This window comes from Sitophilus oryzae, unplaced genomic scaffold (genome assembly GCF_002938485.1).
Source record: "Sitophilus oryzae breed Bouriz unplaced genomic scaffold, Soryzae_2.0 scaffold_1175_pilon_pilon, whole genome shotgun sequence".
In the NCBI taxonomy this organism is placed as follows: domain Eukaryota; kingdom Metazoa; phylum Arthropoda; class Insecta; order Coleoptera; family Curculionidae; genus Sitophilus; species Sitophilus oryzae.
In genome coordinates, this window is record NW_022145810.1 from 195,262 (window position 1) to 267,350 (window position 72,089).

Below are 72,089 nucleotides of genomic sequence, written 5' to 3' on the forward strand. Positions count from 1 at the left end.
AGCGACTGGTTATAATAAACACGATAGGGGGATATTTTCACCCTTCTCTGGTGTATACACAGGGTGATTCGCCGTATTTATAAGGTGTATCTTTAAGGACAATTTTTTTACAAAAAAATTGGATTTTTTTACATTTTCGGAATATTTATTTTATTTTTTTACCGATGATTGACAATGATCCTGCCGTTTCTCTAAATGTAAGTATTTTAACATAGGATAGAACATTTTAATGAACAGTGCTTTGCATAAAATGAATAAAATGAAAAATATATGAACAAACCAAACCAAACAAATCGGTTATTTTAAATTTACTAAACGTTCTCCAACCCTGTGTGAGTACATCTCAATTGCAAAACCTCTAACAAGGAGTAGGGGACTCAAAACCTCCAAATCTTTTCTGAATGTTTATTTCAAAAAATAATTTTGTTTAAAAATGGGGCAACATTTTTCGGTTGTGGTACTACTGTGTTAAAAAAGCACAAAATTTATTTAGCTCAACGCTACGGAAAGGGTAATAATTATTGTTATCGGAAAATATGATACTTTAACAACAGCAAAGACTATGATATTAATCAAAATTAATAATAACCATCTATCAAAGAATGAAGTCGAATTGATATTAGCATTAGGACTTAAAATTCAACCATATTTTCATGTTTTTCTTAATTTTCTTTAGAATGGTATAGAAATTTGGAAAAGTATCAACGGGATTAACCAGTTTAGAAGGAGCAAAAATTTTTATGAAGAATGCATTATTCTCAAAATGTCAATAATAAAAAAGTTTTTCCGCTTGTAAAGACAATCCGGGGACATTCTGTATAATGTCATTAGGACATTTTTTTTAAATGGATAAGGCGGGTTTTGCAACTTGACGCCTCAAGTAAAAACTGCATATTCCAAAGTTTATTGTAACACCACATCTTTTTTTTTTCTTGTATTATGTGGTATAGGTATAGGCCACCCTGTATACTACCAGTGTACACAGTACACATGTCGTTTTTCATTCCCCGCCAATGTGCAAACAATCGGTAATAAAACTACTTTGCCTATTGACGTTGCAATTATTTTTGCCGGTGAAATGGGGACTTGTAAAACACGAACCTATGTGCTATTACAGCCGTTATTTAATATACAACTCTTATGTATGTTACAGTTTTATTGCTTTGTCGCACGTTATATCGTTTAATATATGTCGTATGAATTAGTAACTTAGTCACCAATATTTTTTTTTTGTAAATCGTAGATCTGAAAATAGCAATTAAATTAATTACGGTATAGATCCATTTGGAACTCACTTTCACTCACACTCGCAATTAGTGGAATAAATTAGTGGTTTCAATTAGCGTAGAAGTTTGTTTCTCTACTTTAAATGTAAGCATTCAGACCATCAAAATTAGTGGTAGACATTTTTAATTAGTAGAAAAAGATATCAAACTTTTAACTTTTCCAATAAATATACATCAAAATTTTGTGAGAAATGTCATTTTGGACAGTCGTACTTGGCCCTATTTTGCTTCTGGTGTTTATCAACGACATTGCAAATCTAGACATTAGCGGTAAAATCTGCCTCTTTGCGGACGATACTAGTTTCACTTGCAGGGGCTCAGATGTTGCGGCACTATATGATACTATATCCAGTGACTTACGCACCGTTAAGTCTTGGTGCGATTCTAATCTCCTATGCCTCAACCTATCAAACACTAAAGTTTTGTCATATAAAAGTACTATACAACCTTTTGTACTTAATAACACCACTATTGACGTCGTGGACTCTGTGAAGTTCTTACGACTTGTTGTAGACAACTTGTTAAAATGGGACTTTCACATCGAAGCTCTATCAAAGAAACTAAGCGCCTGCCTGTTTTGCGCTAAGATTAGTTTCTAAGGAACTTTACTTCTCAACCTCTAGAATAGTCTATTATGCTCTTTTTGAGTCATATCTTCGTTATGCCCTTCCATTCTGGGGTACTTGCTGCGCAACAAAATTTGATCGTGTTTTCAGACTTCAAAAGAGAGCACTTCGATATTTATTGAGACTGAACAGTAGAACTCACTGCCAGAATTTCTTTAAAAATTTGAAAATACTGACTCTTCCTTCTTTATTCATTTTTGAATCCGTTTGCTTAATCCGCAAGCACATATCTGCTATTCCCGAAAGGCCATCTCATAACTATCCACTTAGAATGCAGAGCACGATCTTTATCTGCCAACCCCGAGCTCAGAACTAGTTAAAGGTTCAATACTGTACAATGCCAAAAAAATGTACAATCATCTGCCTTTGGATATCAAGTCGCTTTCATTCTTTCCCGCATTTCGCAAAGCTCTAAAATCATGCTTACTGGAGAGAGCCCTATATGCTGTAAACGACATTTTTGTTGATGTTTAATTATGAACAATTTTGAATTTTAAAATTTTGATCATCTCACACACTGGTCAAAGGTCAAGTATTTAATATTTTATAACTCTAAAATCATATCTATTTACTGTGTACTGCTAAAATTGTCCATGTATATTCTTTTTGCAATTTTAAAGACTTAAATTTTTTTGAATTGTATTATTTGTATTGTGTATTTTTTGTTGTTTGTATTTTTTTGTGATTTTGTTGTTTGTGAGTGCTTTGTCGATGAAGCTGTTTTGGCTTTTTCTACAATAAAGCGTTGTTTGTTTGTTGTTGGCCTGTGATTATCTTCCGTCAATGAGAGAAAATGTGGTTAGAAATCAAAAGTTGATTGTTTTATAAGCTTTTTTTATTTTTTAAATAAATATTAGGGAGGTTCTCTATGGGTTATTGATACAACTGACTAACGCCAGTAGTTCTTTGATTTATTTTACAATGACTTGTAGATATTAAGAGCCAATTGCGGCAAATTAATTTTCTTCACCTCCAACGACAGATTTCTGCCTAATAGTTTTTTTTATAAACCACACTACCACCTCTGCGAAACAGGACAATTAATTTTTCAAAGGACGCTTATCAGAATATTCCTATTTGGATATCTTTGAGCATAAGCTCTTGAGACCAAGAAGCAATTTAATTTTCTTCACAAAATAAAATCACTAATAAAATATCCATTCGTTGCGCCAGCAGATACTGCTTTATTTTTTTTGATAAAATAATGAATACTTTCTTATCAAACTATTGTAGGAAAATCTAAGTAAACTGTTATAAATTATAAATAATAATGTCCATAAACTAATGTCGACTTTGAAAATAATTACTGTCAACCCTAACCTAACCTAACTAGCCATCTTGATTGCAATCTTATTTAATTAATTTTTATTCAAAATCTGAGAGGTATAGGTATAGGAAACCCTAATAAAATAGTTTGAAAGAGCGTTCGAATCTGTTCGGTTTGTTTTAAAAAATACAGGGGTTGCATTTGAAGTAACGAAATTTTTTATACAAAATAAATCCTTAAATTAGATCAGTAATTTTTGATACCCCTGTATAAATTTAAGTAAGCAATACCATTTCTCAAAAAAGTTTATTTCTTTACCTTTAAACTCAGCACAAGAATTAATTCTGAAAAGTAATGTATAAGGTGTTAATAATTTATTCTATTGTAGCATGCAAATTTAAATATCTTTAAATATCTCAATACCCAAAGATTTTAAACATAACCCTTATAACAAATGCATTTTTTTGGCCCAAGAATCCAAAAATGAAATAAAATACCGGGTGTTCCATAAGAAAAAATATAACTTTGGTATGGATCTTGGTTCTGAAACACCCTGTATATTTTAAAATAATTTTAGATTGTGCACATTGCCTCCCCACATATACCCATAAAATATTTTATTTCTATATCTTTCCGTTTTCGTATAATCAACCGAGGCGAATGAGGTGCGCCACCCTGTATTTTTTTTGGTGGCATAAACGGCCGTATCTTTTTTTCGAGTTAAACTAGAAGTTTGATTTTTTTAAAGTTTCAAGAGACTGTAGATCTAAGTATGTGGTTTTAATTTCACCTCGATAGTTCCACGCGTTCCCGAAATAAAGGATTTTGACAGACAGGCAGACAACAAAGTGATCCTATACGGGTTCCATATTTCAGTTTGAGCCTACGGAACCTTAATAAGAAGGCTTTTCATTACTTTAGTTATGTTATTCTGTGTAGTCGGTTAAGACAAAGTTTGTGAAACGACAACAAGGGCCTTGTTAGTCACAATTGTTGACTCATTCGCCTACGCATGGATATTTTATAGTCTCGGAAACGGGCAAAGTTTTTCTTTCCGTAGTTTCGCCAGCCCCACCAAGGCGATATTACTGCCTAACCCTAATAAAGTTTGGTCGGCATGCTACTACTCTAACCGCCCCAAATGGAGAGCCGCAAAACTTTTCCTGTCCAGTAGGGATGTGTAAATGTATCGACGTGTTTTAGAATATCGATAATGAAATATTGTTTTACAAATAACAAAGTTCAGATTTTGGCGGTACGATCTGTGATTGTCACAGCGGCCGCTAGATGGCGTAGAGGGTCTAGCACTCGCCATAGTAGTACGATTTGTACTCAAATGCTATTCTCTGCTTTTCGTTTGTCAGATCGAGGGTTACAGCAAAGTCGGCCTGACGATGGAGATAAATCTCCGAAACCGGTCGTCGAATGGCTGTTCCCTTTGGTCTGATGAACTTAATGCAGAGAATAAGCATATATGTTAGGGTTTTCTGGGCCTTAATTTTTTGCTTCTTTCATTTTGTTTATTTATAAATACCCTACCAAGCCTCAGCTCCATCTACGGTAACGTAGATGAAGTAAGCATGTATATTATTTTTATTTACCCTTTCAATGGCAATAATGGGCTATCCTAGAGGTGTGTCTGGGTGAGGGTGAGTCCATGGTATGGAGGGCTTAAAAAGGAGATTTATCGGCAATGGGCAAATTTGAAATTTCTGTCCCCACTTTTAAGCAGCTTCCTCGGTTTGACAGCAGAGGCACTGCGATCGACTGGGATACTACATTTTCATTGTTAGTATACGATTTAATTGTGTTTTTAATAAAATTTATAGTTAATTTACTGAATTTTTAGCAGTACAACAATGAGTCGTGGTAGAAATTGCTTTGTACCTGGCTGTACAAGTGGGAATCCCAATAAAAACAAGGCAAATAAAGAACGGGGTGAAAGAAACCCAAGCCTTTTCAAAGCTCCTAATGTAAGTAGTATGACTATTTATTTATAAAAATTATGGATAGATGTTAAGAAAAACATTAAAATTATATACTGTCAGTGTACAGATTAAATTATAAACCAAATTAATAGGAAATATAGCCTAAAATCAACATGTGTATAACATAACCTAGGAGGCCTTGTTATAAAATTAAAATAATTTAATACTTACTAGGTGCTAAAATTACCTGTTGACATGTACCTATATTAACCACAGTTTGAACAGTGCTATTGAAAGTGAATATTAAATATTTATACTTCAAGATCGTATTCTCAAAATAACAGCTTTAATAGTGAAAAATGTTTTTTTTTTATTTTATTTAACAATTATATATCTTTTATTAGGATCCTAGCTTGCTACAGCAGTGGCAAAAGGCGATACCCAGATCAGACAAGACACTTAGCAGCAAAGATGCTGTTTGTGAACTACATTTTCTAGATGAAGATATTTTGACTCATTATGAGATCAAATTAACTGACGGAACTATCAGTAGAATTGAGCGGGGTAGACCATTATTAAAGGAGGGTTCAATTCCAAGAATTTTTCCTAACCTGCCTTCATATTTCTCTAGTAATAAAAGAAAGAGGAAACCACCATGTGTAAGGAGTGAAGCAACTGAAAAAGTTTCTAATTCAAAAAAAGTAAAAGGTCTGCCTATTAATCATGTTGAAAATTATTGTATTGTGGTTGATACTTTTGATTGTGTATATAAACCATTTAGAATAGTTTTTATGAATATGAATAAGCTCTTTAAATTAATATGTAGGTATATTGTAGCTAGGTATTTTTTTAGAATGCATTTTTTTTTAAATTGTAATTTTTTGTGTTCTTGATATAATATGATGTTCCTGTTTTATTTTTTGGCATAGTACATATAGATATTTAATATCTAAGTGCTAAATTGTATATTAAATTTATATATTGTATATTTTATTTATTAAATTTAGTGGAATTAGTTAATAGAAACAAAAGTTGTAATGTATTAATATTGCTAAATAAATATTTATATGATGAAATAAGTCAGCGTATATACATATTCACAACTCTGTATTTTTGTGCTTTTGAAATAAACTGAGTACATTATTTATTCATTAATATTTTATTTACAAACCTACCTTATATTAATAAAGTGAATATCAATAGAAAAACCTTTACAATTATTAGGTGACATTGAATATAATATATCTTGAATTTAATTGTCTACGAAACAGTGACAATTTGCAAAACTTTGCTAATGACATTAAAACTTACAATTCAACGCTAGAAAAAACGCTATTGAACACAGGAAACGTTTCAGCTCAATATACCTACTCTCTAGTTTCAGCTATAAAAAGTTATGGAATAGATAACACCGATCAAAGGGTGCAATGGTAACGTTCGTCTTCAGTTTCCATTTATGATTAAGTTATTCCTGATAAAATACTCTTAATTTTCGTTATTCAATCTGTCAATCGCCATAAAACCACTACTAGTTCGAAAGATTTTAATGTTTATTAAAATGGTATCACACTAAACTGCATGTAAACATGTCAATTTCAAATGTTTTAATGAAAAACTATGAACCTTTAAACTGCATCAACAAAACTATTAATAAAACACTAACACAATCACACCATAAACTATTTCATTCGCATTTCTCATCAAGAAACAATTACTGTTTACATCAAATCAAAGGTTGAACTGGTGATAAATTTGTTGCTGGAACTTCTATCTTTTTTGTACAACAGTTCTAGGGAAGATTTATTTTAGCAGCTTATATGTTTCTTCGGTCGTGTATGCACTAAAAAGAACCACATAATAAAACATTTTTATAATATCAACTTAGGAAAAGGATATATTAAACCGGCATCTAATATAACCTAACTAACTTTTCAAACTCAAATTTAAGGTTTTGTATTCACAATTTTAGCCACGCACATTGCTCAATTAGAAAAACCACGTTTCTAAAAGCTAACTCTGGTAAAAATATGCCCAAATATTAACTTGGCTCTATAATTTATAACAAAATAGTTATTCTTGCCATAAGAAGCTGTGTATTTCTAGTATCCCAATCATCACAAGCGCCCCTAACGGCGATTTTCGAACTTCATTTAGATCTCAAAAACTGGGCCCATAATTTTTGCGTTCGATTCGCCTCCTCCTTTTAGACTCCATATTAGCGACCCATGGTACAAAGAAAACAAGGTATGATCGATAGCGGCTCCATTTCGTTAAGTTTGCGCATACCACCTGTGACGTCATACGCCATACAAAAAATATCCATATTGTCCAATTGCCACTAATAAAAAAGACCTAAAATAAGGGAAGAATTAGGACATAACCCCAAAAGTTATGTTTTGACATCGAGCTTGACATTTGAAAAATTATTTTCACATTTTGACACAATCAAATTTCACAGATGACACATTCTGTTTGACAATTTGAAATTGGCGCGCAGAGCTTGCCGACCAATGGTGCCGTTTATCACCTGTGACGTAATGACCAACCTGCGCAATATCATACCTTGTATTCTTTGTATCATGGGGTGAGTCATAGAGAAAGGTAATAAAAAGAGAGTGGCAGATTCAATTATGACGAATGGCATCGCATTTTGTTTTCCTGTCGCGCAACTCAGATCTCCTAAATTTGTCCAAATTGAGCTACGACTGACGATTTTGCTTCCATCTTCCTCTAACGCAACTGCACAAGCCATGATCGGTGTGGACGTTGTGTGTTGTCTCTATCATAACTTTATTGGAAATTGGGGCGTGGACAGAAAAATTGTTTGAGTTTCTAGGATTTTATCTTCGAAAGATGAATTTGCCAATTAACCATTTAAAAATTTTAGTTGTCTGTTTAATAATATCATAATTTGTTTTAAAATATTTAATTATACCCACTTAAATAATAACAAATTCAACTTTCGTCGGTGTATTAGTTAATAGCATCAATCAAAGTTTCAAATAAATTCAAAGTAAAGCAAGTTGAATAAAATTCCCCGGCGTATTCGCCAATTTTTTTTAAATTAGTTTGTCCTGTTGTCACAGCAGCGCTAATGAATGCGATTCCAATTTTTACTACGCAATCTGCTTCTCTCTTTTTATTATCTTTCTCTATGGGGTGAGTCTTAAATAAGTGCAAATATTTTCAGGGCTGGTAGATCTCGATAAAATAAACATATTTTTACCGTTTTTCAAACAAATCTAAAATAACCAAGTTATTTCACTTTGATAATTAAACAAAAACGATTTTCTGCTTAAATTTTGAGAACCACCGGATCTTTTCTTGGTTTTCTTTCTTGTAAATTTAATCTACTATCTATGTTATCATATCATCAAGAAATTTTGTCTTTTAACTAAAAACTAAAATAAAAAATCAAAATATTCCAAATTTCCGAAAAAAATTTCGCGGAAAAAACTTCATAATTGTGTTTTTGGGATCGAAATGCAGTACTCCTAAAATTGTAGGACTTATTTAAGATTCACCCTGTATAGCCCATTAAGAACACTATGAGCATGATTCGGTCTGGAAAATAGTAAAAAAATATATCGATATTAAAAAAAACGGACATTCCTAGTCCTCCAACTTTGGCCCTCCACCCGTTCGACCAGTCATCGTAAAAACGGCGCCTGCCAGCCTGGCGTCCCGACGCGACGCTGCCGATGCCGTACCTGCGACAATTCAGTTCTCCTTTACATATCCCCGTTGTCCCCGATGACGTAGCGACGTCCTTAAATATTCATATCGTCGGCTGTCAGTAGCTAGATTAATGGCCTTTGGAAGGATGAGTTGTAAGAAAGGTTAAGTATTGTTTTCGGTCTGTCCAAAACTATTATCAAAAATAGAAAGTCATTTTGGAAACTTCCATATCGGAAATAACCATTTCTATGAGGATTTTCTGGATTGGAAAGATTTTTACACAGGAGTATTCTCGTGTTCCCGAGATAAAGGGTCTTCACAGTCAGATGGACGGCCAACAAAGTGATCCTATCCCAAGTAGCATTTTTGGATACATTTTTGGTAATGTAACAATAATTGTGTCTATTTCTTGACACAAAATGGAAACATTTTTGAAACCTATATATTTTATATGGCTTTTTAACATGTGTCCAATGTGGTGGCACTAGCCGTTTCCCCATCCCTTAATTGCGTAAATATAATCGATTTTTGCTCTGAAGTTTGTAACGTTTTTAGTTCGTTACATGTTTTTTTTATATATAATATATGATGTTTGGCCTATCATCACCGGATTCCCTCTCGTTCAGGCCGGATAGTTTATTTGACGCGTAATTTTTACGTTCCCTAGTCGCCAACCCTGTTATCGTTCGACACAACCCTGTTACAATTCTGTGGAGGCGCGCGCTGTCGACAAGCAAATATCGGTCGATGAAGAACAAATCGAATAAAATTGTAAATTTCATTTTTTTTTCTAGAGATGACAGTTTGAAAAGTTAGGTTACAAGTTGGTAACACATTTTTATTAAAATGGTCATAATTTGAATTTTTGCTATTCGATTTGTAGGGGTATGTTTATAATGTATTTATCATAATGAAAAAGTGTTAAGATCTTAGGTTAAGATCGTAGATGATAGATGATATTTATGTCAAAAAGGTATTCGCAAGTAGTTTATTACATTTTATTTTTTTCTTCCAACCTGTAGCCTAATTTTTCAAACTGTCACTGTATTTAAAACAAGTTGTTTACAAAATGGTAACAAAAAGACCTTGGTGTAAGTGCAAATAGCCCCGACCGGAACAAGGTGGAGGCTGCTTTCGCACATTATTAGTACACATGTATTTAGTAAAGGATAGCTTTGACAATTTTTGTTAATTTTGAAATATTATTAAACCACCAATAAATATATCTTGAAAATGTCACAAGGACTGTATTTTAGTTGGATTGATGCTAAATATCCATGTTATTTGTTAATAAGCTTAAAAAAATAGTAATTTGCATTTCGGTGATTCCTTTTAAAAATTGCTGGATTTTCAAAAAAAATTTGTAGGTCACTGCGTTAAGATAATAAACTATTCTTTATTGATTCTGATAGAGTTTTTCATTCTCTTTAATTTTTACCTCTTAAAGTTTTTCGCTATAACGCTGCGTTTTCGAGTTATTTATATTTTTTCCGAAAAAGTACCAAAATTCAAGATGGCGGCCGATTTTTTTTGATGACGCACACATCGGACAAATGGGGACTTTTAGTATGTGAATAAGGGTTACTAAGACTAACTATTTTCAATGGTCGCAGCTTTCTAAAAAGTTTTGCAAATTCAAAATTATTTGCACTGGCCTAATATGAATCAAAAATGTGACAAAACTGTTTCGCAATCTCAGCAGAGATTTTGTTTCGATTTTGTGTCTAAAAATGCTACTTGGGATAAAGGTTCCGTTTTTTCCCTTTGAGGTACGGAAGCGCCTAAAAACGCTTTTTCGAACAGCGCCTGAACTTCAACGCAAGATTTTGATTTATTTGAAAGTTACTTCACGACCGCGATCCTTCTAGTATTAATTAAATAAAATAAGTGTTGTGCAAGGCCGTCGATGATTTATAATCAGCCATTGAAATTAATTATCCGGAAAGTTTGGGACGATGGCGCCAGCGGCAATTCCATTTTCAAAATTTTGTTTCGGCTTTTTCCCCGAGTGATTTATTATCTCTTTTATTTCTTGCGAATTAAAGCAATTAGAGGTCTGCCTACCCTTCTAAAACTAAATTTCTCGTGTCTTGTCTGGCGGAACGCTTTACTAGCTGTAGCTAAAGCTTAAAATCGTCGAATAAAGGAATTGGGAAGATAAGCAACCTAATGGGCGATTTGATTTCCGCTTAGGTCGCAAGTGCTGTACGGTGTAGACACCAATCGTTCTGCGGCCAACGCATAAAACACTTATTTTCTCTAATTAGGCCAGCGAAGGCATATCGAAGACGGTGTGGAACTGAAAGCGACAGTCTTGCCATATTAAAATGTCTAATATCTGTAATACGTTTGATGAAAATATTTTTGGATGAAAAATCCGCGTTTATATGTACAGTGGTGGCCAAAAGTATGGAAACTTTTTTAATTTGTCATTTATGCTGAGAAATTAAAATATGAAATAAAACGACTTATATAATCGTGACCTACAAATAATTTCCTACAAAACCTAATACATTTAAATAAAAAATTACAGCTATCAAAAAATATATAAAAAATTATAATATTTTCTTGGTCAAAAGTATGGAAACTTAAGAAGAATGTTTATTAAAATTCAAGATAATATAAAAATTACTAATATTTAGTGGAATATCCCTTTGAATTAATTATTTCTCTACATCTTCGTGGCATCGAATCGATCAATCTCGTACAATCTTTACTGGAAATGGCCGCCCATTCAGTTTTTAGCACTTCCCATAATTCATTTTTATTTGAAATAGAATGGCTTCGAATTTTCCTATCCAAATGGTCCCATAAATTTTCTATGGCGTTAAGATCCGGAGACTGTGAGGGCCAATCCATTAGTGGAACATTATGTTCATTTAACCAATTTTGAACAAACTGAGATTTGTGCTTGGGATCATTGTCTTGCTGGAACAACCATCTGAGTGGCATTTCTTCATCAGCATGAGGCAGCATATTATTATCCAATATGTCTTTGTACAAAAAACGGTCCATTATCCAACCTGAGCGAGAGGACCAACACCTGAGCGAGAAAAACACCCCCACACCATTATACTCCCACCCCCATGTTTTACTGTGAGCATCTGGTACTTATGGCTGTACCGTGTACCTTTTGGTCTTCGGATATAACGTCTCCCGTCACCACCAAACAGTTGAAACTTGCTTTCGTCGCTAAACAGTACATTCCATTTCTGATAAGACCAGGTGAGATGATCTTGAGCAAATTTAAAGCGGGCCATCCTATTTTTCTTTGATATTAGTGGTTTCTTCACCGCGACTCTTCCAAAAAGTCCCATGTCATCCAACCTTCTTCTCACCATGCGTGCAGACACCGATATCCCCTTTCACCCATTTCTCGAGAAATGTCTGTGGATGTTTTTCTTGGATCTCCCATTGATATTCTCTTCATTACTTTCATTGTCCTGTTGCACAACTTTCTTGGTCTTCCTGACTTAAAAGCTGTTGAAACGTTCCCTGTTTTATTAAATTTACGAATTATTTTCGAAACGGTGCTTCTTAAAATGTTTAAATTTTTACTTATTTGAATTTGTTTATAACCGCTCTTGTATAATTCAACTATTTTATTTTTTAAATCCGTAGAGAAATATTTAGACTTGGGCATGATGTTTATATTTATCTGAAGTAAGTCGTACCGTTTATCAGCTTAAACTAAATAATTTTAATGTATTTATTTATGGTTTCCATACTTTTAGCCACAAGAAATCTATTGTCTCCTACAAAAACTGCTAAACAGATTTTTTTCGCTGTGTAATTTTTGGAATACTTTTATTTGCTGATAAGCTGTTCGTTTATATTCCTGAGAGTTTAAGCATAGCAATATTTTCTGTGATATTTTAAAAAGTAAAAAGTTTCCATACTTTTGACCACCACTGTATATTGAAAATGGATTCGTGTCAAACATAGAATAAACAACAAAAATAACTTTTTATAAAATATATGTAAAATATCCTTCTATTGTTAAAAACATGCCAAATCTTTTTGCAAAATGCCGAGTTATTCGATACGTCTGCGACATACTCGTATATGTATACAGTGGACACACGAGATTTTCTGGTCGGATTTGATGAGAAAATAAGAGCGGGAATCAATTGCTAGCCGGGGCACTTTGGCAAACACATAAAGTAGGGGAAAGGCGCGTCTTTCGGGAAGAATTAGGGGCGGTGGTGGTCGTAGGACCGGCGAATTTACGACCGGACGAACGGACAGCCTGGACGTCGGACTGGACGATCTACGACCCACTGCCAACATACGGAAAGAGAAGGACGAATAGGATATTAGGAGTCTTAGGAGTTATTTATTGAGTCTCAGGTGGAAGAAAGAGAGATTATATCGATTCTAATTGTTAAACAAACGCGACACTTTCTCAAAATTAACTTTCTAAAACCTATAATTATTTATAGGAAATTTCTAAAAATTACTTAGATAACCTAATCAAAGTTGTTTTTTCATTGTCCGTCATAAATTGAAAATTAAACATCATAAGAATAATTAAAAATCCATTTCAAGTCTTTTTATATGATACACCACATTATAGGATTAACTCAATTCAAAATTTGAACCGTTGTTCCTTGCATAAAGATCCTGTTTTTGTGATTTAATTAAAAATATACAGCTTTCAGAGTATTCTCTTCTGACAAATTAGTAAAAGTTTTAAAAAATCTACAAAAAAATTGCTCTTGTAGAAGACTGGGTCTTAAATGTTCTTCAAAGTGTGGTCAGTACTACGGAATTAGTTGCACAAACTTTTGTATTTTAGTTGAGGACGCAAATGACGCTCAGGATGATGTCATGGCAGATTTTATTTAATAACTTTAATTTAATAATATTTTTTTAACAATAATTTTATTTAATAAATAATATCTAAATATTATTTGTAATTATTTTAATGCTTAAATTTATATTCTTGCCAAGGTTCACCTATATTAACACTATACTGTTAACACCATATGGTGCAAGTATACACTGGGCGAGACGACCCGAGACGCCACAAAAAATTAACGATTTGTACATTGTTATTGGTTAGAACCGTTATTTTTTGTCACGTCTCGGGTCGCCTCGGCGAGTGTGTACTTCCAGCAATAGAGTTAACACAAAAATTATAGCTGATTGGTTTAAAAAAACTGGAAAATTTATAAAACATATGCTCTATCTCTATTACTATTTATTTTAGAGAAAAAATGATTGAAGGTAAAATATTCTAAATTTAATTCTCTACAAAAAACGTATCTTTAGTTTTTTCGAAAAAGGTTATGTAAACGGAGATATCTAAAAAAAACTAAAAAATACAAGATGGCGTGAAGAAAAACAATATGGCGATATTATATATAACTTGGTAATATTTGAGGGGTAGTTTCATCTCGTTGGAATTTGACTTTCGAATAATCCGTTTGTCAAAAATAAGCTTTTTTACGTCAAGCAGTTTAAGCAGAATCGTGGTTAAGAAATTACCCAACTTTTTGGAACACCCTGTATGATTTTTTAAAAAATTTCAAAATATATAAAAAAAACAAATAAATTATGCTTGTCCTAGCGTTTTCCCGAAAGACTAACCGTTTTTTAAATAAAAATATATTGCAATATTTGAGGGGCGTTTTCACCATCTTGAAATTTGAGATTCGAGAAACCCCTCCTTACGAACCTCTACACCCCACAGTCAATACGTTTGCCAAAAATCAGCTTTAAACGTCAAGCAATTTAAGCAGAATCGTGATTACTCAATGGTCATATTTGATGAAACACCCTGTATAAATTTATAAAAAATATTAAAATATGTAAAACAACAAAATAAAATATACGTGTTTAAGAGTTTTTCCGAAAAACTCGCCGTTTTTTAAATAAAAAATATTTTAATATTTGAGGGATAGTTTCACCCCCTTAGAATTCGAGTTTCGCAAAATCCCTTCTTATCGAACCTCTACACCCTAAAGTCAATCTGTTTTCCAAAAATCAGCTTTTTACGTCAAGCGCTTTAAGCAGGATCGTGATTAATCAATGACCAGATTTTTCGAAACATACTGTATACATTTTTAAAAAATCTGAAAATATGTAGAAAAACAACATAAAATATACGTGTTTAAGCGTTTTTTCGGAAACTTGACCGTTTTTTAAATAAAAAATATTGTAATATTTGAGGGGTGGTTTCACCCCATGGTACAAAGAATACAAGGTATGACGTCATTTAGCCAGAGCTCAATAGAAATATAAAAAGAACTAAAGCTTGTTTTGGAAAGCAATTTGACAGGATCGTGAAGGAAAATAATGAATATATAAAAAAATAAAGAAAGTTGACAGGAGATCTGCATTTTTTGGGGTTATGGTTAAGAATTGTTTATTTTTAAGACTTTTTAGTTCGTTTAATTTAATAATTACTAAAACCAGCAGTTCCAAAAATATATTTAAAAATAATTATCTATTAACATGGATTTGGACGATAATAATAGGTAAGAATACTAAATTTATTTCTATATTCGGTATAAAATTGTTTATTAGGTTTTTAGTTTGCGATGTTTATGGTAAATAATTTTCATGTTCATTGCCTCTGAATTCACATGAGGACAGAGATGAGGATATCTATGGAAAAGTAACCACAAGAGGAATTGTTACATCATTTAAAAAATGTTGGGAAGTTGAAGTTTCCCATCGAAAAGTAGAAAATGCCAATGCAGATGAATGTATTGTAATTGTGATAGAAGTAATTCCAAGGGTGAAGTCTATTATAATAAGTTACCTGTGCTTCTTTTTATATGTAGATGTTTCAGGTTTTGAGAATAAATCGGTTGAACAAAACCCAAAATTTAGAGGAAGTATGTGCATACCCAGAATATGCCCATCAAGGATTATATAGCTCAAATTTCCTTTAATGGTAGGCAATTATTCAATGCAAATTAACTTTTTAAGTAACTGAAATATTAAATAGTTTACAATTTGGTATATCATTAAAAATATATTACTTTTAGGTACAATTAGGGCCCGATACATTACAAAAAGTAGAATACCTATTATTTTATATTAAATGAGGTATTGTACCAACAATCAATTTATATTAATACCGGAGATTAAAAAACAACAGAATAAATAGTTCTTTTTTTTATACTACAAAAATAAACTATAGAATACAACAGTATTTAAAAAATAAATAAAAAGTTATGTCCCGGCCGAGATTCGAACTCCGGTCTCTCGCTTCCTAGCCCGACTCCTTACGCACTGCTCCACAGTAACTTGCTTAGCGATAGTTTAATGACGGTATATAAACAAAAAAACAGGTTTATAACAATATCTTGACGATTTGATCTGGCGCGCGGAGAGTGCTGACCAAAAGCGCCAGTTATCACCTGTGATATAGCGACCAACCTGCGCAATATCATACCTTGTATTCTTTGTACCATGGTTTCACCCTCTTGGAACTGGAATTTCGAAAAATCCCTTCTTATCGAACCTCTACACTCTAGAATCAATCTGTATACCAAAATTGAGCTTCTTACGTTGAGTGGTTTGAGCAGGATCGTGATTAATCAGTATGTCAGTCACTTAAGGATTTTATATATTAGTATAGATATTAGGCTTTCTCTATGGATACAATGACTACCGCAAGCTGTTGCTAGGATATTCTTGTTAATTTTGATTGTGTTTTGGATCGTAACGATTCTGTAAATGACCGTAAACTGAAAGGTATAAAATGTAATTAAAACCACTAATAATTTATTCCACCATTTGCCAGGTTCTGAATGAAGCTTAATAAGATGAACTTAACATACAAACATCGTAGACAAAATCCGGCAACAAAAGAAAGGCAATCCATTCTCCGGTCCTAACTAGCCGTATCCCATATCTGCCCACCCATAAACTCTGCCTACGGCGGGCGCTGAGACAGCGTCCTCGGTCGTTCCGACGTCGCCAGCCGCCGCGGCGCCCTGCCTCGGCGTCGCCGGCGTCGATTTGCGTGCCGCGCTCCAATGTCACTCATTTTCCTCGTTTCTCATTTACAGCAACCAGGCTATATGCTGCAGACCGATTGCAGCCAGTTGCAATGCGGACTTACGTGCACGGATATATTTAGAAATAAATAATGCTCGTGTAAAAGTTTCTTAATTCGGTAGAGAATAATTTATTTACTATTTTAAGTTCGGATTATACTAAGTTTCGCTAATATACAGGGTGCTAAAAAGGTACGAGCGTTGGTATAACGGAAACCGCAATAGATATGAATATGAACATCAGGCGGATGAAACTGCCATTTGAATTTTGGAAACACGGCGGAGTTTCTGCCAGTAGAGGGATAGATGGCGCTGCGTTGAAATTTCATCTAAAGTCCCTAGATATTCATCTAGGGACTTTAATTTCATCATGATTTTATCAAGTCATCCACAGAGTATAGTTTAATTAACAATTCGTTTGATTCTCTGTGGAGTAATTGGAGTAGTTGGAGCAGTTGAAAAATATAAATATTTATATAAAATGTTGATAATTTAACAGCGATGTGCTTTGTTACCCTACGAATAAACATTGATATGAAGTTGCTTTTGCCAGAAACAATTATAATTAAATAATTTAATAAAAAATTAATTTCTAAATGACCCGGATCAGTTAGATCAGTAAAATAAATTGAAAAATAAACGTCATTCCATATTTGGCAATGTCTGTCAGTTTCTGTGAAGTGGAAGTGAATTGTGATTTGTTTTTACGGGAATATTTTACGGATTTTTGCGAATTTAGAGTATTTTGGACGATAGGATTGTGAAATTTAAAAGCCAAGTAGTTTAATATATAAGATTAATTAATCCCTGTGATAATTTTTATGAAATTTCTCATAATCAAAACAAATTCTTTCAACAAAATGGCTGTCTCAGAAATCTGGAAGATCACTAATTTTAAAGTTTTATTTAAGTGTATTTATATCGAATCAAGAATTTGTATAACATATTAAAAGCTTAATTTTAAAGGTTGTGCAGTAATTTATGTAAGTGTACGCTTTTAGATAAATATTAAATATACAAATTTGCAAAGACAAACAAGTAATTTTAAAAAGATCATTTATTTATTTAAACGAGTATAATCATTAATCATTAGGTTGAAAATATATTTGTATTTACTTATTTATATATTTTCTATACCCTTGTATTATTTATAAGCCCTATATGTCCTGTTTTATTTGAAAAAAAAATGCTTCGAGTCATCGAGAATAGATTTAATAACAATTTTGTCCCTTGGCTTTGTGTATTATATAATGTGAATTGTAAGATGTTTCTATTTGAATAGGTCATTAAAGTTGAGATTAAAGTTATACCAAATTATATTCACGGTAACTATATGTCTTTTATATAATAAATTATTTATTTATAATTTATAACCTTTTTTATAATTACTTATAACTGATTGTATAAATTCTGATAACTTTTATATATACTTGTATAGTGTTGAATGTGTTAAGCCGGAGTCTCATGCATCCGAAATCCGATGGTACGACATCCGAAATTTGAAGTTATCGTGTGAAATAAAAAAAGCCTGTCACATACATCCGAAAGTTCGTTCCGAAATTTGACAGTTTTAACATTTTTCTGCTGCGCTGAATAGAGATTCATGTCATGTTTTATTGGAGAAACACTTATAAAAATAACTTCCTCGCCAAATATCCCGAAATTGCCCACTTCCCACTAAACTTGTTTTTAAAAACAAATGTTTTCAAAAAAGTGAGGTTAAAAAACACACGATATCGTACAAAAGTTAAACAAAATTTAACTTTATACGACGTCGGATGATTAGTTAAAATTATCGGATAAAAATTGTTGTCAAAATATTTCGACCAATAGGAGCACCGTCGGATCGTCGTATCATCGGATTTCGGATGCATGAGACTCCGGCTTTATATGTAATTTTATTAACAATGTTATAATAAAATAATCAAGTTACAAATTTTTCGTGTTTTATTCTAATTTCAGGGATAATTTCAACCTAGATTATTAATTTATTTGTATCAAAATACATTATTTTTATTTTGTAAAATGTTTTGTTACAAATAAGTTCATAATCTAGATTGAAATTACCAAATATAAGTAAAAAACTTATGAACTGGCAGTAAAGGTCCATTTAAAAATATGGCGCGAACTTTTAGTTCTGCCAGTAGCCCAATTGGATCGCGTCGAGCGCGTGTTTCCAGGCTTTAACATAGGAGTTTTCATTTCTTTCAGTTAGTTATTATGATGAACATGGTTAAGGTAGAATAGCGGAAGAGTACGAACTTAATATTTATTGTTGGATGACATTGAAACAAGCCATTTTAAGGTTGAAGTTTATAAGAAATTATAAAATATGCATTAATTTAAACATACAGGGTGGCGCCTGTCATACGCCGTGGAGGCTCCAAGGGGAACGATAGTTTGTATTGAAATGAAATTTTGTGGACATATATGTAGTATGTAGGTTAATTCAGAGCACTTTTTAAAAATATAGAGAGTTCTACAGGGTGTCCCCAAAAAAAGTTACATATCAAAGTTGTGTTTTTTGTAATGGAACACTCTATACATTAATTAATTTTCGGATTCTGGGAGAAAAATAAAGGTTTACTCTACAATGTTTAATTTTTGTTAAATTAACAAAAGGTATATCACAGCCACCTAGATTTTTTCAAATAATAAAGATCTACTGACGCAAAATCATAAAAATTAAAATATCGGAGAAAATCTTTGTCTGAGGTGTAAACAACCTTAATAATATTTTGAAGATATAGAAATCACCCATTGAACACCGGAATAATATACCGGGTGTTCCATTTAAAATAAAGGAGTAGTTGCTTTTAAAAGTGACTAATGTTCCATATTCATTTCTCACCCTGTATAACTTTTCTGGTCAAATTTCAATTTGGTTTAACATACAATGGTTATTGTAATTAAATATCAGGCTATACAAGGTCAACTAAAATTTAGGTAGCTGTTATCGAATTTTAAAATTTACTCTTTATTTTTACAAAATGAGAAATATGTCAAAATCCGGAGATTTTAGATATATGATATGATATAAATCAATTAATATATAGGGTGTTCCATTAGAAAAAACACAACTTTGATGTGTAACTTTTTTTGGGGACACCCTGTAGAACTCTCTATATTTTTAAAAAGTGCTCTGAATTAACCTAGATATGCTGCCAAAATTAAATTTCGGAATAATCTACCGTTCTCCTTGGAGATTCCGCGGCGTATGAGTGGCGCCACCCTGTGTGTATCTCAAATATTAGCAGCTAATTTGAAAATTTAAAAATACAACCAGGTAGTCTTAATAAAGCGGCTATGAGAATGTGCAATTAGGTTTTGGATTTTCTAAAAAGTAAAGAGGGAAAAATAAAATTGATTATCGAAAAAATCTTTTTTTTTTCGAAATAACTCAACAATCGTTGAAACTTTTTTGATTGAACACTCCAAGGGCCAAATTTGCCCCAATTTAATCATGTTCGTGTCTATTACGGTTTCCGAGATACCAATGCTCGTACTCCGAATTTGTAGCATCCTGTATAATTCATAATAAGTATTTAGTTAAAATAGTTAAAAATACCATACGATCGAAAAAAATGGCGTCAAAGACTGCCGGGGAATGACAATCGATGGTAATATGTCGAGGTCAAGCCTTTGACGCCATCCCGTACCTACTCTTTTTTATTTTTTATAGATCTTACTGCCTCAAAAAGGTTGTCATTTATTTTTATACTGAGTAAAAATGATTTTTAGATGGTAGTATCGGACATAGTATGCTGATATAGAACAAAAAACAAGGTTATTTTATTTGTAAAAACACAGACATTTCATTTTTGTGGTTAGAAGTTTATTTCGAAAGCAGTTTTTGAACTTGAAAATTCTAAATATTTCGAAAATTTCGAAGAAATTTATATCAAATTAACAGTATCTTCTTCGCTCTTCGTTGTTTCCTCCTCCTTCAATTCTTTGTAAGTTTTAAACAAGTGTCTCCTTTGACAGGTCACTATCAAACCCCCACAGTAACAAAACGACGACAGAAACAATATATAACCTAAATAAATAAGATATCTCACGAGTTCTTTCGTCAAAAGCTTCGTTTTCGAAAACACAAACACGATAATTTGTTGCATCCGAATATCATCCACGTAACAACTGTAATTCCCTTTATCAAAGGGCGTTACGTCAACAAGATACAAACTGTTAAAAGTATCCACCATGACGTGTGGATTCGAGTTGTCCCCTCGTTTCAGCGTCATCCCGTTCCTCTTCCAGACCACGCTGTTATCCAGGCTGGATTCCGGACACACGAAAGTTAGGTGGGAGTGCTCGGCCAGAACTAAGCGCTTGCGATATTTGAAGCCGGTGCCTTTTCCCACTTTCCAACCTGCGAAATTTATATTATTAAAGTTTTGATTAGGTTAGGGAGGACGCAGGTTAAAATTACCGCGTTATAGTCCTAGATCATATATACTTACGTGGATAAGTATATCACTTTGGAAACTGTCGCAAACATATCAACGAATTCCATTTATCTTCGTTTTTTGTTGCACACGCGGTGCTTCTACTCTATCTATCCTTGTAGAGGACCTAGCGTCCACGCGCCAAATTTGAACATTAATTTTAAAATTTCAATTTGTAAAATGCATATATTTGAACAATAAATTGTATGTTTACTGTCACAAAAGTTAAATTATATAAAAAATACGTTTAGCAACTCCGTACGAATATTAATATTCTTAGGAAATCTAACCAGAAAATATGTATGTGGTTTAATATAAAATTTATATTAGCTTTGTTCGGGTTCTTGTTATTACCGATTCTGAACCGTCCTGAAAATAAAATAATGTGTTCATATTTCCTTCTGCGCATACGCATCACAGTTCTAGGACGGTTCAGAATCGGTAATAAGAGAAACCCAAAGTAAGCTATTAAACCACATGCATATAAAGTATTCAGTTGTTTTTCTATTTAATATAAAAACAACTGAATACTTTACTTGCCTATGAAAATATAATTCAGGGACCTTTATATTAGAACTTCCACACACTTTCTAGTCATTTTTACGAGTATTTAGAAAGTCCAACGAAAAATGATAGAAATATAATTGATGTAAATGATAAAAAATACAATTTTTAAAATAAAAAACGCAAAAAAGCCTCGTTACACAATGGAAAAAAGATTATGACCATATGACATTTCATTATGACAAGATTATGACAATATTATGATGACAATGAAAAGTTGGTTTCCATAATAATGTGGGTATAATTTGTACTTTCTAGACCCTATAGAAATTTACCCTAGAAATTTAAAATCTAGACCCTATTTGAAAATGGAATGTCGTGATGTTGGATACATATTTTTTAATGCTAAACTTATGGCGTTGATTTATGCACGTAAGTAGGTATATATGATCTAGGGTATACTATATATGATCTAGGTGATCTACTCGTATGGAGTTAGTGGTTATGTTAAGCACGCGGAACTCCTATGTACCCATAGACAAACAAATAAAAAGAGACTGACAAATCTCATGGTAAAGAGTGGGACCGCGTTCCCTTAGCGCAACTCAGAATAACAATTTTGAAACCAATTAGCAGGATCATGGCAGGACATACGTCTTTATTGCTATCTTTCTTTATTAGGTGTGCTTCATATGAAAAAGAAAGAGATATGTATAAAACGTATTGTAAGATATTATCGCACATTCTGGCTGGCGGAAAATTTAAATTAGACATTATTAGTAGTATTCTTTCATTCTGAAACAGAAAATTTTCACTTAAACTGATTTATTCCCTATACCACGTAAAGGGAACGTGGTGTAGGGAATAAATCAATGTAAGTGAAAATTTGCTGTTTCTTTCAGAACGAAAGAATACTACTATTATAAGGGAAATTATAAAAAAAGCAAAAATTTTATTGTTTTATAAACATATTTATTTATACATAAAAATAAATAAACTTTTTATAATATAATAACAAAAAATAACAGTGTTTATTCCACCCACCTACCAATTTTAAATGCAGAAGAACTGACTGTTGCAGGAAACGATCGGCCAATTTTTTTAAAAGGCATTAAAAATCTCATTTTCGATAAAACTGCCTTATTGCAATAACAAAGTGAATATCCAAGCAAGAAGACTTTACGAGAATCATGATCCTCGACCATTTTCAAGTCCAGTTTTAATCCTAAAACAAAAGTAAAATAGGTATATTAATAAAGTTTCTGGTTACTATAAACCAGCTATAAACTACCTACCCAAAAAATGAAAAAAACTAATTGTATTAATTTGTTATGTTAAGAGAGCTTGAAATATTTTTGACATTACTACTTCTACTTTTTTCTTAATAAGATGATAAATATAACTACTTACTTTTATTTTACCGGGTGTCTTTAACATATCTATCAGAGAAAGGGGGCACCAATACATATAAAAAATAGATGATACTGGCTCCTGCAGCAAATAAAATAACAAATAGTATAACCTAAAATTATAAGTAACAAAATATAAATACCTATATGGAACAAAGGAATTTGTTCCCTATCCATATTCATAAGTCAATAAAATGGAGAGTTTAGAAAAAAAAGTAAATCACCAAAAGAAAAATTAACAAACATGACGAATTGTCATGATGTTGTCATCTTGGTTGTCATGATGACGAAAACGATTATTCTAATTTCTATTTAGAAATTACGTTTGATATGGCTGCTTCTTTCTCTCTTGTTATATTAGAATGAGATAGTGGGCCCAATAGACGCAATGCGCAGATCAACATAAATAGAACGAAATTTTGCGTTCTGAGTTGCGCTACGGGAACGTTGTCCCTCTCTTTGCCATTTAATTTGCCAGTCTCTTTATATTTGTTTGTCTATGCCTATACCTAGAAGGGTGTACCAAAAAAAAATAATGATGAAAAAAAATCTGTTAAACCTTAAGCTCTTAATAATAATATACAGAGCTGTATTATCGTGATTTTCCATCCCAAATCAGAGTATTGTAAAAATCAATACAAATTTTTGAAGGAAATTCTTCAAAAAAGGTCCGACATGATTTTTTCTTTAATCGGCTCATTTGAAAGTTATTGAAGGTTAAAATTCTCCTTCAAATCGTATATGATAACTTCTACAATTTTTGTATATTTTATTACCAAAGAAAAAAAAATCATCTCAAAACATAAAGTATCCTATTTTTCGTAATGTTGATCAAGTGTACAACTTTTTGAATTTTTTTTACCATAATTTCTTTTTCATCATCGTAAACGATATTTTCACGGTAACTAAAAAGGGTGCCCGGTGGCGTAGAGGTACAGGCTCTCGTCTACCAATCTCAAGGTAGTGGGTTCGAATCCCACACCCGGCATTTCATCAGCCGACTATGTTTATAAAAATAAAAATAGTTTGGGTACATAGGTCGATTCAGCATTAAATGAGTACTTGAGATTCACAATCCTGAGGTAATAATAGGCGGTTGAAGCGTAGTGCTAGCCACATTACCTTCCTTGTATACCGAACGGCTCTAGCATGGCAAGCTGTACCTTGCTACTCCCAAGGCGTTAAACGCTATATACGGGAGCTATTATTATTATTACTAAAAAAACAATTTTTTTTGATGCACCCCTAAAAGTGAAATACCTAAAGGTTGCTACCATTAACAGTTATCTAATGGGATACATACTGTATCTCAGAAAAAATGGTCCTTAGGGTGTTTAAAAACATTAAAAATGGCTTATTTCTTACTCATATTTAAGGCTTTCAAAAAATCCATCCCATATAAACATTACAATAAAATTATAAAAATTTCAGAACTTATAGGAAATTTTAAAAGAATTTATAGGAAGCATTTAAAATATTATACCGGATGCGTCTCAAAAGTGGCTCATCCCTATAACTTTTTTTTATTTTTTCAGACAAAAAAAAAGAGATTTGGTATTACGAGTATTTCAGACAAAATAACGAGATTGGTTTATATGACATAAATTAGGATTGATTTAGGTATTCAATTGTTTTTGGTTACTTCCTGTTTCACAGGAAATAACTACAATTTTTGATTTTTAAATGGCATCCTCGTTATATTTCTGCTTTATGGGAAGAAAATAACACTATGAAAAGAATGACATATCATATGTCAACTTTTTACAGTTTCGTATATGGTTTATTTGAAATTGTAACATGCGATTCATAACGACAATTTGACTCAAACTACCGAGTGTGTGGTACCAAATTATTCGTAAAAAAATTTAATCGTATTTTCAGACTTCAAAAGAGAGCAGTTCGATATTTATTGGGACTGAACAGTAGAACTCACTGCCAGAATTTCTTTAAAAATTTCAAAATACTGACTCTTCCTCTTTATTCATTTTTGAATCCGTTTGCTTAATCGGCAAGCACATATCTGCTATTCCCGAAATGCCATCTCATAACTATCCACTTAGGAATGCGGAGCACGATCTTTATCTGCCAACCTCGAGCTCAGAACTAGTTAAAAGTTCTAAATACTGTACAATGCCAAAAAAATATACAATCATCTGCCTTTGAATATCAAGTCACTTTCATTCTTCATTTCGCAAAGCTCTGAAATCATACTTACTGGAGAGAACCCTATATGCGGTAAACGATTTTTTTGTTGATGTTTAATCATGAACAATGTTGAATTTTAAAATTTTGATCATCTCACACACTGGTCAAAGGTCAAGTATTTAATATTTTATAACTCTTAAAATTATATCTATTTTCAATCTTATAAAGCCATATAAAAATGCCCAAAAGTTGTAGTCATTTCCGGTGAAACAGGAAGTGACAAAAAACAATTGAATAAGTCAATCAGTGCAAATTTATGTCATATACTAACATACCAAATCTCGTTTTTTCATCTGAAAAAAAATAAAAAAGTTATAGGGGTTAGCCACTTTTGAGACGCACCCTGTATACTTATTGCTATTATAAAATTGACCATTTTTGGTAATTTTTTATTCATTTTCAAAAGGCAACATTCAGACAATAGCAAACATAGTGTTTTACATATACGTTAAGCAGAAATGCAAGTTGGAAATACCTTTATTCACACCTTCAGCATCTGGGTTACATATTCCGTCACATCTATCGTCCTGTACAAAATCAGGAATAACACTCGTTAAGTTACTGATTTGAGGAAACATTCTTTGTAATTTTGTCGACCTACACGACACTGCTGGCGCTTTGAACAGGTACAATTCACCAGCTGACAAATTCCCGGGTAATACTGACATAACACCTAATTTTATCCTAAAACTTCGTAATTATAATAGAAGACCAAAACATTTTTAAAAAAGTTATATACCTGCACATACCTTTTCTTTTCATAATGCCATTTCCTTGAGGTCTACCACAAACTTGGCACTTGCTCCACGGCGCCCATTGAGTGATTAATTCCATAGATATATGTAGCTGGTCTCTGATATAGACAAATTCTGTTCCAGAAGATTCTTTGAATAAATTGTTTATCGAAAAAAAGTAATTTTCTTGATATTTAGCCCAAGCTGTAATATTACCTAAAAAAAAATTATTTAAAAAAAGTTACACAAAAAGGACACATTTTTTAATTAATATACCAGTTTCTACAGCCACAGCTTTTTCCTTAACCACAATATCAACTAGATAATTAAATTTTTCGTTATTTGTTTGATCCTCGTAGTGTACACAGTAGTAAAATCCTGCGTCTTGAGCGGAAATATTTTTTATTATCAAACTGTGTTTATGGTTGACTGAAATTCTGTTTTGATTTATATCATTTCCCATATCTATCTACCAAAATTAGAATATATTGAAAAAATTGTGTGAGCAATCTAATTTTTAATTTTCTAATATTTGAAGTGTGTGTGTGAAACTTCTTACTAATAACTATTAAATTAAAGGATTATTTCAACATTACATTATTATGAGGATTTTATCATTGTTGGAATTTTCCGTAAAGCGCTCGCCCATTCTGACTTCCTCAAAAATATTGATTTTTAAAAATATTCAAATTTGTTTTTAATATAATGTTTATACCAAAGCCCTGACTATAATGAACAAAACATCGTTAAAAGATCTATTCAAATTATAAACAATAAACAAACTATTTTAACCTGCACGGAATAAGTAAAAAAAAAACAACAGCAGCCTTATCAAAAGCGACAATATTTATCACTTTGCCTGAATAAATACCGATTAATATTTTTTTTTGACAAAAACTTTCCTGTATTGCTATGTGTTATGCAATTAGAAAAACTTATTCAAAATTTAAACGGTGTGACTGATATTTTAAACCACCATTCTGGGAGTACCAATGTATTTACCAGTAATAAACAGATCATTAAAACTTATTCAGACAATTTCAGACTATAAAAACTTAATTAAACTTAAAAATCGGTATGAAATAATGCAGAAAATACTTGTTTTAATAATAATAATTGTAATATTTCCCTCCGTAACATTATACAGGCTATCTGTTTGTGCTCTAAAACTGCTAAATGTTCCAACTGCTTAATATAAATGTTGCAATGCTCAATCTAAAATGGCAATGACTCATTTTCTTTAAAAATTTACTTTATTATTGATTACTAATTAACTGACCTATTAACTTTTCGTACTCTTCCAAAGCCACAAACAGGCAACCAATACTTTCGATTTGTAAACCTAATTAGAAACTGTGTACTTATCTTATTCAAATGCATCCTCCAAGTTTTACCATGCCACTCAAAAGCTTATTGTGGTGTAAGTACAATCCCACTTCTGATTTGAACAATTAAATAATAAAAACACAGAACCTTTCCAATACACTACGATTCAGCACATTTAATCAACTATAAATCACAAATAGTACGTCAGGAAATAAACACAGACAGCGTTCAAACGACCGTGCCGAAGTATCTCATCACACTGCCACGACCGACAGCGGTCCGTGCTTATCTCTCCCCCAAAAAAATAAATCAATTTTGTTTATATAATCATATTTCTAACACTATATTAATATATGGCTCCGAGTTCTGGACAATGAGACAGTCAGAAATGAAAAAAATTGACGCAACTGAGATGTACTGTTGGCGACGAATGCTCGGAATTTCCTGGACTGCCCGGCGAACCAATGAATCCATAATCCAAGAACTGAACATCACAGAACGCCTCTCAACTTCTATACAGTCACGTATACTTAAATATTTCGGTCACGTTATGCGGAGGGATACTGACTGTATGGAAAAACTCATTATACAGGGCAAGGTTCCAGGAAGAAGACCAAGAGGCCGCTCGCCCTCCCGATGGATAGACCAGCTATCAAAAATCACCCACAAGCCACTGCACACGCTTGTGCGTGAAGCACAAGACAGGGATTTATGGAGACAAACCTCACACATCACCTGACCACTACATTCCTCTTGTAGGAATAAAGACAGAGAGAAAGTAGCTTGAATACCACCCAAAATACACAGATTTATGCAAATGCTTAATATACAGGGTGTCCCAGAAATGAGTGCAGATATTTTAAGAGGTGGTAGATCTGGTCAAAATAAACATATTTTCTCTTTACCATTTTTAAAATAAATTGAAAATAACTGAGTTATTTAACTTTGAAAATTTAAAAATATAATCGCAACATTTTGAGAACCGCCGGCAGGTATTGCCAACTACATCCAATTACCCGGATCAAACCCGGATTTCAGTTAATTCGGCGCACTGTGTTGCCATATGGACAAGAAAGTATATGTTTACAAGTAAGTCATAAAATCACAACACCTGAGGAGTTTGCAGAGATGCATTACATTTTTAAGATTGTGATATTATTACATAAAATAAATTAAAAGTTAAATTTTTAAAAGTTAAATTAAAAAAACTTACCCAACATTAAAAAAGATACTTATGACAGATCGATGTAACTGCGACAGTTCTCTTTTTCGATACACACTTAACTAAAATACACTTCATTGTGCTGCTTTACTTGTACGTGCTATTATAAAAACTGCTAAAATAACAGTCCCCATTTTTAACTTAACACATTATTTTCGTATAGGCTTTATCACAATTTGAACCACTGATTTACAAAACACCTTGAAAAGCACACATTACACATTACTTTGAATATCTTTCTGAATGAATAAATGTTGAGAATTATTGTCTTACCGCCACTTTACGAACTACTTTCAATCTAAAGAAAATACATGTTTCACTCAACAATTTTAAATACGTATTTTGCTTTTTCGCTATTTTTTCGATGTATTTCGACAATTCCGTCAACAGTCCAACCGTCGGCCAAGACAGCCACGCATCACTGGTTGGTAATTGCTCACTGCTTCTTTGTCGCGCCGGCGTGTCGAGCTTGCGTCATGCGAGGTTGCCGTAGTTTCAACAATTTCAAGACACTCGAAGCAATCAAATTCTTATTAAATTTTAAAAATAAAACAGAAAAACATGAAAGGAAACAAACAAAACACAAAAGAATTGATTATTGATAAGGTCACAAAAAAGAAATTTCTAAAATGTTTATCGTAATTCAGAATTCAATATATCGAAAACAGCCCGACGAATAATCAATTCATTTTTGTTTTGTTTGTTTCCTTTCACGTTTCTCTGTTTTATTTTTAAAATTTAATACAAATTTGATTGCTTCGAATCTCTTGAATTTGAAATTGTTGTAACTACGGCAACGTTGCTTAACATCGTCGTCTGACGCAAGCCTGCCACGACGGCGCGGCTCAAAGGACCAGTTCACACGTGGCACTCTTGGCCAACGCGCGACGGTCGGGCTGTCAAAATACATCGAAAAAATAGCGAAAAAACAAAATACGTATTTAAAATTGTTGAGTGAAACATGTCTTAAATTGAAAGTAGTTCGTAAAGTAGCGATAAGAGAGGTATTCAAAGTAATGTGCGCTTTTCAAGGTGTTTTGTAAATCAGTGGTTCAAATAAAACAGAGAAACATGAAAGAAAACAAATATTGAATTCTAAATTACGATAAACATTTTAGGAATTTCTTTTTTGTGACCTGGTTGTGAATAATATAATGAATCATTTTCGTAAACGTCATAAACGTAATGTTTTAGTTAATTTTCGGTGGTTTTTGTTAAGTTTTCATTGAAAGGGTAAGTACTAAAAATAATTAATGTGTTTTTCTATAATAATTATTAATAATGAGCACTGATAAAAATTTAACATTCTTAATTTTTGAGTAGAAAATTTTCTATGAATTTATAAATGTAGAACTATGTAGAATGTGGATAACATAGGAGGTTACAACACTGCAAGGCACTAAAAAGTTTTTTCAAATTTCCCGGAAAATGTCAAGAAAAATTTTAAATTTTCAACATTTTTTTTTCAAAAAAAACCTTATAGGCGTGTTTCTGGGGTTGAACTATACTACCAGTTAAAATATTTGCACTTATTTCTGGGACACCCTGTATGTGCTAGATAAAAACACTTTCATTAAAAGGGTAAGCTCTAACTAAACATTAAAGGTTATAATTGTTTATTGAAACGATTGAAAATATTTCCTAATATGGCGAAAAAAGAAGCTAATTGTTAAGATTTATTTTTCAGTTTACTCCACTGTAAAAGTATTTAAAATATTGCGCGTTTCTCTACAATTAGTAGAGCAATCTACACTAATATGAATAAAATTAATTTTCGTATTTTTTTCTGTAGCAACTTAAAATAATTGAATTTATAGATAAACATGCAGAATGTGGGTATGGTAGGAGGTGGCAACGTTGCATTCTCTCCGACACTCTCTGTGCCCGGTAAACGAATTTCCCGGGGAGTGAACAGTGGCACTCAAAAGTTTTTCAACATTTTCCGGAAAATGTCAAGAAAAATATAAAATTTTCAACATTTTTTTTCATAAAAAAAACCTCATAGGCGTGTTTCTGGGGTTGAACTATACTACCAGTTAAAATATCTGCACTCATTTCTGGGACACCCTGTATATATATATATATATATATATATATATATATATATATATATATATATATATATATATATATATATATATATATATATATATATATACATATGTTTCAAAACAAATGCGAAAAAACTTCAGGGGGTGATTCCTTGTTCAAAAAAAGGTGATAACACACTTTCTGGTAATTTTTCACTTTTCAAAATGAGTGGAAGGGGTTGAAATAAACGTTGGGTCATACTTGTTAACGAAATTTAAGGAAGATCTTAGTAAACAGATGGCAAAAAATTATGTTTTTATAGTTTAGTTTGTTTAGAAAGAGATAGACTAATCAAATTTTATGGAAGCATTACTGTTATGATAACACACTTTCTGGTAATTTTTCACTTTTTTAAAATGAGTGGAAGGGGTTGAAACAAAACCCCTATCATACTTATGTTAACGAAATTTAAAAAGAAAATCTTAGCAAACAGATGCAAAAAAATTAATTTGGATAGTTTAGTTTGTTTAGAAACTTTTTATCTCTTGTATTTTTTGATAAAACTCACCGATTTGAAATTAAAAAATAAAATGTAAAGCATTACATGTCAGGACAAAAAACATTTTCTGATAAAGAATCTAGTGGGCTGCTGTAATTTTTTAGGAAAAAATCTAGTCGGTCGCTATTACTTTTAGGATGTTCCTAATATTATTTTATTTGACATTACTCTACTGCAATACGTTATTATCTAGATGATTATTATTATCGTTATTATCACTAGATTCTTAATCTAAAAATGTTTTTTGTCCTGACATGTAATGCTTTACATTTTATTTTTTAATTTCCAATCGGCGAGTTTTATCAAAAAAACACAAGAGGTAAAAAAGTTTCTAAACAAACTAAACTATCCAAATTAAGGCATTTGCATGTGTTTGATAAGATTTTTCTTTAAATTTCGTTAACAAGAATGATAGGGGTAGTTTATTTCAACCCCTTCCACTCATTTTAAAAAAAGTAAAAAAATTACCTGAAAGTGTGTTTTCATAACAGTAATGCTTCCATAAAATTTCATTAGTCTATCTCTTTTCGTTTTCAAGATAAAAAATAAAAACATTATTTTTCCGCCATCTTTGTACCGCGATATCTCCCTAATGGTTGACTTTTGACCCAACGTTTATAAAGCAAACTACCCTTTATTTTGAACAAGGAATCACCCCCTAAAGTTTTTCGCATTTGTTTTGAAACACCCTGTATATATTGCGGATTTTTCCGACATTCGTCGTCTCCCGCTTCTCAACTTCCACATATTTCTGTCTGTCCAGTCTTGTTCCTGGAGGCCCCTAGAATTCATAGCGTCAACTACGCCCTGCTTCCATCTTCGAGGTGGTCTTCCACGTTTCCGCCTTTCGCTTGTTGTCCATGAATGAATTCTTTTCGGCCATCGGTTATCATCCATTCGTTGGAGGTGTCCGTACCAACTTAGTATTTTGCCGTCAATGGCGTCGAGAATAGTTTCTTTTTCTCCTATAATTTCTCGTATTCTTTGATTTGAGATATTTTCCAGTCTTGAAATGCCCAAAATCCATTTCAAGAGACAGCAACTTATTTTTCTCTATTTTGTTTAGCTCCCACGTTTCAGCGCCATAAGTGGTAATGCTCTCTACAATGGCTTTATAAAGTAGAATTTTTGTTTTTTGGGAAATTTTGTCACTCCACAACAACGAGTTAAGTTGACCGATAACTCTTTTTCCTTGACCAACTTTATTTGCAATATCTTGAGTGCTTTTTTCCATTTGTTGTAAAAGTGACGCCCAAGTATTTAAATGTACAGACATTTTAATTGTGCCGATTCCTACATCCAAATCCTCACGTTCGTCATCACCCACTACCATGTACTCCGTCTTCTTTGTGTTTATTGTTAGGCCCCATTTCGAATATTCCTCATGCAGTTTTCTAAACATATAACTGGAGTCGTCTCTGTCTCCCGCTATCAAGACCTGGTCGTCGGCAAAGAGTAAGGTATATAAAGTGTCTTTTCCTACTGGGATTCCCATTCCACGGCATTTCATCTTCCAACACTTCAGTACTTCCTCCAAATATACTTTAAATAAAGTTGGTGCTAATGAACACCCTTGTCTTAAGCCCTTATTCGCAAGAAATTCTTAAGAAATATTGTTTCCAAGTTTAACTGTGCTACTGCAACCCTCGTATAATTTTCTTGTTGCTTGGACATACCAACTACTGGTACTAAAATTTTGCATTGACACCCACAACTTACTCAGTGGGACTGTATCGTATGCCTTCTGTAGATCAATAAATGTCAAGTGGACCGTCCTTCCCCTTTCTAGCGTTTTTTCGATTAGATGCTTAAGAGTGAAAATGCCATCAGTACATGAGCGTCCCGGTCTAAAACCATTTTGCTCTTCCGATTCCGTTATTTGTGCTTCTATCTTATGTTTTAGTACTTTGCCATAGAGTCGAGCAACAGTACAAATGACACTAATTCCTCTATATTTTTCACAGTCGCGTCGGCTCCCTTTCTTAAATATGGACGTAATAATCGCTTTTTTCCATTCTTTGGGCGGGTCTTCTCCATTTAAACATCTACTAAAAATATCTGCCAGAATTTCCAAAACTGCTGAGGGGACAGCCTTTAAAAGTTCTACTGAAACATTTCCCAAACCTGGGGCTGTGCCATTTTTCATTTGTTGGAGGGCTTTATTTACATCTGGAGAGCTTATTAGTGTTGGATGCTCAGATTCGGTTGGATTAACAGGATGACTTTCATGATCTTGTATGAATTCGGTTCTATTTTCCGTCAACAGATTTTGATAATAAGTCTTCCAATCCTCGATCGGAATAATATTCATCCCTGCAGTATCATTATGTTGCCTTCGCATTCCGTTGATAATTTTCCATTCTTTATTTGCTTTTGTGTTTCCAGCTTCTAAGTTGACTTCTTGGCATCTTTCTTCCCAGTACTAATTTGTTAATTATTTATAGTGATTTATTTACAGTAATTTTGTTAAATCATACGAATATTCTCATTGATTATTGGCTTGAAATAAATATGACAGTCTTCCAATGAAAATGCGAGTTGTAATAATAATTCTAGTTCTGAACTAGCCAATGGGCTCGATGCTTTACCTAGACCGTTATTCAGAAGCTACAAACCTATCAATGAAAATATGCGTGAAAATTTACTTCCTAGCACACAACCGGAGGATATTGGTACAGAGGTAGAGTATCAAGTTTATTGTAATGATTTTCTTAACTTTAAATCAAATGTTTTTTGACCTTTGCGCGATCGTGCTCATGCGTCACGGCCATGAATTTTTAATCCCAGCGCGCGTAAAGAAGTTTCCCGTCAGTAATATTGATATTATTAGTAGTCACAGAAAAATAGAATGAAGCTCTAAACTATTGAAGAGAAAAATATGAAAAATATGATCATATTAAGAAAACGACATTTCTTACCTTAACTTCATATGGTTCTGTTACACCCAGTTGATCAACTTTATACCAGTTTTTAGGGGAATCAGTAACCTCCGCATTACAGAATCTACACCGTAGAAATAGAGTCTGCCCTTCCAGAGCGTCTACAATCGCATAGAAATCTTCTTTCTTCGAACTGATTAATCTGTCTTTTTCCCGACATTCTTTCGTTATAAGCGGCACATAGTCTTCTACACAAATACTAATTGAAAATATTAAGTTGTTTAAGAGAAGTTTTAGTAGGAACTTCATTGTGACAGATAGAAACTGTCAAATATTGTATGATCTGTCTAGTGGACACACGATATTGTTCCGTATATAGACTGGGTGTATTGTTTTTATTTAAAAAAGACTATATTTTTATGATTTCATTACAAATGATGTATTGTTTTTACTTTAATTATTCATAATTTTTAATTGTAATGACTTTTTTTGACCCAGAACACAAACCAGCGAAGAAGAATTAGCGTTCCTAATTAAATATATAATATAATATTATAATATTATTTTAATAATATTATTTTAAATTTATAATTTAAAATAATATTTAATTTTTTTTTTAATATTTATTTTTTATTTTATTTTTTTTATTTATTTTTTTTTATTTTTTAATATTATTTTAATATATATTATAATATTATTTTAAATTGCGACAACAAAAATGGGAGATTTTTTCGTTTTCCAAATCCCCGAAAAGATTCGAATTGCCTTTTAGGTTTTTTTTAGTTTATAGGTATGTAAAATACATAATTTATAATATCATCAATAATTGTTTTATTTTTATAAACCTTCGATCGGGTATTGATATAAACATTTTTTATTGTGACAATAGGTATATTAAAATTAAATTATATGTAATATATAAACTTTTTATGTTTTTTTTTATTCTTTTCTTTGACCTCTCAATATATATTTTATTTAATTTTTTCTTGGCTTTAGGTCAGATTACAGTTGAGGGTTGGAACCTTTGGTGTTACACAGCAAAATAAAAACACTAAATCACCACAATACACCAAAACACTTTTACTTTTACACTGGACGCGCGTTTCGCTAACCATGTTAGCATTATCAGCAGATGATTATAAACTCCAGGGCAGATGATTATAAACTCCTGTCTCCATGATTATAAACTCCAGGGACTTTAGGTCAGGTAAAAATGAGAAAAACGGGTTTTTATATTAAAAATTTCATTGACGTTTCGACCTGGTAGGGTCTTTATCAAAATTTATTACTTGAACGTAGATTTCGGCCGTTTTGTTTTAGTTTTTATTTTAATTTTTATTGTTTTCCCTTTACAATTTTATCATTTTCATTCTGAAATCTTATCGAAGAAAATAATCCAATATCCAACATTGGTATCCACACACATAACATAAACATATCGATACAGTCGTCACAATTTTTGTAAAGAGACATACACATTGAATGGATTTTACAGTGTTGTAAAATCCATTCAATGTAAAATTGTTGTAAAATAAACTTTTTATTATAATTTTTAATATTATAATGTAATTTTAATATACCTATTTCATTACAATTAAAAAAATGTTTCGGTAATATTCAAAAAAAAATATAGGGATCGATATTTCATGAAGTTAGTGCGCGAACAAATTCAAGTGGAGTGCTTCTTTTACTTTCATTTTATGACATATAAGTCAAAATTCTAAAAGGGGATGTTTTGTGTTCCCGAGATAAAGGACCTCGACAGACTTTTTTAATAGATAACTTTCGGCCTAGCATTTTCTGCTTACTTTATTTTGTATGTTGTATTATTTTATACTTATTTGCCTGGCATATTAACTTACAATTGACTGTAGTTACTGACTATGACTATCCATTCTACTCAATACTATTGCAATCCAATACCCAATCCGTTTCAACTCGTAAGTTTTATTTTTCACCAAGGTGGCTTGTAAATGGCCCAATCTTCCAATCGCTATACCCAGTTTTTTCCACATCCTTTTATATCTTTCCATGTATAGTTCCATTAAAAGATTCCGTTCAGTATGCCAGTTGGGTGCCGGCAAAACTCGCATCCCAGGGCCTGTTAGTTGTTCTATAAAAGTAGATCCTGCCTGGACGTGCCTAGAGCCTTTTCCAGTTCTTTTTTATGGTAAACACGTGCAAAAATATCGATAATTTAAAAAAAAATCGATACCGTATCAATGTTAAAATAATGAAATGTTGGGAAGACGCTTGTCTTACTAATGATCATGCATGAACTTATTTTAGATATACTCTGTTTTTTTTCTCAGGTAAGATTTCGACAGACGATGACAGAAGAAAAGCAGATGACGTCCCATACCAATCTATTTATTTTACTAAAAAAAGTTTCTAATAATTTTTAAGTTATCTATGGATGGGTTTAAATATAAATCCGTCATACGTCGTGTCTCGTTGTTTTTAACCAGTTTTATTGGTTTATTTAAAAAATGACAGAACGTATTTTAGTTTTATTGGTTTGACGGAACGATGAACGACAAACGGACGCCGATGCGTATGAACTCGCCTTTAGATTTTTGTCATTTTTGACGCTTGTCAAAGTCTTGCCAAATTATAGGTTATAATTTTGTGTCAACTTTTGTTAAATATCCTGCGTTTTGGAAGATGATGCATTTTGATTCGTATTATTACGTGTGTTTTGTGTCTTTTGAAGTCAAGTGGAGGAAAAATCGAGTGAAAATTATTTCTGACTTTTATTCCTGATAGACATCAAAGAACTTCTTACACTGATATTCGGTAAGTTATTGATGGATCGATATACAGATATGTTTAATATTCAATAATCAGTTTCATATAAAATTTAAGGGTGAGATTGTTAATCTGGAAATAAAATACAACAAAGTCCAACAGAGTGCTCGATGAATGAGCGTGCTAATAAACCAACTGCTTGGAGGGAAAAGAGGAGATGGCTACATTGTGAGGCGGACGTTTAACCTTTGTGCATACGTGTTAAACTATAATGTGTAAACGTAGCATATTTACATCGGGGGAATTGTGTCACCCTGTGTCTACATCTAATAATGTAAACACATCGTAAATGTGATTTGATGTGCTGTATGGGTATATATAATATACTATCCCTAAAATATTTGCAGTTTTAAATTTAAGACTAACCCGGCATGATATCCTTTAATTAAAATTGTATAATAATTTTATACAAAGTATTTAACAGCCACTTTTTAATAACACCATTTCATCTAAGTACACAGCTAGGCTAAAGATTGGCTTATTTGGGCCTTGTAATTAGTTTAATGGTTACAAAGTAATGTATACAATCCTGGATATCGTATAATAGTAAAGCCTGCCGGCCTAAAGCGGCTACCAGATCCTTCTTTATGGTGCAATAAGCTTAATATGCAATTTCACAATTTGCGTATTCGCGTAAATAACAGCAGAATAGATAGGCACTGTACGATCGGCGCACAGAGGTGCATTTTATTTAAAAACATGGCCAAAAAAATTGTGAGTCTATTTTTCTCATTAATATTATCATATCAAACTTATTTAGAGGCAGGTTTTGATAACACCATCTCGCGTAGATCAAAAAAGTAGAACCATAAAAAAGAAAAATAGTAGAGCCATAAAAAAGAAAAATAAAATTGCTAATATTTTTTTTTTCAAACGTCACAAAAGTATTAATTTTTGCGACGTGACTGACAATATAAAAAAGTAATTTTAACGCCTAGGCAAAGAGTAGATAAGACAAGAGACGACAGTGAACAAAGAAGTCGAATTTCGCGAGAGAGACGCAGATATATTAAAATTTAAAGGTCCCATCAAGTCCCATTTTGTCTATTGCCAAGTATATTTCTTTGAAAAATAAACAAGATTTTCTGAAAATAAATTAATATTATAAGGATATAAGTAACGTATGTTAATACTGAAATGTAAATTTTTAGTTTAGGTTGGTTTAGGTTCTTTTTTCGCAATGTACTGACAACGGCGTATTTTATCTAATCTTAACAAGAATCTAACCTACGATTTTAGGACGCTAATCAGCTGCGCTAATCAGGCTTAAACATAAACAAATCTGATTAGTTGTTTTCTTGCATTTTTGCCTTTTTAAAGTGTGTTTTCAGAGTTTTTCGATATATTATCGTTTTGAGAATTTTTAAGGTTTAATTTTAGTATCGTTTTTGTTGCGTACTAATTTGTAAATATTGTTAAATATGAATACTGAACAGGACACGAGTAGCAGGAAAAGACGAGATGGTGGCAATGTGTGTGCTTATGAAGACTGCAAAAATAGGTCTTATTCTTCGACAAACATAATATTTCACTCTTTTCCAAAGGATCCTGAAAAGTATTTTTATAGAAATATACTATATAATTATGTTATTAAACTAAATAGATCGAAGACATGGTTAGAAGCTTGTAATACATTTAAAAAAAAATTGAGCAACTCTATTTTTTTGTACATAAACTCCACACTGTGATTTTACACACGCTTGTAATACATTTAAAAAAAAATTGAGCAACTCTATTTTTTTGTACATAAACTCCACACTGTGATTTTACACTTGTTCAAAAGTCCATATGTAAAAAAATACACGTAAATAAAACATTTCTTACAAATCGACTTGGTCACTTTATCTTGTTTACCAACGATATACAAAATATTGCTTTTATTACCTTTATTCCCCGACAAATATGTTTCTAATTATAATTTATTTTATATAATATTTAGAAAACTAATTTTTTTTTCGTTTCTATTTATTTCTTTACCCATACAGTAACTATTTATAATCTATACAGGCAAGTTTTAATAATAGTCTATTTCAAATTTCCCGCGAAAAAATTACGAAAATTTAAAGGGACAAGCGAGACGAGGTCACTCTCCCCACCACTCAAACATGAAAGGTACCGCGCGAACTGTCGTCTCTTGTCTTATCTACTCTTTGGCCTAGGCATAAAAGTAAACCACTTCTACGCATGTCTACGCCAAAGCGCAAAAGTCTTTGAATAAGAAGACTAAGGAAGGAGCATATCAAAAATCTTAGGTACACCGCATGGTACAAAGAATACAAGGTATGATATTGCGCAGGTTGGTCGCTACGTCACAGGTGATAACAGGCGCTATTGGTCAGCACGCTCCTCGCGCCAGTTCAAATCGTCAAGATATTGTTATAAACCTGTTTTTTTTGTTTATATACCGTCATTGAATTATCGCTAAGCAAGTTACTGTGGAGCAGTGCATAAGGAGTAGGGCTAGGAAGCGAGAGACCGGAGTTCGAATCTCGGCCGGAACATCACTTTTTATTTATTTTTTTAAATACTGTTGTATTCTATAGTTTATTTTTGTAGTATAAAAAAAAAAAAAGATCTATTTATTCTGTTATTTTTAATCTCCGTTATTAATATAAATTGATTGTTAGTACAATACCTCATTTAATATAAAATAATATTCTACTTTTTGAAATGTATCGGGCCCTAATTGTACCTAAAAGTAATATATTTTTAGTGATATACCATATTGTAAACTATTTAATATTTTAGTCACTTAAAAAGTTAATTTGCATTGAATAATTGCCTACCATTAAAGGAAATTTGAGCTATATAATCCTTGATGGGCATATTCTGGGTATGCAAATACTTCCTTTAAATTTTGGGTGTCGTTCAACCGATTTATTCTCAAAACCAGAAACTTCTACATATAAAAAGAAGCAGAGGTCACTAATTATAATAAACTTCACCCTTGGTATTACTTCCACTAATTATAATAAACTTCACCCTTAGAATTACTTCTATCACAATTACAATACGTTCATCTGCATTGGCATTTTCTACTTTTCGATGGGAAACAATAAACTTCCCAATATTTTTTAAATGATGTAACAATTCCTCTTGTGGTTACTTTTCCATAGATATCCTCAACTCTGTCCTCATGTGAATTCAGAGGCAATGAAAATGAAAATTATTTACCATAAACATCGCAAACTAAAAACCTAATAAACAATTTTATACCGAATATAGAAATAAATTCAGTATTCTTACCTATCGTCCAAATCCATGTTAATAGATAATTATTATTTTTAAATATATTTTTGGAACTGCTGGTTTTAGTAATTATTAAATTAAACGAACTAAAAAGTCTTAAAAATAAACAATGCTTAACCATAACCTCAAAAATGCAGATCTCCTGTCAACTTTCTTTATTTTTTATTTATTCATTATTTTCCTAGTGACGTCACAGGTGGTATGCGCGAACTGAACGAAATTGGAGCCGCTATCGATCATACCTTGTATTCTTTGTACCATGGGTACACCGCGATGGGCCTCAAATATGGCCGACTTAAATTCCGGTTTATCAGTGTCGTTCTAATTTTATTTAAAAAATGTAAAACTATGATGTAGGGTAGACATGGGGTAGACTCAATAATTTGTTGTTTTATTTTACGTTGTGAATAAATGTTGGTAGTTATTAAAATTGTTATAAAAATATATAATTCTAATAAATATAAATAAGTTATAATAAGTATTTATTAACACAAACATCCGATACGCTACTGAAGCAGGTAAGTCAAATTAACGTATCTAAATTCTTTGACATCTAATCTTTGACAAGTAATAAATAAAAGCTAAAATGCAAGAAAAATATATAATTTAGTTAATTTAAGTGAATTTCATAAATGATCGGTTTACTACACGTATGTATATTATATAGTCACTTACTAGCGAAAAGTTGTTCCATTATTTCACTCAATTTTTGCCGAGATCTACCGCACGCTACACAACCAACTATTTTAGAGTCTTTTTCGATAAATCGCGATAGTGTCACTGTTAATTTAAGTTCTGCCACAATTTCCATCTAGATTTACTACCTTTATACAACTATCAGTAGTAGAATAAATAATAAATAACATAAAATAAGCTCCGTAAAGGCTGACAAATCCACAAAATTTCAAATCAAATTCGAATGTGTCAAATGAATTGTCAAACAGAACTGTCAAGGATCCCCACCCTAGAGAGCTTTTATGGTGGCTTTTCCGCCCACCATGCTTGAATACATGGATAGTATTATGCTCCTTCCTTAGTCTTCTTATTCAAAGGCAAAAGTACAAAAATATATTATTACTGACATTAAGTGTCAAATTCAATGAGCCCGTAACCATAGTTTCTAGATATATAATTACTTACAAGGTAGATATTACTTTTTATATTATTCTCGACATCAATCAATTTGGAAAAAAGTATCATTTTTACTCCTAATATAACAATATTTCTACGCTAATTGAAACCACTAATTTATTTCGTTAATTGCGAGGTTCTGAATGAAGCTTTATTTGAAAAACGGTAAAGAGAAAATGTTTCTTTTATCGAGATCTACCAGCCCTGAAAATATTTGCACTTATTTAAGCCTGACCCTGTATATTTTTCAAATTTATTTATTATTGCTACGTTAATTTCTATTAGGAAATTGGATTTTTAACTGCACATAGTCAATTCCACATACACAAACGCATAAACCAGCCCACCCTTGTGAGTAAAAACATTACGATCGCACTGAAAGTGGGTGCACGCAAACCGTAAAAAGATACAATCAAAACGGGACACATTCAATTTGCGAAAATCCAACCCCTAGCAATCCAGTATCGCCCCGACGAGACATGATAGGGTTGCAAACAATGATTCATTACTCCTATTATTTTTGATGAATCATGGATTTGTAGCGACAAATTTCGCGTGCCGCTCGGGTTCTGGAATTATGGCATGCGTAAGTCATAATTATTGCGTTTCATTGATCCAAAAAGTTATACAGGGTGAGACAAAATTAATATTGAACATTGCTCACATTTAAAAGCATGTTACTCTTATATTTTAAATGGAACACCCGGTATATTATTCCGATATTTAATGGAAAATTCCTGTCTCTTTAAAATACTATTAAGGTTGCCTACCCCCCAAACAAAGATTTTCCTAGATATTTTCATTTACATGATTTGATCTGAGTATCTTTATTATTTGATAAAATCTAGTTGGCTGTGATATGTCTGACGCTACTTCAAGATATCTGTCTAATTAGTCCAACTTTAACAACTAGTTATCATTTTGTGTCAGTTAAAACACAAAAAAATTTCCCAGGAATTTGCCGAAAATGCAAACGTCCTACATCAGATAGAATTGATATGATTCTATTAGTTGGTGGATGCAGTGTGCTTTCACCAATTAATAGAATACTGAAATGCTCATGATTTTATCTAGTCTGTTTTTTTTTTCATGGGGATATGTTAAAAACAGTGTTTACAAAACTCGACCAACTATTGTCGACAACATGAGAGAAATTATTGCGACTGCTTTTCGAGGTAGAACTCCACATATGCTGTAGCGTTTTTTATAAACATTACCACTGCGAACGGCAGCTTTTCATCGGAGAGCAGTCGTGGGTAAGGTATTTCACTAGAGAGAAAACTAATCAATAACAATAAACAAAAAAATATAGATATTGGGCGCCAGGCATGTACAGAGAAAGAAAACACAGTTGTATATTACTTAAAACTAATGACTATATTTCATGATGTTCTTTGCTGGTACATGACATTGTAGAATTCTAATAAATATATAGTGGTTATATGTCAAAGAAAGTAGTGATAAGAGTTGTACTAAATATCTATAAAAGTAATACCATTACAAGACGTAATGTAATGAAACCTAAGATATAAATCATATTTTAAATATTAAATCGACATGAATGTTCTTAACAATCTAACCACTAAACATAGTCTGTACGATATTACTTAAGATGTACGTTATTGTTTAAGACTGAAAATTTTTTAAATGTTAAATGTAAAACTAGAACTTAAATCTACACTTAGCTGTTTTTATGGAATCTTGCTTCAAACAGTAACAGCGTGAGGTGGGCTTACATCTCTGTACACGGCCATCCATGAATTGATACAGCCGTAACTGCTGACTAGACTGAGAAATGGGAACGAAGCAGCATGGGGCTTACGCTACATCCATACTGTGGCAATATGGGGACACTACCCGTACCTTGGAACACTACTAGGACCTTGGATAATGCCCGAACCTTGGAATCAATACATAGATATGGGACACCTGCCCATACCTTGGACACAGTCCGTCCATAAGACCCTAAAAATACGAAACTCTTGTTTAAAAAACCAAACAAGGTGTAATAAACAAAATAAACCTACCTCGAAACACTTCCGAGGGCTCAATAATAAACAAAAGAACTGTCCTTTCTACCATTTAACATTCTGGAGGACAACAGCAAAAGTACACCAACGTGTCAGCAAAATACAAATACGAGTTAAGGTGGGTCAATCCAAAACTCTACCCTAAAAATATTCAATAATAATATCGAATCTATAAAAGATAATAACTCATCTTTACCTGTAGCTTCGAAATGGCAGCTGATTCAGATTTTGCAGCAAGATTTAAATTGTCATTTCTAAAAGCAGGATTTGCAACCAAAAACAAAGTGAGGTTAAAACGCAGAGAGGCGCCTTGACAGGATCTTGACAGCGCGCGCCTCCACAGAACAGTGAAGCGATAGCAGAGTTGGCGACTAGGAAACGTAAAAATTACGCCAAGGGTGCCAAATAAATTATCAGGCCTGAACGATACGGAATCCGGTGATGATAGGCCAGACATCATATATTATATATAAAAAAGACATGTAACGAACTAATAACGTTACACTGCCTTTTGAAAAGACAATCATTTTATGCAGTTAACAGGAAAGGAAGCATTTTTAGCATTTGATTTCATTTAGCTAATTTTTGCCACATAATTATAGGTTTATATCTAGTTTTAATTCTGTAATAATTAAAATATGTTTTAAACGTGTATCTTTTTATTACCGTTGAGTATTTTACTCTATAATAATAATAATAGCTCCCGTATATAGCGTTTAACGCTTTGGGAGTAGCAAGGTACAGCTTGCCATACTAGAGCCGTTCGGTATACAAGGAAGGTAATGTGGCTAGCACTACGCTTCAACCGCCTATTATTACCTCAGGATTGTGAATCCCAAGTACTCATTTAAGGCTGAGTCGACCTAGGTACCCAAACTATTTTTATTTTAATAAAAATAGTCGGCTGATGCAATGCCGTGTGTGGGAATCGAACCCACTACCTTGAGATTGGTAGACGAGAGCCTGTACCTCTACGCCACCGGGCACCTGAGTATTTTACTCTACAATCTTTAATTTTTGTTAAATTAACAAAAGGTATATCACAGCCACCTAGATTTTTTCAAATAATAAAGATCTACTGACGCAAAATCATAAAAATTAAAATATGGAGGAAAATCTTTGTCTGAGGGGTGAGCAACCTTAATAATATTTTGAAGATATAGAAATTCCCCATTGAACACCGGAATGAGGCGTTCTGCTGTTTCTTTATTTTCGCCACAGAATCTGCATTCACCGTTGTTTCTTAAGGGCCCAATTCACGTTGAGATCGGTATCGATACATGTTGCAAGTGTCAGTATCTTGACACAAATCTCACAGTGTATTTGTCTGTCTCACTATCGCTGTATCGGTATCGGATGGTATCGCCGTCTGTATCAATGTAGTGAAACTTCGATACCAAACGCATGCAACTGATACTTGTCGCAACGTGTATGTTGATGTTATTATGTATCGCGATACCAAAATATAAACACTGTCGTTTTCACTCGTTTCCAACATGGAAGATCGTGAGTTTTGGGAGATCTGGTTCGTCGACGTTTAATTCTTGTAGTAAATTTGCCACTGCGTATTTGTTTCTCTCACGTAACCATTTTTTAACCCATATTCTTTTTCGTCTTTTTTTCTTTTTTGAAATGCCTGATAATACAACTACCCGGCATACAATACTGCACCGGCATGGCAGGCAGCACCATTTTGGTTTTCAATTTGAACACTGTTGTTTCCTGATTTCGTCTCAACGTGTAGGAATCTTTGAAACATGGATACAAATCTCAGATGCATGTATCGCTTCCTGTCGCGATACACGTATCGATACCGATCTCAACGTGAATGGGGCCCTTTAGCTTCAATTTACTGAGGTGTTGAGACAGTGTCCTGTTACAAACCCCGTAACAATCCGGAGATTGTTCTTACTTAAATCAAGAAAATTTTTTGATTTTTCTCATTCGTAAGTTCTGAGAAATGTCTTCGAGTGTACTTAGATCGTTGGATGATTCTCATTCCCGGTTACGGATGGAGTCTTCCAGAGTTCTGCTTTAAGTTGGTTTTCACCTGGGAAGAAGAACAGTTCTAGTCTAGTTAATGGAGTGTTCGTTCCTTTTCTAGCTAGATCGTTATTTTCTTTGTTTAATTTAGAATGGTGTAACAGAGATACCCTGTATGTTATTTTATATTGTAGCTGAATATGACTTAGGAATTGAACAAAATAAACTTAATACAAATAAAGAAACAAAAAAATTATACATCAATATATTTATATTAACTACTTCAACCCCAAGCTTACGAACATTACATAATATTTAATGACGGTATTCGATTTGTTTATGTAAAACAAATCTAAAAACTAATTAGATAATCACAGCATTGGATGAGGTAATAAACAATAACATTATCGTTTGAATTTGTTAAAACTAATAATCATTAAAAGCATATACAGCATGGTCAATAAAATTAGCTACAGAAGTCTAGAAATTATATATTTTCCATAATGCTGTATCATAGGATCGAAAGAAACGGCGTCAAAGACGCCTGGGAAATGGCAATCATCGTAATTTTGGCGAGGTCAAGCTCTAGATGACATTTACTTGATCCGTACTCTTCCTTATTTTTTAATGTGTGATTTTTAAGGTGTAGTTAAATTGGAGAAAAAAAACGAAAACTTCAGCGATAAACAAAGTAGTTGAAGATCAAACAATCATCAAGCAAAAGTAGTCAACCAATGATTTTATCATTGTCAAATGTAATTTGTTGTGCTATTGTATAGTACCTACGCTTAGTGTCGTCGGAATGTATTTTTGTATTTTAAAACTGACTCGAATGAGGCAAAAGCCTAATGTTTAAAAAATACAATTTAACATTGACAAAATTATAGGGTGATAGCTTAAGGTACGTTGTCATTTGCCTGTATTTGCATTGTTACTGGTTCAGTTTTAATTTAAAAATGCAGTTTTTTTCTTAAATTACTTACTAAAATCGGCTATTCTAAAATTCTTCAAATTTGGCAAACTCAACAAACGAGAACCTTTAAAAAACCTGTTTCCAACTTCGCTGTAGAATCAATAGGGAAGCCAAGATTTGGACAGTTCAAAATTTGCAAGGAATTTCATGTTTTCAACTTCGATAAACCATCCGATATATAATAGTTTAAATAAACTGAGGAGATATGATGGCCTTATATTATATTAACAATCTTATAACATTTTGAGAATAGAATTATTACATTAAATACAAAAAACATTTTTTAGACACAAGTGTAAGCTGGCGGTGCTGGAACATACTGCGGAGGAATTGGCAGACATGCAGGCGCAGGTGCTGGAGATACAGCAACCACTGGAGCTACAGGAGCTGGTGCGTAGACTATCTGCGGTGTAGCTGGAGCACAAGGAACAGGTGCGGGAGCATAGACTACCTGTGGTGCAGCGGGAGCACATGGAGCCGGTGCAGGAGCATAAACAACTGGTGGTGCTGCCAGGCATGGGACAGCACTGGGTGGTTCTGGCGTGGGGCACAAAGGTACTTGTTTCAGTGGATCACAGACACGTTTGCATAGTTTGGCCTTGAGGGAATAGCACAGAGGGAATTTCTGGTAGAGAGCTAGCTTTGGGTTCAAGCAGGGTGCATTACACGGTGGTGGAATGAGAGTTGCGGATGTCTAAAAAAAAGGAAATAAGTAACATAAGCATTCAAATACAAAAAAAAATCTATTACTAAAATCATTGACACCTACAGGGTGGTGCCTGTTATACGTAGCGGAGGCATTAAGAAGAACGACGATTGGTATTAAAATTAAATTTTGTGAACAAATGTAGATTAATTTAGAACATCTTTTTAAAAATGCGCTTGTTATACAGGGTGTCCCCAAAAACGTTACAGATCAAAGTGGTGTTTTTTTATTGGAACACCCTATATATTAATTAGAATTTACCCGGTGTAGCCCAACATACCGGGTGAGGTTCAAAAGTGGCTCGCCCCTCTATAACTTTTTTTATTTTTTTAGATAAAAATCGAGATTTGGTATGTTAATATATGACTAATATGACATAAATTGGGATTAATTAAATTCACATTAGAGGATCAAACCTATTTTTCCAAAAATCTAGAGTGATTGAAATTTAAATTACGGTTTTTTTTTAAAGCGAAAATGTCAAAGGTTGACATATGATATGTCATTCTACTCAGAGTGTCATTTTTTATCATATAAAGTAAAAATATACCGAGAGTGTCATTTAAAAATTAAAAGTTGTAGTGATTTCCGGTAAAACAGGAAGCGACCTAAAATAATTAATACGTCAGACAATCCTAATTTGTGTCATATACCAACATACGAAATTTCATTTTTTTATGTGAAAAAATAAAAAAGTTATAGGGTGAGCCACTTTCGAGACGCACCCGGTATAGTTAAAATAACTATTGTACTTTTTAAATCAAATTAAAACTTGGTCGGAAAAATTATACAGAGTGAGACAAAATTAATATTGAACACTGGGCACTTTTAAAAGCAAGTTAATTAAAATTATTAAAAAAAGAAATAATTTCTATTACAACTATTCTTTAGTCAAAGTATTACTTACCTCATATAAGACACCGCAAGATATCATAACTGCAACAACTAGCACAAAATTCATGACGATCAAAAAATTTCGAGTCCCCTTGAAATTAAAAAATCAAAAGTAAATTTTCTTACATCTAAATTATGTATTTATATTAGTCAATCCGGTAGTATTGCTATAAACGTGAGCCAACGTCCATTACTATGACTTCCGTCATAACAAACGTGACGAAATCAGTTTAATCTTGAACTTGAACCTGAAGTTTGTTTACTTTAACAGACATCGATTAGACAGAATTAAAAATGCGAATGATTTAAATTTATTAGTTATATGCGAGGTAGCAGGAATTCCTCATATCAAAGATAAAATGAATTTTGAAAATAATTTTAAAGAAATAATAAAAAATCATAAAGAAATTCCCAAAATAAAAGTGAGTATTATTTACACCCTGTAGGACCTCCGAAACGAAGCATTTTAGGACATAGGCATTATACGAACTGTCCAAGAGCCGTAAGAACTAGTCCAAGAGCCGGGTGCAAAAACATGCAAGAGTTTTCTGAAGGCTCATTTTCAAAAATCGATTGCATATTAGTGTTAAAAGCAAAGGTACAGTCAGCAGTTCCAGTTCCCGGACATCTGGCGCTGAGAAGGGCGCGCAAAAGTGTAATTTTAATTAAGACCTCCAAACTGCCATAGATAAAAGGCCTTAGATAAAGACCATAGATAAAAGACTTTTTCTTTGAAGTGGGCGTTTGAGGTAGCGCTGTTGCTTTGTGTCCCCATACTTCTCTGTCTGATTGTTATATTTTTGTTTTACTATAATATAATAAATTAATAATATATAAATTTTCAGCCTTCAGAAAAGTTTGATGGTGTTAATTAAAATTACACCTTTTGCGCGCGTTCCAGGTGTCCCGGAACTGCTGTACCTTTGCTTTTTAACACTAAAATGCAATCAATTTTGAAAATATGAGCCTTCTGAAAACTCTTGCATGTTTTTGCACCCGGCTCTTGGACTATTATTACTTATTTTTATGGACAGAATGAAGTTTCCCGAATACAATTTGGACCACCCTGTATTATATCGTATCCGTCTTTATTGTACAGAATTCACTTTGGGAATTGGTTTTGAATTGTTTATTTTCGAAAATAGAACCCGAAGACTATCGGAAAAATGTCGAATGCAAAACATAAGACGATCGCGGGCAGATCTGTCAAAGGCAAAGTCCTGCAAACGCTCCACTGCATTTTCAATCGTTCTTAAATCACGTGTGGATAATTTAAATTGCAGAAATAAATGTTTGATTTCGTTCGCACAGATCGACAAAAGGCTGATTGATGCCCGCTGACAGATCAATATATATTGAAATTGATTTTTTTCTCTCTTGGTATGTATACGATTCCTGCTCTATAGAGTTCTATATGTAGAGCTCCTTTTTATGTAAATACTCTCTGTAACTTCGTTGAATACAGTGTTGCCAGAAATTTTCGAGCGAATTTCTTCAACGGAGCTTTAAGAAACCTTGAACTATACAAAAAATTCTCTATTTGAATTGGAATCAGTCGAGGCAACAAACCGTGTACCTATTGGTAATTGGTATTATACACAAAATTATATTGGTATAATGGTATTATAAAAAAAAACTAACGGTAGTATTGGAACTAATGGTGGGTTCGTAGAGCACGCTATTTGCGCTATTTGGTACTACTTTTCATGCACGAAATTGCTCCGCGAACAAAAAGTAGTATCAAATAGTGCAAATATAGTACAATCTAGCATGACCTTTCCGTACACCCTGTGTCCAAACTTTTCCAACCAATCTTCCATAATAAAAAATAAAAAAATAAAATAAATACCATAAAAAATAAAAGTAACAAACGGGTAACCAAATTAGGACATAATAAAGTAACAAGAATTAGCAACTAGAACTAAAAAATGAACTTAACCTTACTTATTCTTATTCAGCCTTTATTTGGTTCCTATTTCGTCAAACGGGCGAGTTGACGTAGTTCGTAGTTCGTTTGCGGTCCGTTAAGATTTTTTTTTGCTAAAGTTAGCATCGTTGTTGTTTATTTTTCCGTATTACATTTTGTATACGACGCTGAAATAAAATATAGAAATATTATTACTTTTTTGTTAGAATGTAAAATTTTTCAAGACAAGAAATTTCAAGAGTGTTGCAAGACAAGACAAGACTTTGCCATTCAAGAAAGACTTTGAAAATTTCTTGTCTTGAATTTCAAGACAAGACAACAAATTGATTTTCAAGACAAGAATTCTTGTCTTGTGCAACACTAGTCGCACGACATCAATTTTAATTATAAAATTGAACATGCTGAACAGAAAACAGTTTTTTCAATAACAAAATTATAAAATATTTTCCCATTTGTTGCTAATTTTTTGACACGACCTATATATTTTTATTTTAAAGGGATTAACGTAAACTCCATGAAAATCAATTTTAACATTAATTAATAACAATAAAAACGCACAAATAAGGATAATAATAATTTTAAACTAAAAATTATATTTTTAAAAATGGGTTTTCCTTGGCATTTCTTTGTCAAAGTTGTTCGAATCGTCTTACAGAAATCTATGTACACTAATTGTAAATCAATATTTAATATTTTATTTTAATAATTCAAAACTAATATAATATTGTCGCAGTATGTTTTATTTTCAAACATATTTTTTCCGAATTGTTTTCATTAAAAAATGCCGCCTCTCATGAGCCTGCCGCCCTAGGCAGCTGCCTATCTTGCCTAATGGATAAAGCGGCCCTGATTGCAATGGAGAAAATTACATGTATTTTTGTTAGTACCAAACTTGTCACTCTTGAGACCGAGCACTAGTCTCCATTAACTCAATAAATAGACTGAATGTTACCTATTAATTTTAGTATAGTTCATATTTAAATATCTATTATAACTGTGATTTTATCTTACGATCTAAACAATCTGACATACTTCCTATTTTTTTATAGTTTTAATAAAAATAATAAAGCCAATTATTGTGTTTGATAAACAAAGAATTTTTTTTCTATCATAAATTAAATTGTATAAGTAAATAAGCAAGTAATTTTTGAACATAATGTAACGGAACATGGAACGTAATCTAAATATTTCAATGTGGACTTTGTACCACACGTATAAAATTATTATTGAAGTAAAAAAATTATTTAATGTTTATTAAAAAAAGTAAAAAGTAATGTTTCCGCCCGGGATCGAACCGGGGACCTTCCGCGTGTTAGGCGGATGTGATAACCACTACACCACGGAAACAAGTTGGAAAATGTTTTCGTAAAGAGTGTATATGACCTGTACGATAAGTTTAAAAATAAATATTAAAAAATGTAGAAATTCATAAGAAATTTTAAATTAGTATTCCTGCTTTTTTCTGCTAGGACTGATTTGAACAGTATTTAAGCCACATTAAGCTTTTTTTTCTCAAGATTTGTTGATTAAAGTGTTTGAAAAACCCAAATAAAATCAAAAAAGTGACATACTCATCATAAATAATCAACACAGAAACTTCAACAATGTAGGTACTTTGTGCCAGTGTGTCCCCGGATATAGTCTTTACAAGAGGAAAAGGTAATGGTGTGGATCCGGTGGCTGACCTTGAAACGAGTTTTTGCTGCATATAGTCTTAGACACTACGCATGCGCACATCTTCGATGTTGCCAGATTGTGAGTAATTTTGGAATTATTTTCAGTAGAAAACAGATATGTGCTTTTCAGTGTTTTTTGTCAATATATACCATATGATTGAAAAAACGGCGTTCAGTTGGCTGGGAAATGACGATTAAGGGCATTTCCCATATAAAATGACAGCGATTTTCATTTCATAGTCATCGCTGACGCTATTTTTTTTCAATCATAGTACGCGGTATATTATTTATATTATTATTTTAATATTTCGTACAACACGTGAACGCTTATTATGTATTTTCATAGTCAATAAAATTATATAGAAATAAAACTCTAGATTCCTATCTAGATTATTATGCTACGTTTAAAAAGTGCTTTATTAAAGATTCGGGAAATTAAAAATGATGACATGTGGCCAACTTTTTTCTTTTAATTTTTAAATGCTGTAGCTCCATGTCATGTTCATAATAGGTTTTTTTAACATTCCATCAAAACTACGGAGGCCTTAAAAGGCCTTTTAGCATCCGTAATTAAAATTGTAGAATCAGCCTTCAGCAATATTAACATCAGTGACCTTGTTTAATTCTGCTTATACATATATTGCATTAATTTTTCTGCTACATTAAGATTTCTCTATTCTTACACCTAATTTATGTGATTTTCTTAGCATATATGATTTATAAACCATATTTTTCCTAATGGAAGGATGGAATAGGATATGCAAAATTAAGATATTTTAACATTTATTTTCCAGACCAAGCATAATATAGTATTAAGATTAAGACATAACAAATATTATAAGAAAGATCTTAATATAAATCACAAACTAAGTCTTAATTTAGTCTTGTATTTCTATTATTATTATTATTCTTATAAAACTAATAAGATCAAAAATCAACCTTCACCATATTGTCAAGATTTGGCATTATAGGAAACAAGAAATTACAGTAAATTAAGAAAAGAATATCAAAGTACACGATATTAAATACTGTAATGTATTCTACGATACAAACCATCTCCCTTCTAAAAAAAAAGATAAAACATAAAGCTTATTTTAGTCTTATCAACACACTCTTCGATAAAATATATGTCTAAAATTGCTATTAATCCACTAACTTGATATTTTTAAGAAATTATGATACAAACATTAATTATAATCAAAGTATATTATATTAGTAACATTATAGGTAAAATGTTACCTCTATTTCCGATTGACGCGCGTGTATTGTTCTATAATAAGACTCGTCATGGTAATACTTCAAAACATCAATACATATAATATACATAATTTTATATATTCATAATACTTTCATTTCACAATCTTCATTATCCTTCTTACCTTAATTTTGGATATCAAGATAAATCTGAAATTATAAAATTAATTATAGAATTCGTATTATTATTGATTAACACGCAAAAAAAAATTTCAACTGCAAATAATTCGAAAATAAACTGCAATTTGGCAACATCGACGATGTGCGCTTGCGTAGTATCGATGATCAAATGCAGAAAATATAGGCTTCAAGGTCAGCCACCGGATCCACACCTTCTTTTTTATTATTGACATTTTGAGAAAAATTCATTCTTCACAAAAAAATTTGCTTGATCTAAAATGGTTAATCCCATTTATACCTACTTTTACAAATTTCCATAACCTTTTAGAGAATGGAAAAAGACATGAAAATATAATTTAATTTTTCCTACAAACCAAAACGAGTGCGTTGTATTCATTCTGTGAGAGATTATTGATAGAATTTTAAATAACATCATATTTGTTGTTGTTTTAAAATGTTAAAGAAGCACAAAATAATTTATTTAGTTTAATCCTACAGAAAAAGTGATAATAGTTATTGAAAAATGTGATAATAAGTACTTAAAAGCAAAAAATTTGACGTTATGTAATGGAAATTAATAATAACCGTCTATGAAAGAATGAAATCGAAATGCTATTTCCATAGGAACGCCGCGCCGTTTGATTTTTAGAACTTAAAAATATTCAACCGTATTTTTTCATGATCTTTTTTCTCATTTTCCCTAAAGTTTCATTCAGAACCTCGCATTCGTGGAATAAATTAGTGGTTTCAATTACACTTTATACTTTTTAGTTTATGATCATGCACAATGTCTAAACAACACAATTAAAATTAATAGAATATCCTAGCAACAGCTTGCGGTAGTCAGTTGTATCATAACCAACATGACATACAGGCCAGAAACATCGATTTGTGACGTCACCGCACTAGTTCGGCTTTTGTATTGTGCCATATGGTACTGCATATAGTTTTTGCATAAATAATAGTATTTATTGATAGTTTTAGCAGATATAAATATTAAAAATATTATACAGAAAGGTATTAAAAAATAACATTAACTTATTATGGCGTTAAAGTAATTGAATAGCATTAAAATTTAGATCTAAAGCACGAATATTAATATGAAATAAACTACAGCATAAGATGAACAAAATAAAATCTAGATAATAAAAAGCGTATCCTAAAATTGCGTTAGCGAGTATTTAGCAACTAGTAATAATATACCTTGTAATAAAAAGTTTCCAAATATTAAAAAATTTGAAAACTATACGTTTATCGACAAGTTAAGAAAATGTATTGTATATGATAACGGCAGAATACATTTTAAAGTTTAATTAAAAATAATTGTAAAAATTTGCCTAACATATTTAAAAAATGTGGATATCAGATAGAATTAACTAACATTAAGTAATTTGTAGTTCGATGTTCATCAAGTAACCATCTCCATAAATCGTAAATAAAAAGATAAATATATCATTTTTTTATATAAAATACTGAAATAAAGTACAAATTCATTTAATTTCTTTAAAATATATTGCCATTTCATAATCATAATATATATTTCATAATAATAATAATACTTTTCAATATTTATTTCATCCTGAATTTCCAAATCTTGTATTCTTTCATCGGGACGTTTTCTCTTTATGGGAACATGCACAGAGGGTCCATAAGAGGGTTGATTTGGAAAAATTGTAGGCACAGCATGTTCTGTAGGTTTTGGGCGTGACCTAGTTACAGTTAATATTGTTGGGAAAGAGAATGTAGACAAATCCTGAGGACTTATTATAACTGCTGCTTCAAGGCACAGGCACAGAACAATGTCGCGGAATTTTTTATTTCACAAAGTAAAAATAAAGAAACGAAAACTGTTTTACATAAAAATACAGTCACTTACGTTGGTTTAACACTATACACTAACACTAACGCTATTAATTATGTCTTTATATAAATTCCCCAACTTTTTCCTAGCCCGGACACACAGCCGGCATCGTCGGTGTTACTATAATTTTTACCGAAAGTATGGTTTTTTTCGCGGGTAGGATGTTATGAATCGGATCTAGATAGTTCACTATTCACTCAAAATTATTTAGTATAATTTTATTAGCATAGAAACGTTTAAAAAACACAGATTTGTTACGAAACTAATGAAAACAATTGGTTTGTTTACGACTACTAATTCTGGACCACTTCGGTAGAACTGTCAAAACAGTCAGGCCTTGAATATGACGTTAGCCACGGTTGTATCCTCAAATATGGCCGACTTAAATTCCGGTTTATCAGTGTCGTTCTAATTTTATTTAAAAGATGTAAAACTATGATGTAGGGTAGACGTGGGGTAGACTCAATAATTTGTAGTTTTATTTTACGTTATGAATAAATGTTGGTAGTTATTAAAATTGTTATAAAAATATATAATTCTAATAAAAATAGATAAGTTATAATAAGTATTTATTACCACAAACATCCGATACGCTACTGAAGCAGGTAACGTATCTATCAAATTAACGTATCTAAATTCTTTGACATCTAATCTTTGACAAGTAATAAATAAAAGCTAAAATGCAAGAAAAATATATAATTTAGTTAATTTAAGTGAATTTCATAAATGATCGGTTTACTACACGTATGTATATTCTTTAGTCACTTACTAGCGAAAAGTTGTTCCATTATTTCACTCTATTTTTGCCGAGATCTACCGCAGGCTACACAACCAACTATTTTAGAGTCTTTTTCGATAAATCGCGATAGTGTCACTGTTAATTTAAGTTCTGCCACAATTTCCATCTAGATTTACTACCTTTATACAACTATCAGTAGTAGAATAAATAATAAATAACATAAAATAAGCTCCGTAAAGACTGACAAATCCACAAAATTTCAAATCAAATTCAAATGTGTCAAATGAATCGTCAAACAGAACTGTCAAGGATCCCCACCCTAGAGTGCTTTTATGGCGCTTTTTCCGCCCACCATGCATGAATACATGGATAGCATTATGCTCCTTCCTTAGTCTTCTTATTCAAAGGTTGTATCCATAGAGAAAACCTAATATTTAGCTTATAAAACAATCAACTTTTGATTTCTAACCGCAATTCTTTTTGACGGATGATAATCGAATGCCAAAATGACATTCTTGGCAAATTTTGAAGTATAATTAGTGGAAAAGTCAAAAGTTTGTTAACTTTTTCTACTAATTGAAAATTACCACAGCTTCATTCAGAACCTCGAAATCAGTGGAATAAATTAGTAGTTTCCTAATCCATCACCGCTAAACCATCAGATATATTTTATACCAGACTACGTCTTAAGATATAGGGGAAAAGGGAAATAATATACTTTTAAATCGATTCACGTTTAAAATATGACCCCGTAGAATTTTTCAAACCTTTACACCTTCAAGAAATAAGCCCTTACGTACACAACATACTTAATACTCCTAACTCCAGCACTTAGCACGACCAGTTCTCGGGAAAACTCGAGATCCCTCAATAAGAAAACGCCCGTCTACGAACCTCTAAAAAAGAAAAACCCACAACACGCTAGAACCTTATCCCCATCGACGGCACAGTATCACGTCCAGCCTTTTCCACTGAAACACGATTTGGGAAACGGGTAATTCGGCAAATTAGCTTTGCAGAGGCCGAATTGGCCGCGGGGTGTCGAACAGAGGGATGAAGTAATGGGGTTGAAGGGGCGAATTGCTAGTTGAAACTGGAGCTAATTGATTCTAGCTGAGTCAACGTTATTTAATTTAGTTTCAAGTTAGGAAGGAACAGGTGGCGACCAAAAGGATACAAAGTTAGAACGTTGAATGTTATAATAGCATCAGATTTTGGGGTAAAACTAGGATTATTTGTAATGAAAAGTATGCATTACGGTTTTTTATTCACTATTTTTAGAGAAAAAATTGGTGGTGCACCGCTGATGACTACTCTTTTCAGAATCTCCATTCATTTCTAAACATTTTTTGTCTCTGGATTTTTTCGTCGTTTAGCGTTTCGAAAATTTGAGAGTAAAAGTTACTGTAAATGCGACATATTTTAATATTTTAAAGTTAAAAAAATGTCGACATGTACGCGAGCATATGCGAAAATATCAAAAGTTGACCTATGATAAGTCATTCTATTCATTTGTCAATGTCATTTTCTATCGAATAAAGTAAAACCATACCGAGGGTGTCATTTAAAAATCAAAAGTTGTAGTAATTTCCGGTGAAACAGGAAGTGACCGAAAACAATTGAATACGTCAATCAATCCCAATTTATGTCATATACTAACATGCCAAATCTCGTTGTTTTATCTGAAAAAAATATAAATGTTATAGGGGTGAGCCACTTTTGAGACGCACCCTGTATCTAAAATTAATAGTTTTTTAACACGCAAAAAACTATTTTTTACGCGTATAAAACTATTTGTTAGACGCAAAAACGTATTTGTTACAAGTAAAAAACTATTTTGTAGCCGTAAAAAATATATTTTTTTAATTTATTACTTCTTCAAGATTTCAAATTACACTTTTTCAAACATGTCCTTCAAATCCTTCAATTTAATAGCGGTTAGTAAGAAGTTTCACTTCCAATATGCGCACATAGTGCACACACAATTTTTTTGTTTCGATTTTTAGAAGTTTTTAACCTCCCAAATGTAAACTCGCTATTTTTGGGTTTACTCAACCGGGTCTCACAATGCAAATTCACCTCAAATATTCATTTAGTTGGTCATTGGCAAGCAGTCTCTCATTGTACATGAAAATAACAAAACAAACATTTACTGATCTGGATAAAATTGATAGTTAAATAGTAGGACTCACCCGGGGGTACTCCGCCCCCTAGCCGCTGACATCACTACTGACATTCTATTTAATATATCCCATTCTATTTCTTCGATCTAATTCAAATATTATTCGGACCTATTGGTTAATAATCTTCAACAACTAGCTAGTGTCACCTGAAATAGTATAGGGGCTTCCCCCGGACGCAAATCTGCCGCTAAACAGATGCGCATACCAATCGAATAAGCTAATTGGGGTACCTCACTACCCCAACGCCGCATCGTCAATCGAGAAGACATTATGGAGACCTCAAACTCTCAAGGCCAACTCGAAGGCAGGACGTCACAAGAGGTTTTCTTCCTGTGGTCAAACGACCGCGTTGGCTTACAGTCAAACGACTTGCAACTATGTTAGTCAAAAGACTCGCAACCCCCATTTGTCAGCTCTGTGACAAAACACAACACTACACAGCCGGCCGGCCTATCAACTACTGACCTGCTGCCGACAAGCTAAGCCTCCTCTTACATCACAATTTTACCTGATCACAAATATTTACATCGCTTGCCAATGAATCATACTATTTTCTCTAATCGACTTTCAAATAGAGTGTTTTAGCATTACAAGACAAATAAATAGAGAGTTTCTGAAGGAAGCATATTCTATATTAGAATAGTGGATAAATAAAAGCATTATTATAACAAACTTATTTTCCAAAAAGTTTTACACAAATATAATTATGTAGCACACTTGCCCAAAAAATGTATGATAAAGACTATTTTGCTCGTAAAAAAACTAAAAAAAATAAAGCAGAACAAAAGAGAAAGTTAGAAAAAAAGGGTCTGTTTGACTGTGTTTTTTTTTTCGTACAACTAGAAATATCGGGCTACACAGGCAAAAGCCAGGATCTGTTGCCAGTCCCCTAGGAACAAAGTTGAAATTATGTCGCTGTTTGACACCTTCATTTCCCTTTCCAGTCGACATTTTTAAGCTTTGCCAGTTTCCATATTGTTCTTTCTCTCTTACTCTACGTTTCTTTATGTCTCTCGTTCTCCTTTTTCTATTCCATGCCAGGTTAGAATGCACAGATCCCAGATCCTCGCCAGGTTTTCCGAAAAGTATGTGATATTGTACTGGTAAAATTGAATGCCATTTTTAGACGGTTAAATTGAAAGATCACGTTTTTTTTTCTCTTTTTTTTTAATTTTCTACATGGAAAAATATATCAAAAATCTGGAATTTAAAAAATAGCGATATTTAAAACCTTGCCTACACATAATGCTTTACCTGTTGTGGCATTTTCGTTTTCCAAATGCTACTTTGTTTTATTATAGACGGCTTTTTCATATTATATAGATATTCTTTTTACATTTCTACAACAATTAAATTTCAGAATGCTCTCTATCGAAAATATTTACTTGGATCGTACCCTGGTGTATCGACAAGACGGAAACGTCAATCGTCACCTCCGAGGTGATGAATCCGAGGTGACGATTTTGACATTTCCGTCTTTTGATACACAAGGGTACGATCCAATTAAATATTTTCGATAGAGAGCGTTCCGAAATTTAAGTGTTGTAGAAATGTAAAAAGAATATCGATATAATAATAAAAAGCCGTCTATAATAAAACAAAGTAGCATTTGGAAAACGAAAATGCTACATAATATGCAGTTTTACCTGTACAGGCAAAACGTATCGACACAGAATAAATTGATTGTAGATTGTAGGGGAAGGGGGCAGGTGACAACACTGCACTTGTCTCAGGGCTTTGACAAAAGCCACTATTTTTCCCGCCTTAAAAATAATTCAAAACTAGAAAAACTTTTTATTTTCAGGTCAATATCTTCTCTAATTCCTACTTAGTTTTTCCCCCGACTTTTTTCCTCCATTTTTAATAGTGGAAATATAATAAAATCGTTCTAGAGCCGGAAAATTCCCACCACCACCTCGGGAAAATCCCAACGCAATCATTCCATTTCCCAGATCAATCTTCTTGAAACTCGATTCTTGTCTAATAAAGGAAAATGCCAAGTCTGCTTTTAATTGGCTAATAATGACGGCGCCATCGGATAGTCGAAGGAAATTCCACCTAGAAAAGTTTAATGACATAGTTTGAGTAGTTGGTATACTTTGGGGATAAGAAATTAAACAATATAAACTATAAATTGGTGCTTATATTATCTGGGGTCTTCCTAATTAAAACTGAGAAAGCAATATTTAATGGTTAATATTTTTGGAGTAAAACTTCAATTCTAGAAATTTGAAATCCGTCATAGATTATGTGATAGTCCGGCAGTATACAGTGTTAAATATTCAAGACGTACCGGGTGGCTAACTAAGAATGTACGCCGACTGTATCTCAGAAACTACTTATCGTATAACTTTGGGAAAAAAATTCTAATAAGTAAATCGATCAAGAGAAATCGCTGGAAATTATTTTCAAGTTCGAAAAATGTCCGCTAGGGGGGCGTTTCTCTGCTAGCCAATCAGAAAACAGGGTTTTTCTCAAAAATATGCTGGTGAACAGGTATTTTAAATATTACTATTGTAATCATCGAGAAATTTGTCATTTTTTTTTATATAGAGTGTTTTGCTCTATCTCTTAAAAAAAAGTGGTGGGGGAAGGTTAAACTTGCTTTTATTTAAATAAGGATAACTCTGTGGTTTCGGTTACCCGATTTAAACAAACTAGGGCTCGTTTAAAAAAGCTTTTCTTCCTTAATGATCTCTAGTATAAATTTTGTTTCCATAATTTTTTTCGTGGTAGCTAGAGGGCGCTGTTTGACATCATAATAGATATTGCGCTTTTGAATAAAAATTTTAAATAGGAGGCTATGTTTCTCTTTGCACAGTTAAATAGAAAACAACATTTCCAAAATATCAGTGCAAACCGCATCTTTCTATCTTCTCTCTAACCGGAGATATTAAGAGAACAAATCATATTAGGCTCCCGCTGAGGTTTATATGGTCTAAAAATTACAGAAGTAGGCTAAGAAACAAAAAGAGATAAATTAGTTACGGCAAAATATCAAAACGTTTAAGTTCAGTTTTCATGTATCCGAATTTCGGGCGTTTTTTTAAAAAAAATGACGTCATAAATATTTAAACGTGTTTATGTAATATTATCATCCATCCATATAATTTTTACAAATTTCTTTGTTAATTATACATAGGTAGTTCTCAGATTAAAATGTCCGAAAGTCGGACAAGCAATAATTTTATTAAAATTTCTAGGAATTTTGTGCCGCTATATTGCTTTTAACAGAAAACGGCCGAATTTCGTATGGTCGAAAATTATTAATCTAAGTTCGTCCTTGATTTCACTTGTTTTCATGTTTTACCTATTGTTATGAACTGATTTGTATATTTACATAAAAGTGTGTATTTTGGATGGTATTCCACAAAATTTACAGGCTATTGAGGAAACAGAAAATGTGTACAGATTACAGAAATAAATTGAAAATAATATTTATATTAAAAATCAGCATTATATGTCACTTTTTCAAACATGTCCTTCAAATGCTTCAATTCAATAGCTATTAGTAAGAAGTTTCACTTCCAATATGCGCACATAGTGCACACACAATTTTTTTTAAGTATAAAAGTACTAGATGTAATTACACACGTAATTTTTGTTTGAATTAGAATGTTCATTAATTCATCAAAATTCAGTTTAGAACTTTTTTCAATAATTTTTAATAAAAAAATGTTAGGGTTATTTTGCTGACAATAAACTTCTAGATAAATTTATTATTTTAATTAATTTTATATATTAACAAATCCAAATAACTAATAGTAATTTGTTTATGTAAAACAAGCTAATCTATACCCGTCTACAATTTGTTAAATTAATAACAAGGAATTAATTAATTTTATAAACAACGGCGCCGATAGTTATCCTCATCACCTATTAATTGCGAAACAATAATTTATGATGACTCATTAAGGGTTTAAAAGCAATTTGCTAATGAATCGTTAAATATTTAATTACTGACCAAAATTAATCTGCTTGTCTGTATTTCGTACCCAAATAATAACAACAAAAATCTATATCAATACATTTCAGACATTACTCTAAATACATAGTCCCACAATTAGTGCGACAAACTGAAAGGGGTTGTAGAGGGCATCAAAACAAGTCATTTGAGTATAAACCCATGAACCCATGTCCGGAAATGTACCATTTTGGCAGGAGGTGGAGTGAAACGTAAATTTCAAGTTGCATTATTTATTCAAAACATTTACAAAAACTGCTCAAAGTACCGTTAATACAATAAACTATTTTATTAATAATAAAACTTACCAAATTGTATACCTCAAAAGTTGATTAATTAACTTTAATCTTAATTTTTTTAGATACCCAAGCAGCATTTGGATGTCGGGACAACGTCGTGTCACGCGACCAAACGTCGGGACGCAACGTCGGCAAAACCTCGTGCCAACCCTAGTCTGCACTAGTTTGGAGAATAATTTTTGGGTCGAAACGACGTTGGATACCGACGTTGGCTAGCAGCCTAATTTAGTACAAACGGCAACGTTGTTTAAAATCCTAATTCACAGAAATACAAAACTATAATAATATGGCGTCTAAGTCGCGTTTTATCCTAAATTGGGATAATTATAATAAAAATATTATTTTTATGATTTAGTTAGAGACATATGCCAGATGGCAGTAAAGGAAAACAAAACAAAAGTATTTAAGTGTGGAGGATGTTTGAAGATCATAATTATTGAAAAAATTAAACGCAAACAACTTTATTGATAAATGTATTGTTTCTACTTTGAAAAATACTAATGGGCCATAAAATTAAAGAAGTTTTAAAAAGTTTCTTGAATTTTTTTTTAGTAAAATGAGAATAATTTATTCACAGTCGAAAAAATTGTTTCCGCGTGTTGTTTAGGGTCAAATATTTCAAGTTAATGTATTAAAAAAGCAGGAATTGCTATTTTAGGAACGAAACATTTTCTTATTCAACAACATGGCGGCTTTCACTTTGTTGTTTTGGAGATTAAGATGGAGTAGTTCGAGTAGTCGCATACTGCACTAATAAAGTCGCAGTTCAGCCTTAACAGGTAGTATACTAGTCGCAAGATTGCCTAATTTAGTCATCCTAGAGTCTAGCTTGTGCCGCCCTCTATATTCTAAATAAACGAGGGAGTGGATAAAGTATCGGTAATATGTCGATGTATATTTAAATTTAGTTTAATATGTACCTTTCTTATGTCCCATTTTAATTAAGTTTTTTTTATAAAAACAAAAACAGCACCGAACTGTCTGACTGAACTAGACTGAACAGAACAATGAAGTGAAAATTTAAGATTTAAGGTTATAGTTCAATACAGTTGTAAAAAGGTAGTGGCTCGACGTCCTACCAACGTAAGAATAAGGAAATCTAAATAACGTTGGAATTAGTAAAACAGACGACGTTGGCATAACGTTAGAATAGGCCCTAAAAGTGACGTCGGAAAACTCTTTATTGCCCAACATTGTAACTACGTTGTCCGAATCACCTAAAGATCACTTAAGCAAAAAAAGGTTACAAGACAACGTTTATTCGACGTCGCAGAAGCTTTTACTTTGTTGTAGTACTAGTTCAACGTCGGCACAACGTTACAACAACGTTTACATTTATTTTAATACCCAAGGTACGGAGCTAACTATTTTTTGTAACTAATCCAACGTTGTGTTTAGTAAACATGTGGTCGCAAGTCGTGAAAATGCTACTTGGGCAGTACCTTTTGCCATTATTTTTCTGCAGTACTAAAATTCATTTACCTATCGTGTGATGTCGATATTTTACCGCTACTCCAATAGTATATTATGTTTAGTACGATCTTTGTACCATATACGAAATGCACTTATCTACGACGAGATGGTATACAAACTTTATTGATGGTAACTTTATTGGTGTATAAGACTTTCTGCCTGGGCAGCGAGTATTAACTATAAACTGTGCTCTGGGTCTACAGTTAATTTTCCCTCGATTTTTCCTCCACTTGACTTCAAAAGACACAAAACACACATAATAACACGAATCTTCTTCCCAAAACGCAGATATTTGACATAAGTTGACGCAAAATTATAACCTATAATTTGGCAAGGCTTTAACAAGCCTCAAAGATCTAAAGGCGAGTTCATAAGCATCGGCGTCCGTTTGTCGTTCATCGTTCCGTCAAAATAAAATTGAAATATGATCTGTCATTTTTGAAATAAACCAATAAAACTGGTTAAAAACAACAAGCGACGACGCATGACTGACTTCTAAAAAATATTAGAAACTTTTTTTAGTAAAATAAATAGATTGGTATGGGACGTCATCTGCTTTTTTTATGTTATCGTCTGTCGAAATCTTACCTGAGAAAAAAAAACAGTATACAGAAAATTGAACTTCTACCAAAACACACACTTAGACACACGTGAAAAATTTCATTGCTTCTATTTTATCCCTTTTAATAAAGCTTTAACCTCGGTTGTTATTCTACCGACGTCCCCATATTCTCCCCATTCCTCGCCTCCTATTTCGCTCGCTCCAAACATAAGCCTGTTGTATCATATTGTTGATTTTTTTGTCAAATCTTTTTCCAATTTCGAGCGCCTCCCGAAAAACATCTCATAAATCATTTTATTTGATCTTATTCTCGCCTTAATACTATTAGGAAATAATTCTGACCACGTAACTTAATACGTTCGCCATTACGAGGTCGATGTAATGGCGGTTTGGCGGGGAAGGGAGTAAGGGTAGCGACAGGAGCTAGAGATGGGCCAAAAATGACGTTTTTAAGTGACAATATTAACTTCGTTTGTATTTCTGAATATTATTAATTTTTAAACTTTCTTTTTTTGTTCTATTATCAATTTTTGAATATTATTAAGAAAGGATATACAAGTGGAAGATAAAAAAAAACAAGTAAGTACCAGAAAACTTGGGGAAATAGCCTAAAAAAACATCTTAGACTCATATTACTACGTTTTTTTTTAAAAGCAGATGACGTTCATATCAATCTATTTATTTCACTAAAAAAAGTTTCCAATATTTTTTAAATACCTTTTTTTATTCCCCTTTTTCGATAAAAATCCTACTGCTGGTGGCGGCATCCAGTGACAATGCTGTGTAGCTGTATAATATCCTTGTATATAAATTTTTAAAGTAGCTCAACCTAAGACGTTTATGGATGTAAAGCACCAGATGGCGGGGCGTATTTCACAGTCTTGTACTACAGAAAAATATTTTTTGTTACTCTGAATTTTGAAGCGACCAATAAAAACAGAGAAAATAGAAATCGATAATTTTCGGACTGTGCCAATTGGTTACTAATCGACCAGATACTTTTTATCTATTAGATATGCTATAAAAGCTGGTAATTATACAAGTCGACCATTGTAAATACCCGACAAATTCCGCAAGGCCAACGAGGCCGATGCTTTTCACTGATAAGAAAAAAAAATGTTTGTTTAGATAATTTTCGAAATATTTTTTCTTTCTGAATGCACATTTTTAAAGTATTTTATATTCTTTGTCCGCTTGATCTATTATACTGGTCGCACGTATCCAAGTTCTGTTTCTTCTAGTTTTAAAAAATGTTCTTATTTCTTTATAGTTGTAGTGTAAAATTAGATTAATTTTATTAAGTTTAATTATAATGTTTAGTGTAGAATACCAGAAATAGTTTAGTAGTGTTTTTATAGTTTATTATTTTGTAGTTAAGTAGTAGGTGAAGGGATAATTTGGTTATTTTTTCTTTTTATTTGATTAATTAGTAAGTTTGATAATTTTTTCAGTGTAAAATACAAGAAGTAGTTGTGTAGTGTTTTTATACGAGATTATATTCGTTTATTTTGTAGATGAGTAGTAGGTGAAGGTATTTGGCTATTTTTTCTTTTTGTTTTTCTTCTAATTGTAGTAATTCTATTAAGTATTGTGATAAAGACATAACTTCCTTCAACTTCGTTGAAAAGTGCGTTATCATATAATTTTGGTTTTCTGGTAGTAGAATATACGAAAGAAAAATCAGATCAAATTTATTTTAAATTAAATAATAATACTTATTAATCAAATTAATCTAGTCAAATAATAATAATAGTTAGTTTCTAAATACTATACAAGGTGAGTTTCCTACGATGTTCTCTATGGGTATCTCGGAAACTACTGGAGATAGAGAGTCGGGGAGATAAATGGGGAAAGAATTGCAGTTTTGTGGGGTCATAAATATGCGGCGCCTTTCGGATTTTTCGGTTCAAGGCTTACTAGACATTTCGAAAAAAACAAATTTTGGCTAATTTAAAACTTGTCTCTAATTCCATTATAACCTACCGTATAATCGAATAAAAACGGCGACAACGATGGCTATGAAATGAAGATCGTTGTCATTTTATATGTAAAATTATATGAGAAATATCATCGATCGGGAGATATTATCGATCGATAAAAGTTGTAGATAATCACATACCTAATGAGTTTGTGTTTTCTGTTTTTTTTTCTAAAGCCTGTCATTTTTGACATATGACACAAACATTATGTTTTTTTTAAAAGGAAAACCCTAGTTGGCCATGACTTCATAAAAAGCGCCATTCTTTAAGCTTTTCAGCGATATAGGTATAATATGTTTTTTTTCGAAAAATTAAAAGTTATAGCCAATTCTTTTCTTTCTTAGCTAATTCTCATACCAATAATACCATGCCAATTAGTTGGCATCAAAAATGTAAAAAGTTTTATGTTTTAAAAAAAAAATATCGTAAAATTCGTAAAGCACTCAATTTAGAATAAAATAATCTAAGAATGAAATGATTCTTTTATAAACCTGCATTAAATCAAATTAAAATAGGTATGTAACTCTTTTTTAAATATTTATTAATAGCAATTAGCATTATCATTAATTATAAATAATGTACCAACATATCGAAATAATAATTTCTTTGTTAATACGGTTTAGAATTCGTAAAATAACAGGCAAAAATAATCCACAATTTATAATAAAATAAAAGTTTCGTTTAAATTTCTTAATCAGCTGATCACTATTAAAGTTCGTAGAAACCCGGGCTATATTATTACATTACTCTGAGGAAAATAACGAAAATAATGGATATTTTTTACTCCGCCCCGAATGGTTCACGATTTGTCTTCCAGCTGGCAGCACATTTTGTCTAGTCGGTTGAACAACTTTAAGAATATATAAACAAGGATAATATCAAGGTGTTGAATAATCGTAAAATACTAAATAAAATAATATTTAACAATAAAATTATAGTAAACATGATGGTATAAAAATAGTTATTTGCTGTAATTTATGAGCCAGTAAACAGTGGTCGTAGCGAGGAAATTTGACTGTTACATTAATAGCAAAAATTTTGTTAATCTAAGAGAACAACCCATCTCTAGTGGACAGAAGCGACTTGAAAAATCCACATGGAATTACTCCGGAATTAGGAATGAAGGGACCAACCGAGGGCGGGAGGATAAACTTCTATATCTTGATCTTGATTGATTCCAGATTCCTGTTGTAATAACGGCAGCAGTCGATAACCGATAGCCTTGAGCCGGAAATATTACCCTCCCTGTGACGATCCAATCGCCAAACTTATCGGACTTTTGATTGGTTCTGCCTTTTCTTCTTCTCGGTCCTTAAAATAAAATTATTTGTTTGTTGTCTCAAAAATTAAACAGGGTGAGTCTTCAATAAGTGCAAATATTTTCAGGGGTGGTATATATTTCGACCCCAGGAACTAACAGGTCTATGAGGTTTTTTTGAAAAAAAAAGATGTTGAAAACATTTTTCCTGTATATTTTTCGAAAAAATTTTAGAACTGCCTGTTCACCGCAAATTTTCCCACGGTATAATTTTTTATTCTCTGATATTACCATAGTTACGGCACTAAAAGGGATGCAATATTGTCACTTCCTACATTACCTATATTTTTAATTATAACAAGTACGTTAAGTCGTAACAAGTAAAAAATTACTGACAGAGTGTGAAAAATTCAAAAAAAATGGGAAAATATTCGGTCCTATAATATATTATAGGACTTGTTTCTCTCTACAGTTTCCTGTCTCACAATGTACCGTTTGTGTCCGGGAAGGGATCATAGTTTCATAGTTGTCGATTTTCGAAGGAAATCAGTACATGTATATTATATTATTTCGTATATTTTTCATTTTATTGATTTTATGGAAAGTGCTGTTCATTAAAATGTTGTATCCTATGTTATAGGGCTTGTTTCTCTCTACAATTTCCTGTCTCACAATGTACCGTATGTGTCCGGGAAGGGATCATAGTTTCATAGTTGTCGATTTTCGAAAGAAATCAGTACATGTATATTATTTCGTATATTTTTCATTTTATTGATTTTATGGAAAGCGCTGTTCATTAAAATGTTGTATCCTATGTTATAGGGCTTGTTCCTCTTTACAATTTCCTGTCTCACAATGTACCGTTTGTGTCCGGGAAGGGATCATAGTTTCATAGTTGTCGATGTTCGAAGGAAATCAGTACATGTATATTATTTCGTATATTTTTCATTTTATTGATTTTATGGAAAGTGCTGTTCATTAAAATGTTGTATTCTATGTTATAGGGCTTGTTTCTCTCTACAATTTCCTGTCTCACAATGTACCGTATGTATCCGGGAAGGGATCATAGTTTCATAGTTGTCGATTTTCGAAAGAAATCAGTACATGCATATTATTTCGTATATTTTTCATTTTATTGATTTCATGAAAAGCACTGTTCATTAAAATGTTGTATCCTATGCTATAGGGCTTGTTTCTCTCTACAATTTCCTGTCTCACAATGTACCGTATGTGTCCGAGAAGGGATCATAGTTTCATAGTTGTCGATGTTCGAAGGAAATCAGTACATGTATATTATTTCGTAAATTTTTCATTTTATTGATTTTATGGAAAGCACTGTTCATTAAAATGTTGTATCCTATGTTATAGGGCTTGTTTCTCTCTACAATTTCCTGTCTCACAATGTACCGTTTGTGTCGGGGAAGGGATCATAGTTTCATAGTTGTCGATTTTTGAAAGAAATCAGTGCATGTATATTATTTCGTGAATTTTTCATTTTATTGATTTTATGGAAATCACTGTTCATTAAAATGTTGTATCCTATGCTATAGGGCTTGTTTCTCTCTACAATTTCCTGTCTCACAATGTACCGTTTGTGTCGGGGAGGGATCATAGTTTCATAGTTGTGTATTTTCGAAAGAAATCAGTACATGTATATTATTTCGTAAATTTTTCATTTTATTGATTTTATGGAAAGCACTGTTCATTAAAATGTTGTATCCTATTCTATAGGGCTTGTTCCTCTCTACAATTTCTTGTCTCACAATGTACCGTATGTGTCCGGGAAAGGTTCATAGTTTCATAGTTGTCGATTTTTGAAAGAAATCAGTACATGTACACAATTTTCCTTTCTAGGTTGTGCACTCTGAAGTTATTAAACCACGCAAAAACTAAAACATCAAAAGAAAACATAACAAAATCTACTCTGTAAACTCCTTTGATCAACTAACTTGTCTGTTTTAGTAATTCTATCGGAACGTCAACGTATGGCTTAAAAATCCCCATAAAAAAGCAAATGCCCTTTTTCACAGCACAGAACGTGTCACTTACGCGTCCTAATAAAATTTCTTCCTCTGGCCCTTTTTCCTGTTGCCACTCTCTCCCTAAATCTTCTGCGTTCCCTTCTTTTATTCGGGAGTATTCACCGCCTAGTGCACGCGTGACGTTAAGTCTACCGGTAATCCACTCAAGGAAGGTAATAGGCGAATTTTATTCGAAAAGAGAGCCAACGTGCTTTGCTGTTTTTCTGAAAGCAGAGACGTCTTGCAGGAATTTTTCTCTAGGGTCTGTTTTAATTTTTTTTTATTCTGTTTAAATTTTCAAATTTAAGTTGTAGAATGTAGAATGAGCGAGGGGAGGGGGTAAATCACTGCTACCTTAAAGATTTATTGTGCCCCCCTTTCTTGAGTCATCACACAGTCCATAACCCATCATATCTCTGTTGTAGAGGGGACAGAGTATTTCCCATCCTCCTCTGACAAGAGATGTTCTTCCTCCGAGGGTACGCAACCTTCCACAGCCCTCCGTGCCCTTCACAGTCGAGGAGCTTGCCTTCGGCTGAGGTACCCGTGAGGTGTAGACTGGACGATTTGTCTCCATTTTCTCCACCTCTTTAACTTGGTCTCTCCTTAGACCTGATACTAGTGTTGTATGTCTTGTAGTCTTTCTCTATTGCCTCTTGGATTTGAGGTCACTCTATTGTGAGGACCTGACCATGATCTTCTTCCCTCGAGTTGATGACTCGCCAACTCGATGTACTTATATTGAAGTTCTGACCCTGGATAAGGCTCCACAGCAGGTAGGTGGAGTCTTTCCCCTTGCTCCTCGGCAAAAGACCGTGATGGCCGCCCCTTTAGAGATGTTTACTCCCTTCACTATAACCAGTTCCGTCCCCTGCTAATTTTTAAGCTTAGGTACAATTTCCACCAACAAATTCGCCGATTCTTGAGATACACAATCTATGGGGATCGTGCTCAACCGAAAGCGTATCCCTGCAAAACGCAGCTGGCCCACATTTTGTAGATCGTTGTGTTGCGATCCGATCGCGTCTACTTCGTCCAGTATAGCCTCTTCTAGAGAGGTTTTCTGGTCGGTGGCCAGAGCAACTTCTGGGAAATCCTTTGGCAGCACCGCCATTTGTATTCGACGGCTTTCCATCCTGGCTTTTTTCTTTCTCTGCCGAAGAAGAGGTGAGAGGTTCTCGCTCCCTCTCTTGCCCTTTGATGGAGATAAGTCAGGTTGTTTCTTGGTTTCTTTACTCTTCCCTTTTCGTAGGAGTGTTTTCGCTTTTGCTTCCGCTGGAGCAAGTCCTTCGTGGACCAGTCGGAGGTATCTCCGTGCTTCTGCTCCGCTAAGGTAGACGCTCGGGTAGACGAAACGGTAGCTTGTATCGCTTATTGATTATAGAGGTAGGATCCCGACCCTTGCTGGAGAAGGTGGTAGCTTGTGCGCCACTTGTGGCGGATCATGATCTCACGCAAGTGTCAGCCGCCCCTCTTGTAGTTTCCTTTGGATTTGGTTCGTTGGAACTTTCATTGGTAATGTTCCCAGTGTCGCTAGGGGGCCCCACAGCGTCACCGGTGATGTTTTTAATACTAGATCTCATAGTGTTCCCACAAGTCGCTAGGGATAGTCAGTCCACTTCTACAGAGCACCGCATGTAGAAGTAAGGGGTAAATACAATGGGGTGCCCCCTGATGCCCCAAGGGTGAGGCCAGTAGCCCCGACCAGGGTAGCCCCGTCCGTCATCGTTATATGTCTTGGTGCAATTTCCTGGCCACGACACTACAGCCAGGGACAAGACGACGAGTGAGATGCCTCTTAGACCAAGCGAAGTGCTAGGGGGATTCCCCCCAGCATCTGACCAGGAGCTTCCCCACCAACAACAAGGTCTTGCATCTCCTCGGGGAAGAAAAAAAAATAAGTTAAATTACTCGGTAATTATCCGTTTATTTTAAAAACGGTAAAGAGAAAATGGAGAAAAAATATTTCTTTAGGCCAGATCTACCACCTCTTAAACTACATGCACTTATTTCTGGGGCACCCTGTATAGCATATCGTCCCATTGCTGCCAAAAGTCACTAACTTACTTTTTATTACTTCCGAGAAAAATGCGTCTAAAGATGAATTGCATTGCATAAAGATGTTATAGTTAGTAACTATTCGGTATAACAAAAAACATAAATAGCCAGAAATCGTAGTTAATGACTTTTGCAATCGATTCTCCGATTCAAAACATAGTTAGTGATTGAATTTGGTTGTTCGGAAAAATGTTAGTTAGTGACTTTTGGCAGCAATAGGACGATATGATACAGATGAGAAAAATATTTTTAGTAGAATTTTTTGAGTACCAGATATCATCGATTGTTACTTCCGTCATCAAACTGTTATACTCCATAAAATAGCATAGCTTTTTAAATTACAAGAGTTTCTTCGCGAGAGAAACGTTAAAACTCGAACCGAAATACACTTAGAGAAAGAAAATGACTTTCTCAATGTCTTCTGCTGAATTTTAATAGATGTCGACGCGCGTTTAACTTTACCGACACATCGCATACGACGTAGAGGAGAAGTTATTGCGTTATTTTTATTTGGACCCGTCCATCTATTGGCGTAGACCTTGGTGCAAACCGACATAAGTTATTTATTGGTCCGCTCCTGTTACGTGACTAGTCTACCAGACCTAATAGCTCCGAAACGTCTATCTTTCGAGGTGCACGTTTCAATATATTCACCCGTTTAGTAAATTGAACGATGCTGTCCGCTAAATTATTGCCAAGAAAATAGGAAACTTCTTGTTTATACAGGGTGTTCCAATAAGAATAGCTCTCGGCTGTATCTCGGAAAGTATTAGCCGTAGGGGCTGCGGAAAAAAATATTCAGAACTAAAGAGGCTATGGGAAAT

The 72,089-nt window shown here is 32.8% G+C and overlaps 3 protein-coding genes, 1 long non-coding RNA gene and 1 other non-coding gene across 8 annotated transcripts; 1 reads left to right on the top strand and 4 right to left on the bottom strand.

Moving 5' to 3' along the window:
• The first annotated feature begins 4,840 nt into the window (after window positions 1–4,840).
• LOC115889244 lies at window positions 4,841–7,102 on the top strand. 2 transcript variants are annotated; one of them, XM_030909198.1, is made up of 3 exons: window positions 4,841–4,967; window positions 5,032–5,152; window positions 5,512–7,102. In XM_030909198.1, exons 1-3 carry the CDS (start codon window positions 4,873–4,875, stop codon window positions 5,998–6,000), a joined length of 705 nt encoding a protein of 234 aa, XP_030765058.1. In that variant the 5' UTR covers window positions 4,841–4,872; the 3' UTR covers window positions 6,001–7,102. The 2 variants fall into 2 exon arrangements, with proteins under 2 accessions (XP_030765058.1, XP_030765052.1); XM_030909192.1 differs by having other exon boundaries at window positions 4,850–4,967; window positions 5,029–5,152.
• On the bottom strand, window positions 6,697–7,317 carry LOC115889261. The gene is made up of 2 exons (XR_004051407.1): window positions 7,036–7,317; window positions 6,697–6,947 (listed from the first exon to the last, which is right to left on the bottom strand). It is a non-coding gene; the product is annotated as an uncharacterized LOC115889261 (long non-coding RNA).
• Window positions 7,318–20,632: 13,315 nt separating this feature from the next.
• On the bottom strand, window positions 20,633–34,429 carry LOC115889268. 3 transcript variants are annotated; one of them, XM_030909220.1, is made up of 5 exons: window positions 34,157–34,429; window positions 26,377–26,569; window positions 26,106–26,316; window positions 25,842–26,050; window positions 20,633–21,172 (listed from the first exon to the last, which is right to left on the bottom strand). In XM_030909220.1, the coding sequence occupies exons 1-5, from the start codon at window positions 34,424–34,426 to the stop codon at window positions 20,697–20,699; spliced, it is 1,359 nt and encodes a 452-aa protein (XP_030765080.1). In that variant the 5' UTR covers window positions 34,427–34,429; the 3' UTR covers window positions 20,633–20,696. The 3 variants fall into 3 exon arrangements, with proteins under 3 accessions (XP_030765080.1, XP_030765072.1, XP_030765088.1); XM_030909212.1 differs by having other exon boundaries at window positions 25,842–26,056; XM_030909228.1 differs by having other exon boundaries at window positions 25,842–26,056; window positions 26,377–26,565; window positions 34,157–34,221.
• An 11,970-nt stretch (window positions 34,430–46,399) lies between these two features.
• LOC115889205 (anther-specific proline-rich protein APG-like) lies at window positions 46,400–48,013 on the bottom strand. Its single transcript, XM_030909156.1, has 2 exons — window positions 47,905–48,013; window positions 46,400–46,985 (listed from the first exon to the last, which is right to left on the bottom strand). The coding sequence occupies exons 1-2, from the start codon at window positions 47,956–47,958 to the stop codon at window positions 46,575–46,577; spliced, it is 465 nt and encodes a 154-aa protein (XP_030765016.1). The 5' UTR covers window positions 47,959–48,013; the 3' UTR covers window positions 46,400–46,574.
• A 3,079-nt stretch (window positions 48,014–51,092) lies between these two features.
• Trnav-aac lies at window positions 51,093–51,165 on the bottom strand. The gene has a single exon. It is a non-coding gene; the product is annotated as a tRNA-Val (tRNA).
• Window positions 51,166–72,089: the final 20,924 nt, after the last annotated feature.

Excerpts from the sequence above, each read along its gene's own strand:
- LOC115889205 (XM_030909156.1), bottom strand. The coding sequence starts at position 47,958 with ATGAATTTTGTGCTAGTTGTTGCAGTTATGATATCTTGCGGTGTCTTA. Across the intron at positions 46,986-47,904 it reads CTTGCGGTGTCTTATATGAG|ACATCCGCAACTCTCATTCC; the intron begins GTAAGTAATACT and ends CCTTTTTTTTAG.
- LOC115889244 (XM_030909192.1), top strand. The coding sequence starts at position 4,873 with ATGGGCAAATTTGAAATTTCTGTCCCCACTTTTAAGCAGCTTCCTCGG. Across the intron at positions 4,968-5,028 it reads TGGGATACTACATTTTCATT|CAGTACAACAATGAGTCGTG; the intron begins GTTAGTATACGA and ends CTGAATTTTTAG. Across the intron at positions 5,153-5,511 it reads GCCTTTTCAAAGCTCCTAAT|GATCCTAGCTTGCTACAGCA; the intron begins GTAAGTAGTATG and ends ATCTTTTATTAG.
- LOC115889268 (XM_030909212.1), bottom strand. The coding sequence starts at position 34,426 with ATGAAGTTCCTACTAAAACTTCTCTTAAACAACTTAATATTTTCAATT. Across the intron at positions 26,057-26,105 it reads AAAAGAAAAGGTATGTGCAG|TTTTAGGATAAAATTAGGTG; the intron begins GTATATAACTTT and ends ATAATTACGAAG. Across the intron at positions 21,173-25,841 it reads TGCTGAAGGTGTGAATAAAG|GTTGGAAAGTGGGAAAAGGC; the intron begins GTATTTCCAACT and ends TAAATTTCGCAG.